At 41.5% G+C, this 72,089-nt stretch overlaps 2 protein-coding genes across 4 annotated transcripts; one reads left to right on the top strand and one right to left on the bottom strand.

Annotated features, from left to right (window-relative positions):
* Nucleotides 1-34,539: 34,539 nt before the first annotated feature.
* Nucleotides 34,540-60,719, bottom strand: LOC147608193 (uncharacterized). Of its 3 annotated transcripts, none has more exons than XM_086789224.1 (2): nt 60,612-60,719; nt 34,540-36,188 (listed from the first exon to the last, which is right to left on the bottom strand). In XM_086789224.1, exon 2 carries the CDS (start codon nt 36,181-36,183, stop codon nt 34,816-34,818), a length of 1,368 nt encoding a protein of 455 aa, XP_086645350.1. In that variant the 5' UTR covers nt 36,184-36,188; nt 60,612-60,719; the 3' UTR covers nt 34,540-34,815. The 3 variants fall into 3 exon arrangements, with proteins under 3 accessions (XP_086645350.1, XP_086645349.1, XP_086645351.1); XM_086789223.1 differs by lacking the exon at nt 60,612-60,719 and adding an exon at nt 60,025-60,378; XM_086789225.1 differs by lacking the exon at nt 60,612-60,719 and adding an exon at nt 58,567-58,589.
* LOC147608194 (uncharacterized) lies at nt 45,928-47,369 on the top strand. Its single transcript, XM_086789121.1, has 2 exons — nt 45,928-46,249; nt 46,426-47,369. The coding sequence occupies exons 1-2, from the start codon at nt 45,955-45,957 to the stop codon at nt 46,437-46,439; spliced, it is 309 nt and encodes a 102-aa protein (XP_086645247.1). The 5' UTR covers nt 45,928-45,954; the 3' UTR covers nt 46,440-47,369.
* Nucleotides 60,720-72,089: the final 11,370 nt, after the last annotated feature.

The raw sequence follows: 72,089 nt of genomic DNA, 5'->3' as shown, positions 1-72,089 counted from the left end.
TAGGCCTCGTCCCACACCACTCAAGATGGTTGGCTTTATCTTCAATATTTTTATTTTTCTGTTTGCCTACAGGCATGTACCAGCCATGGCCACGTTTCATTTTGTCTCTTTGTATGATTGGACTTTGTGTGTTGGAAGTTTTGCTCGGACGCAGTCCAGTGCTTATTGTTGAGATTGGTTTTGTGCTTCTATTGGTGTCAAAGTAACCTTCGTGGGCAGATTATTTGCCCGAACGAGTTGTAATATAGGTAGAGACAGCTTTCTAGATGCAGGCAACTGCAGTGGTAATACAGACAAGTAATATAGACAGAGATTGCTTGCTGGGATGAAGTTGCCCAACAGGAGCTTAATTCAATCATTTTTTCCATAGCTAGCTTGCTGGATGAAGTTGCCTAGAATCCTAGTTGAATCATTTTTTATTATTTGCATATCTCTCCAAAAGGTTTTCCTAGAAAGATAATTGCATGAGGTATGCCTGGGAGCCCACCTGCCCCGCATGTTTTTCCCGGGGTCTAGCTTACCAGAGAACCACCTGTTCATTCACTAGGACGGTGAATTGAGTAGTAGTGGGTGGCCTATAGAAAGCCAAGTCCTCCAGACTCCACCAAGAGAAATTCCTCCCACTATCACCTATGATGCCGTCACTGTCGGTGCCCTCCGACATCTTCGACCCATCCGGTCCTCCAACTACTAGTGGCACTTATGACATGCATGGCCAACTCCGAGGGTACTCACATGGAGGCAACACCCCTCTCCCTTTCCCAAGGCAGAGTGAGATCCTCTTTGACCACCATCTCCCTTTTCCCAAGGGAATATCTTCCCTCTACACAACATGATGAGGGTTGAGACTTCGAGGAGGAGGACACCCAAGGAGGAGTTAAGGGGAGCACTCTCTTTGTAGTGGATGACATTCTCTCATGGATCACAGTCTCACTTGTATCATTATTTTTTGGCATTTTGGTACACAATGTTATGCTCTTGTGTTGTTTTGTCTATCTCTATGTGCGTGTGAGGTGAATGAGTGGTCAGTGTGGTGGGTGTGGTGTGAGTGAGTGGCCTGTGTGGGGATACTGCAGTGCTAGGAGGTGGTTAGAGAGCACGGTAGATGATGTAAAGCATAGGTCTTGCATGTCTAGCCTTAGCGAGTATACCTCCTTGAGAGGATCCATGCTTCCTTTCCCCCAACCATAGTGTTTGTGTAGGTAGTCCCCAAGTTCCTAGAGCGAGAATCAGTGGAGTCATCCACACTCTTTGTTCTCCTCAGACTATGTCTTTCTCCTCCAACTTTTTGTCCATCTCCTATTGCTCCCTGTCCACATTATGCCTCTTTTTCTTCCGTTTGATCGGTAATTTCCTCTTGAATGTTGCTTTCATTGATGTAGAAAAAAAATGGGTTTTCTCCCCGCTTTTGAGGGCCCTTTATAGGGGACTTACATGCTTCTTTACTTTTTGATGTTTCCCCTTTTGTAGAAGAATCTGCTACTTTGACCTCCCTTGGATTCTTTGGAGGCTCCATATGTCCCTCGTCTACTTTTACCTCTTGCACGGTCAAGCCGTTGTAAAGTTTTTCTTAGACCATGCCATATCTAACAATAAAACAAGCATTTATCTGGGTAAACAAGGCTACCCCTATTTAGCAATCTCATCCTGAATTTGATCTGCCTTCTCAACTACATATGTAAAATCTAATGGGAGTCGGCTCTCATGCTTTGTTGTTGTATCTTCTTCTTGAGGGTTCTTGCAAATATGAAGGGGTCCATAGTGTTGAGAAATAGGGATCATGCTCATCTAATGACAAGACATTGACCTAATCATTAACTAATCTTACACTAATCACATAACTAATTATTAACTAATCCTACAATAATCACATCACTAATTTAAGGTGTGGATAGAAATGAAGAAATCTCATAATGAATGTGTGCTAATTAAGATGCACTCAAGTACAATTAGACACCAAGATGAATTAGCTTGGATACATAAAAAGACTTGAGATAAGTACAACTGATCTCTTTCATTTCTTAAAATGTCCCCCTTTTATATGAGGAGTACATCTTGGCTTTTCTCTTGCATGTGGGATAATTCTCAACTCTTGCTAGCACTCATGTCACTTCAAATCTCAACACCCCCCCCTTAACGACTTGAACTATCTTTAAGGCCTAGAGGTCATAAGAGTGAGGTCCTCCCCTTGATAGAGACTTGACCTATCTTTGAGGTCTAGAGGTCTCTTCTAAGGTTAGGGTTATAAATTTTTCCTATTTCTTCTACCTTGGCTACATCATTGGTGCCGAGACATACAATGTTTTTAGAGGACAGCTTTGGAGCTAGAGACATTATTTTCTACCATAAAGTGATCTTCTTCCATATAAATGTTTTCTTGATTCTTAGCCTTTGCTCTTGGCTTTGACTCTAGTGCTCTTTGCCTTGATGTTGTCTTTTTTATTATACCTTTGGTTTCATGATTGCTTCCACTTATGCTTTGCTTGTGCACACCTACGCTTGCATACTCATTTGGTTGCAACTTTTGTACATAAATTGTACATTGTTAATCCTATTTTGGATTAGCAAATATTCTCCTCCAATTAAGAAGATTAATAAGCGTTACGTAAAGGCACTATAAAAGTTGTACATTTTGAGATATTAGCCACCCAAGGCCTTAGTTAAGTTTTGGGTGCCCAAGTGTGAAAAGAGCTAGTTGTATAAAAGAAAATTTCTCATAAAATGAAAGAAGCCAGTTACATAAAAGTATTCTTCCATAGCCTCAATCCACTTTTCCACTACTTCACCTAATTGCTTCCCTTCACCCTTGAAGGGACCAGGTTGGGATCTGTGTAGGGCTTTTCGAACATCCGGATCTAACTCTTCGTCACATCGGTTAGAGGACCCGGTTGCCTTGCACGAGTCGCGCGCCTCATGATTCTGACAAAACGAGATTTTCGTCAACTTAACTTTGACAACAGATTTATGATTATTTAATTTTTGAGATTTATCTTTAAACAGATAATTATTTAATTTTTGAGATTTATCTTTAAACAGATAATTATTTCATCATACTTCTTGAACAAGATTAACCATATTCACAATCATGAAAGCAATTTAGATTTTTTTTTTTGCAAAACCTCATTTATTATCAAAAGTTTTTAATATATACATAGAGCATCACGGCTCCCAAAATCACTGCCTCAATCGCATATGCATAAAAAAGAAAAACTACGAAAGAGACATGCCATGGTACACATGATTCATTAAAGAAAGAGGTGCTGTAATTCTACTTCTAGGGATAAAGTGGCTAAGAAGCCTAAAAACTCGGCATGAAATTCTGAAGTTCCTGGGTGAATGATTAAAGAGTTGTACATGCTGAACAAACCCTAGCCTTATCAGAATCATGGCAAAGGAAATATTTTGCCTGAGCCTTTGACGCTGATTGGTACTGATATTAATACATCGTTCTCCAAAGAACCACATATACCGACATCGCTCTACAGGATCAGGAAAGTAAAGACTCTCAAAATGACGTGCGAGTCTCACTCTACTTACTCGGGTCGTAGAGCATAGTTGATGAGGTGCTCGAATGCAAAGGCTATCATATCCTAACTCTGGGAGAGTTCAAGAATGCCAGATAGATTCGGGGTATCCATCTATAAATTTCCAATTCAATTTATGAATTTTTAATTTTTGAAGTTCATTCAACATAATATTAACAAGCGAAAACATTATTTCCCAGATTTACTTTAAAATTTTAAGCAATTTCTGTTGCTGTTACGTAAATTTACAACAGCGCTCTGATACCCCCTCCACACATCGGCGGATTCCTGATTAGCTGGCAGAGCGGAAGCAGCTCCCTCATGCGCGGGGTAGGGTTTCCCACTCGAGGCCTCACCCTCGAATGTCTGGGCACGAGACTAAGCTGATGGTCATTCCAAAAACCGAAACCGGGAAAATTTCCCATGCTCGAAAAACGGGGACGATTCCACCATTTTTTATTTTCTTAACGAATTTTTCTAACGAAGTCAAGATACTGAACTAACCTTCATCTGAATAAACCAAATAGAAGGGAAACTATTACAGACTTAACATAAAGGGATCAATGCTTTTTTTCTAATTGAATCAGGCACAACCATTGATCTATTCATTAGAGAAGTCTTCAAGCTTCAAGCTTTTATTTAACTGCTCGAGTTCTAAACAAATTTCAATTAATCAATTTTATTATTAAAACACTACTGATTGAATCAGGCACAACCATTGATCTATTCATTAGAGAAGTCTTCAGGCTTTTATTTAACTGCTCGAGTTCTAAACGAATTTCAATTAATCAATTTTATTATTAAAACACTACTGATTCCAGCCTGCGGTCGGGCGGCCCATGGATTAGCCACCACCCAACCAGTGGAATTAGTAGAACCAGACAAGTACTCACCCGCCCATAATTGAATGCCTTTCTTAACTTTTGCTTTAGAATACAGATACGCACACACTCCTCTTTAAACTTTAACTTATAAAACGTTCCATTGACAAACAATTATTGGTTACAGATGTCATAACTCAAAATTTCCATTCAATCCTTGTTTCTCACAAAAAACAGTATCGCTCCGTTGAGACCAGCTGGTCAGCAACGAGATCCAATAAACAGATTACAATAAACATTGGTCCATCATATAATATATATCTTCCACGACATACGCATGGGTGTCCTAAGCACTGCGAGCCCGTGCATCGCCTGGTTAGAACCCTCCAGGATCCTCCTTAGGTGTCATGGCACTTCACTTAGGGACTGCTTCATCGACCCTCGTCCATTGTACCGGAAGCATACCATTTTTTACCATACCAAGGCTGGTCAAGACCTGGGTAGGTTTTTGCCGCGTGAGCCGTCCTTTGAACACTCCCCGCTAGCTGTTGCAACCGAACTTCCCTTAGAAAAACACATCTACCAAATGCTCCCTCCAGCATTCTGGCGTAAGACAGTCCTTTAAGAAAACAGGGTTTCTATGCAAGTTTTCAGTTTTGATTTTCTTTTGAATATAATGAGTATATCTTAAATCTATATCCCAATATAATGAGTATATCTTAAATCTGTATCCCAATACTTCTAGATCGCATGTCTGAATTCCAACAAAATTTCTTAACCTTGATCCTCATATCAGAATCAAAGGGTCTTAACTTGATTTCAGATTTGGTGGGTGATTTGAGTGAATTTTCCTGAACTGGTCACATTGTCTTTTCTTGAAACTGACGAAGGAGTTATGTCTTGGTCATAGTCTGATTCAGGGTTTGAGTCTAAAATGGTTCTTCCTGAACTATCTTTCTCGAAAGGGGGTAATATCTCAACTACTACTTTACTGAATTTCATTCATTGAATATTTGCTTAACTGATTTCAAAACTAATCACGAATTCTTAAGAGGAATAAATTAATCATTTATCTAAAATTCTGACTTCGATAGTTTTTTTGAGTTTTCTCATTACCATCCTAGTGAATATGAAATGATAGAATTTTCTCTCACAGAGTATTTACTTATTCATTTACCAATTATTCATGGGAATTAAACATAGGATTAAAGAAAACTCTTATTTTGATATAAAAATTCTGTATGCATCTATTTATGCATAAAATCCAACTTCTATGAAAATAACACTTTTATATAAAAGAAAATCCTTTTATGCATCTATTTATGCATAAAAATCAATTTTGATGAAAGTGACACTTTTATAATAATAAAAATTCTTTTATGCATCTATTTATGCATAAAAATCAATTTTGATGAAAGTGACACTTTTATAATTAAAGAAATTCTTTTATGCATCTATTTATGCATAAAAATCAATTTTGATAAAAGTGACACTTTTATGATAAAAAAATTCTTTTATGCATAAAAATCGGTTTTGATGAAAGTGACACTTTTATAATAAAAAAATTCTTTTATGCATCTATTTTTGCATAAAAATCATTTTTGATGAAAGTGACACTTTTATAATAAAAAAATTCTTTTATGCATCTATTTATGCATAAAAATTAATTTTGATGAAAGTGACACTTTTATAATAAAAAATTCTTTTATGCATCTATTTATGCATAAAAATTAATTTTGATGAAAGTAACACTTTTATAATAAAAAAATTCTTTTATGTATCTATTTATGCATAAAAATCAATTTTGATGAAAGTAACACTTTTAGGATAAATTAAAAAAAATCTCCAATATGCATCTTTCTATGCATAGAAATTAATTCTAATGAAAATAACACTTTTATAATAAAAATATTTCTAATATGCATTTTTCTATGCATAGAATGAAAATAACACTTTTAGAATACACAAACGGTGGGAATTACTCTTTTTGAATAATAAAAGATAAAACTTATTTCACAAAATTTAATTTAAGAAAATTTTGCCATAACCTCCTTTGTATGGCTGACTATTTTTTAATTTTTTTCATTCTCAAGTTACTTAGAAATTATCCCAAATGGTTTAAAGCATTCTAAACTAATCAAATTCCACTTTTTAAAGAGAAACAATATGAAAAGTTTAATTCTAACAATTTGATTACATATCTAGGATAAAGAAAGGATGAATTCAAGAATGAAGAGAGGGGGAAAGCCTTTCCAACAGGGCATAACATCATTTTTCATTTTAAAGAAAACAAAAATTAGAAAACCATTAAATGGAATAAAGAAAAAGTAGGATTTCTAGCTTACATGAATTTTTGTGAGCTTTCCTTTGGCTTGATGGTTTGAGGGATCTACTCTTGTTTGCAACAAGAGTGGCCACCAATTCTTTTGAAGAGGAAATAGTCAAAAACTAATGAATTATCAATAAATTCACTGTTTTTGGCTATGGGAAAGTAGAGTAACAGTGCATAAAACACTATTAAGCTTCTACAAAGGGGGAGGCTTCTATTTATAGGAAAAATTAAGAAAACTAATTCTAAAATTTTTCAGATCAGTTTGGTCAAATTTTTACCATTTTTGGGTCAGTTTAGTTCACTTTTTGGATCCAGATTTGAATTAGGAGAGAGGAGAGATGAAATATCTAATTTTATTGATTTAAAATTCAAAAGAAATGATGGAAAAAGGCACCTACTTCATGAGGGGGAATCCCCACTCTGAGGTGTTAAAAATTCATTTTTTTAGTATTTCCTTTGGTCCTTAGTCCACTCTTCATCTTATGTGAGTATTTACTCATTTTTGGGGGTTTTTTTCTTTTATTTTCCAATTTATCTCCTCCCTACATTTGGATTAATCTTATTGGTCCATAGGAACCTTAATTTAAATTTTTTAAAAAATCTGGACCCTTAGGATAAGGCCTTTTGAACAAATTATAATTTGTTTCTAATGTACCTTTTGAAATTCTTTTTGAACTTCTGTTTCGGGGGAATTTATTTTAATAAGATGAGATATTTTTCCATCCAAAAATATTTTAAAACTGAATCACCTGTCTCTAGAAGATTTTCTCTCTCTAGGGCAAAACAAGTAGAAACAAGATCTTTTATATTTCTGAAGAGGGATTTGATTACAGGGGAAGATACTGGACTTCTTGAGAGGCTGGGGAGGAATCTTACAACCTTCACCCTCATGTGTTGGTTGTGTTGTGTTACAAAAAGTGAAGCCTCCTGCCCTTTATATAGGATTCACCAAGGGCTAGGGTTGGGCCAATCCTAAATCCCTTTTTCACCCACGTGCCCACTTTATTTGGGGTGTGTTCACACCTACATGACCTCTTTCTCTCACCCTTTATCACTTGTACATCATATATTTCAACACCCCCTCTTAATGCCACCATGGGACAATGCCAAACATAGAGCAAGGTGGTGAGCATTGGACATACAAGAACAAAATGACCCCCTCTCAATGCCACCATGGGACAATGCCAAACATAGAGCAAGGTGGTGAGCATTGGACATACAAGAACAAAATGACCCCCTCTCAACCATAGGATAGATGACAAGGTAGGTAGCCTTTATAGATTAGGCTTTTACAAAAGTGATGAGTTATAGAGAAATGTAGTTCTCTCCCAATTCTTGCAAACATACTTCACTCCTCAACTAGAAGAGTTGCTTATCATGTGAGGAACGTCCAAAATTCCCCTCAACCTTAGTAATATCTTTGGTACCATCTCTTCCATATAGTGGTTTCGTGCACCATCCTTATTGCTCCTTTGCTTTGATGAAACCATCTTCTTGCAAAAGACAATCTTCAAGTGAGATTTGGATGTACCATTCGTCATTACATTGGCTTCATTGGTTGCATCTTCGTGCTTCTCCAATCCTTTCTCATGGTAGACATGCTTCATGCGTACGTGTCTCCTTCCAATCATGCTAGCTTCCTTAGTCAAGCTGTCACATAGACTTGCACAAGGCTGCCACCCATGTTTCAATAGCTTATGCATGTGTTTCTCAATATGCTTCTTGCTTCCACCTTCCTCTTCATCATGATGCATAAATACTTACACTAATACGAACATTGATTTAGGAGAGGTCTTACCACTTGTTTATCAACACAAGGGCAGTGTCTAACTCCATTACAATATGGTAGATGACTTCCATATGCATATGAGTTCATCAAAAAACTTAGGATCGGATTTCATGCTTGATGCACCCATTTTGCGTGGTTTAAGAAATCGTGCATGCCTGGCACTTCTCAAGCGAGAACGGCACAAAAAATTTCTTCCTCCACTTGCCTCGAGCTTGAAAGAAATGTGGGAAAAAACCTTTGTACAATCGTTGACAAAAAAAGATCATGTGCTGTGGCAAAAAACTTTGATGGCAATCTAAAGGTTTAAAAGAACCTTGGAGAAAGGATTTGAAGGAAAGGTTTTAAAACAAAACCTTATGTAGTTGCGTTTTGCTGCGATTTTCAGATCATTGTGCGTTGTGCCACCTTGCTCTGTAGATGTTGTTTGGCACTGCCAGGCTATGCACACAGTGTACAAGGCATGCTTTGCAACATCGACGGACAAAAATAGTAGCAACGATGGACGGTTGCAAGGATGAACGGATGGCGGTGGATGGAACGCAGTGATGGATGACGCATGGAAGGCAGCGACTTTTGCGTTTTGGATGCTTCATTGATGCGCCTGTTTCTGCTACTGCCATGATTGTAGAAGGATTACTTTTCACCTTTCATAGCAACCATACTAGCTAACCATCAAAACGGCAACGGGCGACGGACGTTGGAGGTTCGACGGACGGACGACGCTGACGGAAAAACGTTGACAGAGAGCGGGCTGCATTTTTTTGATGACTTGCTTTGTCCTCCTTTTGTTGTGGAGCTGAGGAGACATCTTAGAAGCTCACTTCCTTACCTGTTCTTCACTACTCCCTATCTCTTCTTCACCGCTCCAACGCTTCAAAGAGAATCATCGACGAAAAACATAGACGAAAAAAAACACATGGATGGTACTTACAACGTTTTCTTTCTTTTTCCTCTTCCTCTTCTTCTTCTCCTTCTTGCCGATGATGGTTGTCTTCTTCTTCTTCTCCCAAGCTTCAAGAACTTGTTGATGATGACGGAATCTCCTCTTTGATGATGCTCTTTTGTTGCCTTCCTTCTTGACGCCTTTTTTCTTCTCACCTTCTTCTACCACCGTCCTTGATGAGGATGTGAATGGCTTATGATAATGAGAGAGAAAGAAAAGGGGATTGAAGGGAAACTTAGCCTTTGCAAGGCTCTGATACCATGTCAAAATAATGGGGAGTATGCACAACGCAAGAAATAGTTCATGGCAAGATAGAGCAACATATATGAGAGAGAGAGAGAGAGAACACAAGATGTATAGAAAGCTTCTATATTACCTTCTATTTCAGCCACTTCAAAGTTGGCTTGACCTTCACCCTCATGAGTTGGTTGTGTTGTGTTACAAAAAGTAAAGCCTCCTTCACTTTATATAAGGTCCACCAAGGGTTAGCAACCCTAAATCCCTTTTCTACCCACATGCCCACTTTATTTGAGGTGTGCGCACATACATGACCTCTTTCTCTCACCCTTTATCACTTGTACATCATATATTTCAACACCCCCTCTCAATGTATGCCACCATGGGAGAATGCCAAACATGGAGGGAGCAAGGTGATCATTGGACATACAAGAACAAAATGACCCCCTCTCAACCATAGGATAGATGACAAGGTAGGTAGCCTTTATAGATTAGGCTTTTACAAAAGTGATGAGTTATAGGGAAATGTGGTTCACTTCCCATTCTAGCATTTTAAAATTACAACAATGTGATGAGCTATGGTGGATCAAATGCTAGAATCAACATCATTAACAAAGAGATTAGATGATAATTAAGATGTGATTAGTGAGCAATTAACTGATAGCTTAATGTAGGCATGGATAATCAAAAACTAGCAAATTCTCATTAGGCCAATGCCTCAATTTATAGAGTTTACATCCAAGCATCCAATCCCACCGATTTCTCCTTGATTCACTCCACCTCTTTTGCTTGATTCTCTCCACCTCTTTTGCTTGATTCTCTCCACCTCTCCCAGAATATCTCCACCTCTTTTGCTTGATTCACTCCACCTCTTTTGCTTGATTCTCTCCACCTCTCCCAGAATATCTCCACACCTCCTAAATCTCCTCATGGTACCCTTTATTCTCTTCCAGTAGTAGATGCTTCTTACCTTTTCACAGGTTCTCTCACATTTACATATTCTCTTACAGCCAACACCAGGCTCCCCTCAAGTGAATACTCTTAGCACACTTGGACCCTATACCAACAAGTTTCCCTCTGCCTCGTCCCTAAAATCATAGTCCTTGACTCTCTCTCTCTCTCTCTCTCTCTCTCTCTCTCTCTCTCTCTCTCCAAGGCTACTACAAGTGCCCGTGACCTTGACTAAAGTGCTCACATATACATCTACCACATGGCCTACATCATCGGTGGCTCAGAGGTGGTTTTACTCTGTTGGGGCAGGTTGCATTGGGTTGTGGGGTTTCTCTCTCTCTCTCTCTCTCTCTCTCTCTCTCTCTCTCTCTCTCTCTCTCTCTCTCTCTCTCTCTCTCTCTGATTTTCACATGGCTCCTCACTTCTTGGAGCCTCCATCTTCTCTTGTCTTCAGTCTTCTTGTCATGTGGCAGCTTCTCTTCACGTATCCATGTCTTCCTCTCCTTCTAGTATTCTTGTTGTTGTAGCAGCTTCTCTTCACGCATCCATGTCTTCCTTCAATGCTTCCTTTAGCTCTTCTTCTCGGTGTGATCCTCCTCTTAGAAAGAGATGTTCTTCTTCTTTCATGACTGGGGCCATGAGCTTGTCCGTCAGTTTCTTGCTCCATGTGAGCAACATGTTTTAATGTATTGTTGACAGTTCTTTTCGGCTTTTGGTGTTTATGTTGTATCATTATGCAATGCAAACCAAAATCTATGCATGAGGTCTTGCCTTATTCTGGACAAGGGTAGTGTCTGATCCCATTTTTACACTGATGTAATGTGCCCAATACATAATGCATATAGCATTCATTCTTATGCACATTCCCAAATACAACTCTGGCTGTGAATAATCTTAAATTTGAGTGTGATTTGCAGGCATTAACCAAGGGATAAATGCAAAATAATGATTACCACTAATTTATCAACATAATTTTACCAGAAATTACATTAAATCAAGGGTAACCAATTTGTACGGAATGGTTGGAGTATCAAACCATCTCCGAATTGTAATCTAAAGTTATGGGATCTGTATCAGATACCTAATGGTTAATTTGAACCCTCAATTGCACCAAAATATAGTGATTAGTACTGATTAATCACTGATTAGTAAATTAATCCTCTGTTTTGTGTGCAAAAAACAGAGTATGCAGGGAGCCTAGATCTGAGGCCTTAGAGTTCAAATGAGCTCAAATCCTTTCAAGGCCATCAATAGCAATTAGTCTAGTAGAGGATTAAGCCAAGAAACACAAGATTTGACCAAACATTGAATGCTTACTCTCTGTTTTACCAAAGTCACCTGCTGTGCAGATTTGATGAAGAGCTTGGATCTCACTGTAGACTTGATCAAATCAAATTCTGTCTTCACCAGCTTGTAGAGCACCCTTGAAAACCCCTAGGGCCAAGAGAAATTAGACCCATTGCAACTGGAGAAGAAGAGATCATTTTTCCTCAGAAAAAATGGCGCCTACAGATTAGCGAAAAACGTGAGCTCTTCTTGGCGGTTTGCTGCACTGATTCGCTTGGCTAGAGCACAAGTGAGATAGCTATGTATGGCTACAAGGGCTTGAGCTAATGTTGCTCCTAGAGGGAGCTCAAGCCCCTCCACTGGCTGGGGGTACAGTGGGCTAGTTGAAAAGAGGTAAAAATACTAATTATCTATTAATCTTAATTAGCTAGGTGATTAGCAAGATAATTGTTATGACCCATGTTATTTGAATAATAATCATGGTCATTTAAATTTGTATATATTTTTTATGATGCCTATTTCTCATCATGAACACGTTAGGATTGATTGATGTGATGTCAATTGATTGTTACTACTGACGTGGTTTATGTTTATGAGTTTAGGTGATGAGGTGTGCAAGGGTACCGATTTAGGTGTTGCACAGTGCGAGGGTACCGATTTAGGTGTCGCACGGATGGTGGATTGATTCATGGCGTGTGGACCGATCTCACAATATTTTGTGGCTGTATTATGGCATTTGATATTATTTTGACATCAGTGTGATGTGTGTGTGTGTGTACGCGTCAATTTATTGTACAGTGTGCGTACGAGCATTAGTTGATTTATTTTGTAATGTGCATATGTGCACAAGTTAGATTATTGAATTAGAAAAAAATAGTGCAAACCTTAGAAGGTTTGAGGACAAAGGTTAATTGAGGACAAAGGTTAATTGAGGACAAAGGCTAATTAAATAGCAAAGTCCAAATATGGATGTATACTTTATTTTTGGCCTAAAGCCTGCTTTTTGGAATATATAAAAATACCCACGCGAGAAGAAGCCACTCACGTTGGGGGGGGGAAGATTGCACCCAGTCTTGTGTTGCCTTGTATTGATGGTGATGTATTTCTTTCTCTTGCTCTATGTTTTGATATGTGCTTTAATTTTTAATTTAATTCAAGTAGTTGTTTTGATGTTTGATAATTTTTTGAGTCTTTTGATTATTCTCTTCAAGAAAATTAAAGGTCCGGTTGGAGTGGTATCAGAGCTTTGGTGAAATTTAATTTTCTTGAAGGCCGTGAAAAAGAGGTGAAAGAGACAAAAAGAGAGGTGATTTTGGTAAAATTTTTTTGAATTTTAAGTGAAGTAGAACACGTTTAGGAATTTTTCTTTATGTATAGATGAAATAAAGGTTGTTTTTAACCATTGGGTAATAAATTTCCATCAAGCTATTGCCCAAAGGATAAAATAAAGGTGGTAACCATTCTCAGAAACCATGAAACCTCTTTCAAAATTGAAAAGCGGTTTTGCTAAATTCTTGACCTCTTTGTGATCTGTCTGTATGGATGGGTTTCAAAATTGATAGTCAATCCAGCTTAGCTTTCAGATTGCTAAACCATTGAGGGAGGAAGCAATCTATAATAGAGGGCTGAGAATTATTCATGAGTCTTTTAAAAATTAATTTGGTTTTATTTTCTTTTTCCTCCTCTGTGCTGCGCTGGGCGTAAGCTTAGAGATATATATATATATATATAAATTCCCTATCTCTCTCTCTCTCTCCCCTTCGTATCCGGCAGCGGCAGCGGCAGCGGCTAGCGCTGGGAATTTCAGGAGGCGCAGATTTTTTTTCCTCTTGCACGCGCTGCGCGGGTAGTTTCAAGAGGAGCGTATAAAGGTCTTAATATAAAGCTTTAATAAAACCAGCATATATATATATATTTTTTGTTGCTGTATTTTTATTTTTTTTCTCCTTCCTTCATAACCGGGCGCCCAGGACTGCAAATTCAGCTTGGGGGGGAATTTTCAGAAGCCGATTATCTATTGGTGCTTAATGAGGCGTAAATTTTTTAAATTTAATTTTTTTTTTCTCATGCGGCCGGCGGAGCTGCGGGCAGAAATTTTCAACCATGATTTTAATTAATTGTGCTAATTGAGGCTTTTTTTTAAAAAAAAAACTTTGATTTACAAAGCTATATTAGCTAAAAGCTTTAATAAGCTTAATTAAAGGCTTATTAGCTGCTAGAGAAATTTTCAGATTTTGCGCTTATTGAAGCGCTTATTTCAGATTCGCTCTTAATGAAGCAAAAGCTTTCTGAGCTTTTGCTCCTCCCCCAAATCTTGGCGGTTGGGGGCTAAATCCAGGAGGCACTAATTATATTTTCTTCCAAAGTTTTTTTTTTTAAAAAATAAATTTACCTTGAACTTCATGAATTCCAAGATGATTGAATTCACCTAATCATTTCATTTAGGCCTTTATTAAGTTTGGGTTTAATTATGCGTTAGATTTAAATTAGTAAAAAATCATGTTAAGCAAAGCTTTTATTATTAAGCTTAATTAAGAAACTCTTTGAGCTTTAATTAATAAAGCTTTAATTTCAAAAGTACATGGATTATTTCTTGAAAAAAAAAATTATGCATTTGTGTATTGAGCTAACTTGGCAGGATTCACATCTAGTTCGACGTTCCATATGAGATAAGAAACCCTACCTTTTCTCTTGTTTTAAATTTTTTCCTATTCTTTTAGTTGTCATGAAATGGGTGAATATCCGCACCATCGTACTATTCATCGTACTATTCAGGAACAGCTTGACAACGAAGAGGTTAACGCACTCGACACACTAACCAAAGGTGGAGGTATGTGTTAAAAATTATTTATTGTATACAATTTCTTGTTTGCTTTTGTATTTGTCTTCTGAATATTCTTTTCTTCTAGACCTAGTTAGAAAACTTTAGCTTCTGAAAAGAATTTTAGATGCAGTGACCTAACTAGAAAGATCAAGACAAGATTAGCAAAAGTTATCTTCAAGATCTAGTTGCACAAATTCAAGTAAAAGTGATTGTTAGACATCTCATACACAAGACTAAGACCAATTTGAAGATTCAAGATCCAAGCAAGTTTCTCCAATTTTGATTCAAGTTATCAATTGCTTCAAACTTAGTGATGATGAGAAAAGTAAAGAAATAGCTCTCAAGTGATGAGAAAAGTAAAGAAATAGCTCTCAAGTGACTAGAAACCAAGTTTAAGTTGAATACCAATCACAATTACGAAGTTTATAACAATTCAAGTAAAGTTTTATCTAAACTTTCAAGTATTCTAGTTTAAGATTTATCTGAGTACAAGATTCTTTCAAGTAAAGATTTGTCTAAATACAAGATTCTTTCAAGTAAAGATTTGTCTAAATTTTCAAGTGTTCCAGTTTAAAGATTTATCCAAGTACAAGATTCTTTCTAGACCAAGAATTGCTCTAAGTCAAAGATATATTCAACCACAAGATTTAAACCCCTTAAGAACAAGATTTACTCAAGAATTGCAATTATGATCTTTCAATTTTCGTCAATTCAAGTATTTTTAATCTAAGCCAAGATTCATCAAGTTCTTGCTAGCAGCTAGGGCACAAGATGTTTAATTTTATTTAAGTTCTGATTTCAAGTTTAATTTTATTTAAGTTCTGATTTCAAGTTTAAGATTAAGCTTAAGATCAAGATTCCCTTTAGATTTCACAAGTAAGATTTACAAATTCAAGAATTATATACCTATTCAAATATTATAATTTTTGAATTTAGTATAAGATTAAGATCAAAGACAAATCTCAAGAATTCATCAAGATTAAGATCAAGAACAAATCCCCAGAATTCATCAAGTTATTGACAGTAAAGTAAGTGATTATTTTTCAATTCTAAGTTGATAAGAATTTCCATTTCGACCTAATTCATTTTTGAAATAAGACTTGTAGTTTAATTTTGAGGATAGAGAAAAGTTATGTCGGAATGAAAGTTTCAGACGGAATTAGCTACTCCGTCTCAAACTTCTATTCTTAAGGTAGTGTCGTGTGAAATTAATCTATGGTATGGGACATTAGATTGGTTTTACATACCTACCCCAGACGTATCTATGTCTTCTATCTTTCACCAACGAGAGTGTTTGTATGTGGAAGGTACCTATGTGGTATGGGACACTTAGATCCCTTTTACATGCGTTCATTTGTTTGGTTTTATTTTATTTTTCAAAAAAATTGTTTGATGTGATGATCTCGTCTTCCACTTGTGCCATGAAGCCATCCACTCATTGATTGTACAACTGAGGACAGTTGATTCCCAATAGGGAGGACTGTTATGACCCATGTTATTTGAATAATAATGATGGTCATTTAAATTTGTATATATTTTTTATGATGCCTATTTCTCATCATGAACACGTTAGGATTGATTGATGTGATGTCAATTGATTGTTACTACTGACGTGGTTTATGTTTATGAGTTTAGGTGATGAGGTGTGCAAGGGTACCGATTTAGGTGTTGCACAGTGCGAGGGTACCGATTTAGGTGTCGCACGGATGGTGGATTGAGTCATGGCATGTGGACCGATCTCACAATATTTTGTGGCTGTATTATGGCATTTGATATTATTTTGACATCAGTGTGATGTGTGTGTGTGTGTACGCGTCAATTTATTGTACAGTGTGCGTACGAGCATTAGTTGATTTATTTTGTAATGTGCATATGTGCACAAGTTAGATTATTGAATTAGAAAAAAATAGTGCAAACCTTAGAAGGTTTGAGGACAAAGGTTAATTGAGGACAAAGGTTAATTGAGGCCAAAGGCTAATTAAATAGCAAAGTCCAAATATGGATGTATACTTTATTTTTGGCTTAAAGCCTGCTTTTTGGAATATATAAAAATACCCACGCGAGAAGAAGCCACTCACGTTGGGGGGGGAAGATTGCACCCAGTCTTGTGTTGCCTTGTATTGATGGTGATGTATTTCTTTCTCTTGCTCTATGTTTTGATATGTGCTTTAATTTTTAATTTAATTCAAGTAGTTGTTTTGATGTTTGATAATTTTTTGAGTCTTTTGATTATTCTCTTCAAGAAAATTAAAGGTCCGGTTGCAATAATGGGCTCACAAATTGATGGATTCTAGGCTAGGCTCTGATACCATGTTAAAATTACAACAATGTAATGAGCTATGGTGGATCAAAAGCTAGAATCAATATCATTAACAAAGAGATTAGATGATAATTAAGATGTGATTAGTGATCAATTAAGATATGATTAGTGAGCAATTAACTGATAGCTTAATGTAGGCATGGATAATCAAAAACTAGCAAATTCTCATTAGGCCAATGCCTCAATTCATAGAGTTTACATCCAAGCATCCAATCCCACTGATTTCTCCTTGATTCACTCCACCTCTTTTGCTTGATTCTCTCCACCTCTCCCAGAATATCTCCACACCTCCTAAATCTCCTCATGCTACCCTTTATTCTCTCCCAGTAGATGCTTCTCACCTTTTCACAGGTTCTCTCACATTTACAGATTATGTTTTACAGCCTCTTGCCCAAGGGCTTGTTCCCGCACACACCCTATTCACTTGTATATTTCAACATAGCAAACATGCTTCACTCCTCAACTAGAAGAGTTGCTTATCATGTTAGGAACGTCCAAAAGTTCCCTCAACCTTAGTAATAGCTTTGGTACCATCTCTTCCATAGTGGTTTCATGCACCACCCTTATTGCTCCTTCGCTTTGACGAAACCAACTTCTTGCAAAAGACAATCTTCAAGTGGGATTTGGATGTACCATTCTTCATTACATTGGCTTCATTGGTTGCATCTTCATGCTTCTCCAACCCTTTCTCATGGTAGACATGCTTCATGCGTACATGTCTCCTTCCAAATCATGCTAGCTTCTTTAGTCTAGCTGCCACATAGACTTGCACAAGGCTGCCACCCAATAGCTTATGCATGTGTTTCTCAATATGCTTCTTGCTTCCACCTGTCTCTTCATCATGATGCATAAATACATACACCAATGTGAACATTGATTTAGGAGAGGTCTTACCACTTGATTATCAACACAAGGGCAGTGTCTAACTCCATTACAATACGGTAGATGACTTCCATGCATATGAGCTCATCAAAAAACTTAGGATCAGATTTCATACTTCATGCGCCGATTTTGCTTGGTTTTAGCTCCATTACAATACGGTAGATGACTTCCATGCATATGAGCTCATCAAAAAACTTAGGATCAGATTTCATACTTCATGTGCCGATTTTGCTTGGTTTTAGAAATTGTGTATGCCTGGCACTTCTCAAGCAAGAACGGCACAAAAAATTTCTTCCTCCGCTTGACTCGAGCTTAAAAGAAATGTGGGAAAAAAACCTTTGTACAATCGTTGACAAAAAAATTTGAAGACCTTTGAGATCTTGAGATCTTGTGCCTGTGGTGCCCTTGGCAAAAAACTTTGATGGCAATCTAAAGGTTTAAAAGAACCTTGGAGAAAGGATTTGAAAGAAAGGTTTTAAAACAAAACCAAAGAAAGGATTGTTTAGATACTCTCTTTTTTTTTTTGGGGGGCAATTGCGATGTTCAGATCATTGTGCGCTGCGACGCCTTGCTCTGTAGATGTTGTTTGGCGCTGCCAGGCAATGTACAAGGCATGCTTTGTTGCAGATGAAGATGCAACGTCGACGGACGGAAACAGCAGCAACGATAGACGGCTACAGGGATGAACGGACGGCGACGGATGGAACGTAGTGACGGATAACGCATGGAAGGCAACGGCTTTTGCGTTTTGGATGCTTCGTTGATGTGCCTATTTCTGCTACTGCCGTTGAAGCCAAGCCTAAGATTGTAGAAGGATTACTTCGGACCTTGCATAGAAACCATACTAGCTGGACGATCAAAACGGCAGTGGGCGACGGATGTTGGAGGTTCGACGGACGGACGACGCTGACGGAGAGCGACCGATGGAAATGCTGGGCTACGTTTTTTTGATGACTTGCTTCATCCTCCTCTCTTTTTTGTGGATCTAAGGAGACGGCTTAGAAGGTCACTCCCCTACATGTTCTTCACTGTTCCCTATCTCTTCTTCACCGCTCCAATGCTTCAAAGAGAATCATTGACGAAAAACATAGACGGAAAAAAACACATGGATGGAACAACTTTTTCTTTTTCTTTTTCCTCTTCCTCTTCTTCTTCTCCTTCTTGCCAATTTGCCAATGATGGTTGTCTTCTTCTTCTTCTTCCAAGCTTCAAGAACTTGTTGATGATGACGGAATCTCCTCTTTGATGAATGCTCTTTTGTTGCCTTCCTTCTTGACGCCTTTTTTCTTCTCACCTTCTTCTACCACCGTCCTTCTTGTGATGAGGATGTGAATGGCTTATGATAGTGAAAGAGAAAGAAAAGGGGATTGAAGGGGAACTTAGCCTTTGCAAGGCTTTGATACCATGTCAAAATAATGGGGAGTATGCACAACGAAAGCAATAGTTGATGGCATGATAAAGCAACATATATGAGAGAGAGAGAGAGAGAGAGAGAGAGAGAGAGAGAACATAAGATGTATAGAAAGCTTCTATAGTACCTTCTATTTCAGCCACTCCAAAGTTGGCTCGACTTTCACCCTCATGTGTTGGTTGTGTTGTGTTACAAAAAGTAAAGTCACCTGCCCTTTATATAGGGTTCACCAAGGACTAGGGTTGGGCCAACCCTAAATCCCTTTTCCACCCACATGTCCACTTTATTTGGGGTGTGTTCACACCTACATGACCTCTTTCTCTCACCCTTTATCACCTGTACATCATATATTTCAACACTTCCAGAAGAACAGAAGAGTGCCATAAGTACAGACAGGACCAAGTCCCAACTAAATCAAGTGCTAAGGAAGCACCAAAGCTGATCTGGAGAAGGAAACAAGTTCAACCAAGAAAACAAGGGAGCGCAACACTGTTAATGTCATCCACCAAGGAGGAAAAGCTGAACCAAGATGTGGACCAGGGTAAGAGAGACGTGCACTCACATGCACAGGAAATAAAACAGGTTCATCAAGATTCGATGGACACACTCCTCCACTAGATGAAGGAAAAAATCAAAAGTTCTCACTCATCACAACTTAAACGGTTGTAACAACACATACCCATAGGCTCCAAAATATAGCATTGGTTTCCATGGCACTAAAAGGAAGGAGGATGATTAGGGGTACCCAGCTCCAACAACTGGGTACAAGGTAAAGGGGTGATGCCATGAAACATGTTCATTCGTTTCACGTGTACACTTCTACTCCTCACATCCACAAGCATTCAGACAACTCACGGGAATATTATGTTCCAATATCATAGCCTGGAGTGTTTGAAGATCTTAGAAAATACAAATGTCAAGAACAAGCCGGAGAAGGTACACCTTGGCAGAATGCCAGAGATCCTCCCCCGTACCATCAACCCGACACCATGTGCAAAATTTTTGAAGACTTATGACAAAAATGCCAAAAGGGGTACAGTCACAAAGGCGGATGGGTCCACTGAGCATGTCCTCATCATAGAGGAAATGATACGGGAATCTTTGCAGTTACCCCACCCATACCGACACATGTCCATACCATCAATTAGATGCCCATGGAGGATATGCTGGAGAGGGTTTCCTTCAACTCAAATGGAGTGGAATACGAGAATATAAGGGATGAAATAGATGAGAAATCTTGTGGAGAAATGTCAATGCTCTGCAAGTAAAGCTAGTGGACATGTATAACAGGGTCCCTCTCAATCGCATAGTGAATGTCAATGAGTAAAAATAGGAGGACTGGGCATGGTATATCCACCGCCCGCGAGATGGAGAATTACCTCAAGTCACACCAATCCAAGGTGTGCAATCCATATCTCCTAATGAAAATACTTAGTCATGCAGCGAATCTTCCCATTCCCCAAGGCACTCAGAAGGTAGGGGTACCTCAAACTAAACGATCCATGGAGCCCTCTACACTCATTTCAGAAGAGCTGTAATAGGGATAGGCGGTCCTGAAGGAAACGAAGGAGCTAATTGAAGAGCTGACGGCTGGTAAGAAATGAAAGAAAGATAAAATGATGTGCGGCATCCTCCCAACAATTAGAATCTGAAACATAGCATATGGAAGAAGAGGTAGCATAGGACATCGCATCTTTTTAACATTTTTTGGAGAAAAAGGAAGCAAAAGATAAAGAGAATATCGTTTCACAACAAGAGGAATTCCAGAGTCAACACACACAGCAAACACCACCTTCCAGCCCTACTCAAATGGCATTCACAAACCTTCACCACTCTGCAACTCCGTAATCTCATATCAGCCCACCTCCACGACGGAGATTGGTGCAACACAGGCTCCAGCAACACAAGTGCCACAAACAGATGAGGGCGAAAGGAATGAAGAAGCCACCTCAACACACCCAGAAACTCAAGAACCTCACGAAGTTGAGAAGAGGGAGAGAAATGACGAGACCCCAAGTCCCAGTAAGCGAAGGCGAGTGGAAGCTGAGGGAACAATAGAAGAAGGATCCTTCTTTCATAATCTCGATACTCATCGATTCCTTGAAGATACCATGGAAGGCCTAGATACGCTGCTAGTGCACCAAACAGAAGGCTCAGCCTCCACAAGTGTAGATCTTTGGACCGAAGACCAAAGGGTACGGAGAAGTCACTTGCTTACCACTCACATGCTACATGACAGAAATGTTGCACTATGGAAATAGGTCCAGGAGTCCGCTGACCAAGTGAAAGCGCTTAAGGAGCAAAAAGTCGGCGGATGCCACACACAAAGAAGTGATCCTAAAGAGCTTAAAGGCAGCCAAGGAACAGGAGGCAAGGCTGCAGACCTTGGAAGGCAATAACAGATTCGTCAACAAGACCATACTCCATACCACCAAAGAGAATGAGGAGCTCAAGGCAAGATTAGAACAAACCAAGGTACAACTGCAAAAGGAAGTGGCATATACAAAGGAGAAGGAAGCGCAATATACACAACATCTAGAGGAAGCACGTGCCACGTCCAAGAAGAGGAAGATGGATATACAGGACAGATCAACACACTCACTGAAGACATTGCTAAAGCAGAATAGAGAGTGGTAAGCCTTCAAATAGAAAGAGAGAAAATGAGCAAAGCACATGCGTAGAAACTGAAAGCCCTCAATGAGGTGATCACTGCAAAGTCCCTAGAAATAGATCAAATGCTGGTTACACGTGCTTGAGCATATACACTAGCAATTGACTACAAGCTAAAGCTTGGCAAAGAAGTGGTAAAGGCAACTTGAAGAGGCTAATGTTCAAGCTACATCTTCCAGGATTGCAAAACAGAGGAAGTTGCAAGAAGATATGCAAAGCTGGCTGCTACTCGGGGTGTGCGAGAAGCAGCCATCTCCACACGTCACCACCAAAGACTCCAGAATACAAGTTCTAGATCACCAACTCACCCTCCAACAACAACGAATTAAACAACCAGATTAATTACGCCAACTCATTGAACGTGCCTCGGTGATAGGTTTGTTGCCAGTAACTCCTCGGGTCCCTCCTCAAACTCTAACATTGTTTTTATCTACAGTAACCCTCTCTCTTCTTCAATATGAAATTAACTTAACCGAAGACCTTAGTTTAGGAGACCTAACCCTAATTCATCAAAACACAGAAAGGGATGAAGACCCCACCATAATAATGGGAATCCTACATGGGGATATAGTTCTAACTGATCCAGCTGATATTTTCTTTTGTCCCTTACATCCCATAGTGTAAACCTTCGTATTTGGTGCCAGGTGCTGCAATAGTGTCGATAAACTCAACCTATTTCTACCAGATGATATCCCAATGACATCGGCCAACTACGAGGTTGTTGCACAAAGCTATTGATGGGTTATTAGCCATGGCTGGACTAAAGTATATAATATCCATCAACATCTAAACCTCTCCGAATCCACATCATATCATCCTTTTGGTATTATAAAACTTTATTGAAATATCCATAAACATTTGGAGGCTATGCTCACTAATATGATTTTTAATTTTGATAAAGAGCATATAGAATATCCTAATATAACCACCAATGATATAAGTGACCTCCAAGAATTTATGAAAACTAACATTGCCAGTAAGTTATTAAATCCCTTTCCTAATGTATCTCCAACTAACAATACTGAGGCCGATTGTATCTTCTCTCTCTTTTCTTCTATCCCCACTGATTTTTCCACCAGCACTCTCGCCCCCCGAGGAGATGTCAGTGCCAACTCTATCTCCACCATGGCTGATCGATGAGGTATGCGACCATCACCCTCAAGATGATATCCAAGCTTTTACTGATGCAAATATTCTCGAGTCTCTGTCAGCTATACAGAGTATGAGGGCTTCATCTGTGTAGGCAACCCACTCTTGAAGCCAAAACTCATGTTCAAGGTGCTGATGCAAATCACACCACTTGAGCCTACCAGAAGAATCCTGCCGGATGCATACTCAAACATGGAGTCACGGCGGAGGCAGCCTTACGTTCCATACCCTCTCCGAGCCCCAATGCCAGAATTAGAGGAGCTTTTACCGATGAAAGAAGAAGGGACATTGTGGGAGAATGTGGCTCATTACACCAAGCTGGCCAATCCGCACTTGGCTGACCTGATGGACATAAGAATTGTCACATTCCACGGGATTCGCATGTCTGCTACAACTTCCCTCACTTCTCGGCATCCACATTCCAAGATATAACAAGTCAACAATAGCAATTACTCACATGAATATGAGCATGGCGCAGAATTCCAGATCCAGATATAGTAGCTACTGTGAGATTCATGAAGTTGATCGTCGTTCTCATCGATCAACCAAAGTAAAGGCATGATGGATTTGAAGGCGGAGCATCTTTGCTTTGACATGAACAGAGCCCAGACATGGTCGACACCGGGTTCTGGAAGTCCCACTCAGCATTCTGAAGAACCCTTGAAAAGCTTCAATCCTGTCGAAACTTCTATAGACACAAGTTTGGTGACCAGGTCTTTCGACCTAGGTGTAAAGGTTCTGAGGACAGAACTTACATCAAGTTGGGGGGATGTTAATCCCATTTTGGATTATAAAGATGCTCCTCCGATTGAGGACATTAATAAGTGTTATGTAAAGGCACTATAAAAGCTGAACATTTTGAGATATTGGCTGCCCAAGGCCTTAGTAAGTTATGGGCGTCCAAGTGTAAATAAGGGCCAGTTGTATAAAAGGCAAATTCTCATAATGAAAGGACACAATTCCCCTTTGTGCTATGAGAGCTCTTGCTTTGTCTTGTGAGAGAGAGAGAGAGAGAGAGAGAGAGAGAGAGAGAGAGAGAGAGAGAGAGTGTGTGTACTCTAGTGCACGTGTTGAAATATACAAGTGAATAGGGTGTGTGTGGGAACAAGCTCTTGGATAGAGGCTGTAAAAGAGGAGATGTAATTGTGAAAGAACCTGTGAAAAGGTTAGAAGAATCTACTGGGAGAGAATAATGGGTAGCATGAGGGAATTTAGGAGTGTGGAGTTATTCTGGGAGATAATCAGGGAAAAGAGAAGAGGTGGAGAGAATCAGGCAAGAGGTGGAGATATTCAGGGAGTGAATCATGGAGAAATCAATGGGATTTGATGCTTGATGTAAACACTATAAATTGAGGCATAGCCCTAATGAGAATTTGCTGGTTTTTGAGTATCCATGCCTACATTAATCTATCTGCTAATTATTCACTAATTACGTCTTAATCATTTCTTAATCACTTTGTTAATCATGTTGATTCTAGTGTATGATCCACCATAGCTCATCATTCAGCTCAAATTTCAACATGGTATCAGAGCCATGCCTAGAATCAACCAGATTTATGAGCCCATTAGTGAATTAATTAGGATTAGTAAAATAATTAGCAAAAAATCAATTTTTTAGTAAGCTTTCACTCTTCCCCTTCACCCCCAGCCAGTGGAGGGTCTCTAGCATCTAGCACAGTTAAAATTAGGTCTTGTGCTTCTACCACAAGCTAGCTAACCTCATTGGCCTCAAGCCCATCTATTCCACGCATCAAACCGCCGACGGCAGCAGCAGATTTTCGCAAATTTCCAGGCGCCGTTTTTCTGAAGTAGAATGAAGATTTCTCCAAGCTCAATTCAAATGTCTTCAATTCCTCTTAGTCCAAGGTGTAATCAAGCATGCTCTACAAGCTGGTGAAGACAGAAATCAATTTCATCAAGTCTACAGAGAGATCAAAGCTCTTCATCAAATCTGCAGGTGACTTTGGTAAAACAGAGATTAAGCTTTCATTATTTGGTCAAATCTTGTGTTTCTTGGCTTAATCCTCTACTAGACTCATTGCTATTGATGCCTTTGAAAGCATTTGAGCTCATTTGAAGTGGAAGGCACCAGATCTGAGCTCCCCGCATACTCTGTTTTCTGCACACAAATCAGAGCATTAATTTGCTAATCAGTGATTAATCAGTGCTAATCACTGTATTTTGGTGCAATTGAGGGTTCAAATTAACCATTAGGTATCTAATACAGATCCCTATAACTTCAGATTTCAAATCGGAGTTGGTTTGATACTCCAACCATCCCGTACAAATTGGTTACCCTTAATTTAGTGTAATTTCTGGGAAAATTGTGCTGATAAAAATTGTGAAAATCATCATTTTGCATTTAACCCTTGGTTAATGCCTATAAATCTCACTCAAAATCAAGATTATTCACAGCCAGAGTTGCATTTGGAATGTGCATGAGAATGAATGCTATACGCATTATGTATTGGGCACATTTTATCAGTGTAAAAATGGGAACAGACACTGCCCTTGTCCAGATTAAGGCAAGAGGTAAGACCTCCCGCATAAATTTGGGTTTGCATTGCATAATGATACAAAATAAACATAAAAAGCCCAAAGGAACTGTCAGCAAAACATTGAAACATGTTGCTCACATGGAGCAAAATGACCTGACGGACGAGCTCATGGCCCCAGCCATGAAAGAAGAAGAATATCTCTTCCCAAGAAGAGGATCCACACCGAGAAGAAGACCTGAAGGAAGACATGGACACGAGAAGAGAAGCTGCCACAAGAAGAGAAGCTACCCCGAGAAGACTGGAAGAAGAGACGGACGCGTGGAGAGATGCTGCCACGAGAAGAAGACTGAAGACAAGAGAAGATGTGAGGCTCCAAAGAGTGAGGAGCCATGTAAAAATCTCTGAGAGAGAGAGAGAGAGAGCCCACAACCCAATGTAACCTGCCCCAATAAAGTAAAACCACCTCTGAGCCACCGATGATGTAGGCCACGTGGTAGATGTATGTGTGAGCACTTTAGTCAAGGTCGCGGGCACTTATAGTAGCCTTGGACACATAGAGAGAGAGAGTGTCAAGGACTATGGAGTTTAGGGACTTGAGGCACTGGTCACGGACTGTCAAGTAAGAGAAAGAAACTTGATACAGGGTCCAGGTGTGCTGAGATAACTTGAGGGGAGGAGTAGACACTGGTCGCGGACTTCCAAGTAAAAGGGAGGCAAACTTGGTATAGGGTCTAGGTGTACTAGGATTATTCACTTGAGGAGAGGTGTTGAAATATACAAGTGAATAGGGTGTGTGTGGGAACAAGCTCTTGGATAGAGGCTGTAAAAGAGGAGATGTAATTGTGAAAGAACCTGTGAAAAGGTTAGAAGAATCTACTGGGAGAGAATAATGGGTAGCATGAGGGAATTTAGGAGTGTGGAGTTATTCTGGGAGATAATCAGGGAAAAGAGAAGAGGTGGAGAGAATCAGGCAAGAGGTGGAGATATTCAGGGAGTGAATCATGGAGAAATCAATGGGATTTGATGCTTGATGTAAACACTATAAATTGAGGCATAGCCCTAATGAGAATTTGCTGGTTTTTGAGTATCCATGCCTACATTAATCTATCTGCTAATTATTCACTAATTACGTCTTAATCATTTCTTAATCACTTTGTTAATCATGTTGATTCTAGTGTATGATCCACCATAGCTCATCATTCAGCTCAAATTTCAACAGCACGTTCCTCTTCTATGCATGTGTGTGTGGAAGAATGAGAGGTAGATTGCCATGAGAGCGACTGCGGTGATAGCGTGGAGGTGGAGATTGGAGGAGTAGAGTTTCCAAAAGCGAGCTTGGGGAGCCTCAAGGGACATTGGCCGCTTTTTACAATCATGTTTGACTCATGGTTAGATACAAATAAGTTGGTGAAATTTGGTGATGCCCAAGTTAATGATGATACGAAAGCACATAATGTGAATGACGAGACGAGATTGTATGCATTCATAACTTATCATAATGAACCATGAATAAGTATCTTTTCAAAGGTGCATATGAATGCATGCACATCAGGCCCATAAATGCAAAACCTCTTTCTCCCATGAGAACAGCCTCTTAGAAGAGAGAAGATTTTCTTTAAACCTTCACATTTTTTTTAAATAACTTTTTTTAAATCGGCAGCTACACGTCTACTGTCAAGGCCTGCTGCTTCCTTATCTTATCAGTTTCGTTGCTGTTAGGTGGCGGGTGTGATGAGACGGCTCTATTGCCTGGTGTCTGGCGACGACGACTGCCTGGTGGTGTTGTCTGCTAAGTGGGTGATGGTGCAGCCTAATTTGTTGATGCAAGTCACCGTGTGGAGCTCAACGGTGGGGTAGATAATCGAACAGTTTGTTCTACTTTGAAGATACAGCGCTGCGGTTGCCTTGTTGTCGTCATGTGCCTGCTATTTGTTGTGCTCTTGCTCAATATTCTGACCACGGTGCTGCTCACAGGCTCACTGTGCGCTTCTTTTCTCTACTGATGGGCTATTGTGCTGCTCCTACTGGCTACCTGACGGGGCGGCTCTCTCTTATGGCTTGCAACGGCCTCTCTATTGAATCTTGTCATCGTTGTTGGTCACCGTCACACCCTATAGAATGAGTTGGTAGCCCTCCTTTTTCTTCTTATGTGGTGGCAAGCAGAGCTCTTCTTAACAAAGCATGTAGCTATGTGTGTTGGGCGTTGTTAATTTTGAAGGCTAGCATCAATTTACAAGCTTTAATGCAAGCTCTTTGTAGACAACGACGAAGCCTATGCTTGTTACTTGTTATCTACCAAGCTTGGGAGAAAACCCTAAATAGAAATGATAATCACTCTCTAACTACAAAGAAAAATAAACCTTATCCTTAATCACTCTCTAACTCAGCTTCCTAATCACACCATAAGTCTAATGCACTACCATGGCTCTGATACCATGTTGAGAAATAGGGATCGTGCTCACCTTATGACAAGACATTGACCTAATTATTAACTAATCCTATACTAATCACATAACTATTTATTAACTAAACTTACACTAATCACATCACTAATCTAAGGTGGATAGAAATCAAAGAAACTCATAATGAGTGTGTGCTAATTAAGATGCACTCAAGTACAATTAGACACCAAGATGAATTAGCTTGGATACATAAAAGGACTTGAGATAAGTGCAAGTGATCTATTTCATCGTTTGAGATGTCTCCTTTTATATGAGGAGAGTACATGTTGGCTTTTCTCTTGCATGATGTGGAATTCTTGTCACATTCTCTCTAGCTCTCATGTCACCTCAAACCTCAACATAGTTCGTATGTTTAATGACATATTAGGCATATTGTGGCATGAAGTAATTAACAAAAAAAATAAAGCGTATTAATGTTGGTATAAAAAGATTCGCTAGAAATTAAATTTGAACTTTGTTGGAATATCTTGGAGACGACTAACAGTAAATGGTGGTTTCAATTGCCATCAAATCTATTTGTTGTAGCGTGCAAAGTTCTTTGCCATACTCACTTCCCGTATTACCACCCCAACTGGTTCCTCTTGGAACCGCACTAGTACACTAGTACTTGATGACATTGCTAGTGGGCTTGGAGAGTCCAAAACACGAGAAGAGCAATGAGTTATATGAGCAATATAATTCCTTTGGGCACTCTTCAGGATGCAAAGATTAAGACCTTCATGTTAAGATTCCAACACATATTCATGGTGATGGATTTTCAGAGAAGAGAGTCATACTACACAATGATCCTCGGAAGGTCTTACATGATAGAAGCAAGGCTAATTCATGGCTAGGAAACCATTCATATTTATAAGGCAATCAATCCTTGAAAATAACATTTTCCAATTTGTAAACCGCTAGTTGAATTTTATATTGGAGCTAAACTTGCATCTTGTAAGTTTTATGTGACCCCCGTAGAGGTACAATGAAAGAGCGTATTATCTTTGGGAGAGAATGGATAGCACTTCCACTGATTGTGTAGTCAATCCCACTGATTGTGTAGTCAATCCCACTGATTGTGTAGTCAGTTGGCAGAAAAGAACCGTGACATCCAAGCTTTCCCATGGAATGGTTACCATACCCTTGGTGTGGATGAGTGAACCCACACCATGATCGACATCCAAATCCTCGTCCTCCACTTACAGCCCATTACCTCAAGTAACCCCTAAAACTCAACACTCCTTGCGCCTCGCCATGTCAACCACCCCCTCAAACCACTATGGAGTTCCAAAACCTCTGCAGTGAAGAGACAAAGACCACCCCCAAACCTCAACCTCAACAACCCTTCAAGGAGGTCACCAAGGAGTGCGTACCCAAGATTACCCTAGCTAACCAAGGAAAGTACACTGCCCAAGCAAAGACATGGCCCCACCATAGTGGAGATCTGCCAAGTGGGAGCGTGAAGCAATAGAGTTTTATCCACATCCTGAGCTCTGCTGTCAAGATGTTAGAAGCTCAAGGCTTCTACAATGAAAAACCTTCCATTTGGGTCCCAAAAGTCTCACAGACAGCACCCTGATCTCCAAAGTCAAAGAGAGTTAGGGGGGGCGATCTTAGTGCCCAATTCAAGCCCAGCAGCCAACATTATGTTGCGTCCCAACCAGGCTGCTAGAAGCATAAGGCTTCTAGGAGAAGGGAACCCCTATATTTGGGTTCCAAAGTCAAGGAAACCTACACCACAAGCGTCTATACCATGCCATCAATGCTACCGACACCACCTTCAAAGAAGTCAGAAGAGTTTGTGGACTCCCAGCAATAAGAGACAACACCTTGCCCATGTATAGTGACCTACCCCTCCATGTTTCCATCAATGAAGAGCTACTTGAAGAGTCACCCATGGTGCCAAACCCCAAAGAGAACCGTGCACACACTTTTGTGGCACTACCAAGCAACCCAAGAGCTAAAAAAGATCACCACGACCCCACAACACCTATATGCGCCACATCACAACACCAACTCGCAAAGCTGTAAAACTGGAGGCGTGACGTGGCCCGATGTCAAAGCTTTTGTCATGGATGGGCAAACAATTCGTTGGGCACGTGCACGGCAATCCTTAAACCCTAAGCATGTGTGTGTACATCTCCACTAAAGTGTTGTACACTTACAACCTTCACCGGGAATGATAAAAAAACACAAATTAAAAATTTCTCAGCTTCTTAAAATCCCCAAACCCCCCCTCCCCCCGCTCTTCCCTTCTCTCTCGTTTTGAATTAAATTTAAAGAAAGCCCTTTTCTTGATTATTTTTATTTTTATATATTTTTTTCTAAAAAAAAGCCCCTATCCCCCTTCCTTGTTTTTTCCAATTTATTAATTTTTAAAAAAAAATCCCCCTTGTTTTTGAATTTTTTAATTTCTTTTTATTTATTTTTAAAAAGACTTAAAAACACAAAACATAACAAAACAAAAAAGGACTTTTTATTAATCATTTAATTAATTATTTAATTTCAACCCAAAAAAAAAGCCGCCCGTGTCTTCCGGCCTCCTGCACACCCCCTCCACTATGCATGCAGCTGCCAACCACACGCCTACGCATCCTCTCCACTGTGTCTGCCCCCTGTCGCCTCCATCCTCACAGCCCTCTTTCCCCTATGCTCTGTCTCCTCCGCCCTTGTGGTCCCCTACCGCCTACAGGCCGGCTTAAACCCTTCAGTTTCTAAGGTGATTTGACTTAGATTTTTTTAAGGTTGTGGTGGAAAAAAAAATTAAACGTTGCAAGTTTTGGTGGATGCTATGGCGTCTCTTCCATTATGTTCTCGTGTGTGTCTCTCTTTCTCTCTCTCATCTGAGGTAAGGCATGTTTGGAGATGCGGAAGCACGTGGTGCGGTGGAATTGGGTGGCCAACGAGGTGCCAAGATCTTGCGGGAGTGCGTCCACCAACAAGGCTACCGTCGAGAGGACGTCGTGGCCAGCAGGCCGAATCCATCTTACTCTTCCTCCATCACCCGCTTTTTCTCATCGTAGGGTCAGATAATGCCGCTTGATTCTCTTTCACCCTTGCTTCCTGCCTTTCTCTTTTTTCTTACCAAAACGAGATGGTACAACAGAGAAGGCACGGCCAGCACCCAGAAAAGGAGATCTCTTTCTTGCTAAGTAACTAGCATTAAAGAAAAGACACAATCCTTTGCTGATGTTCGGATGCAGAGTTCGAAGAGATGCGTGCAAAGAGCCCTCAGTCTTTGAACAAAAAAGCGAGGCCTTTGAGAAAGAGCAAGAGCAAGGAAAGCCGAGGAAGAAAGGAAACCATCCTCGGATGAGTGTTGGGTGGCAATCGACCAGGAGATGCAGCAGCACACATGTATCTCAGTCGACTAGCATTTTATGCTAGTTGGGTTTCAGTTGCTATAGCCGATGTCACATGCACTCTGCACTGTAGTGCATAGTGACAAGATGGCTCATCATCATCAATGCAACATTGTACAGTACTAGCACGTTTTAGGATGATAATTGCCGTACGTCGTGACCCCATTGTAATCCTCAGTCCAGGATATGTCAAGCACGAGCTACGTAGGTCATTCCTCAACCTTAGACAGTCAGTCAATCAGTCGAAGTCATATAACCCACTTGGAGATAATCATTCATACATATAGAAGCCATTTATTAAAAAAACGAGGCCCTTGAACAAGAGCGTAAGATCTTTAATGAGAGGTTATACAAGCCTTAGCCTACACTATTGAATCCAACTTTGTGTACTTTCTCCTTGGTCTTAATCTGCTTCTACCATCCTTAAACAGTAGTAGTATCACAACATTTGAGCATTTGCTAGACCTTCAAAAGCTAGTCACAACCATGACCTACACTGCCTTCTTACTCGCCAAGCAACCGGTTAGCTGGGTAGCCCAAAATGCTTGCAATATCATACAGATTTTCACATCTCTTGATCATCACAAGGCATTGACATTCCGCCTCCATGGAAATTTTGTTACATTAAGAAAATAATACCTGTGGAGACAGATTGTCAATACCATTTGCAAATCAAAAGGAATGATTTTTTAAGGTCGAGAAGCCATTATATGAGTTTTTTTTAAGGTCAGGGAGCCTAAAAGGGTAGTACACATGGTCTACAGCCATCTATGTGTGAGGCTATTCAAGTCCCATGCTTGATCTAAGCATGACTGTGTGCATGAGATGAAAAAAAAAAGATAAAAAAGAGCTTGAGAACGTGGAAGAGGGGCTCACAGTGTGTGTGCATGAGAGAGGTATTGAGAGAAAGAGCCAAAAGTGTGTGTGTGTGTGTGAGTGTGAGTGTGAGTGTGAGAGACACACAGAAAGGGGGTGAGAAAGCTAGAGAGGAGTGACAACTTGTGAGTAAGGGAGCGAAAGCTTGAGAAGAAGAGTGGAGATCAAGCTTGAGAGCATGAGAGATTGATTCTCAGCACCGAGAGAGGGAGAGAGCCAAGAAAACGACCTTTCCAACTTCAGCCACGACTTCTCCAAAACCCTTGGCCACACCACTTCACTACATAAACCATGGCCTCACCACGGCATACCAACACCAAACAACGGACCTCTTCAACATCATCACCGGCATCCCAAAGAAAAGCAATTGCCCTCTCCAAAACCTCCACCTCACCATTTGGCAACACCGTCGGAGCCACACCAAACTAGTCCCAACTTCTCCAATAATACCACAGTATTTCAAGCCAAGCAAAAGCCATTCCAACCATGATGCTGACACACAAACCCCGAAGCTAGCACAACCACAAGCAACCACCCGGTACACCAAACCTGACGTTGACAATATGGCACAACCACCACTGGCAAGATGCCACCAGTGTGAAGAAAACCACATCCAATTGCTACCGGAAAGTAGTGATCAATGCAACACCAATGTGCATGTTCTTCCTAACAAATTGATAAGTGTAAGTAAACACTTCTTATTTTGGCTCCCAAGTGAGTGGATAGAGCACTCCTCCACAAAGATTAGAGAATGACAAGCTGATTCTCCAGCGAGAGAGAGAGAGAGAGAGAGAGAGAGAGAGAGATTTTTCTCCAACTTTACTTCTATTTGCCTATGCCTTTCGTGCATGGAATACTAGAGCCTTAAAGGGTAGTGCACATAGTCTACATCCATCTATGTGTAAGGCTATTCAAGTCTACCATCCTCTCATTCAAGACCCTATTGGCAACACAGGGCTCTTGATTGGTTGAGATCTCCACCTTGCTTGGTGTGAAATCTCCATTTTGTAAAAAAAAAATCATACTTAATAGAAGTCTCCTTTCTAGAAAAAAAAAAGTCTACCATGCTTGATATAAGCATGTGCATGTGAGAAAAAAAAAGAGGTTAAGAGCATGGTAGAGGAGCTCAGAAGACCATATTAGAGAGTTTGAAAAAATCCCATTACTTTAAGAATTTTCTTTTCAATCTACTCTTTGGTATATCTTGAGCATATCAATTCCAAATTTGTCAGAGAATATGGATTTAGAACCTACTCTTCAAGAGCTTTCCAACGATGTCACATGAAGGGTCTTGACAAAATCTTAAAAAGATTCACCGTGCCCTCCATTTTTTGGTCTTACAAAATAGGAATTAGGATTTTCCCCAACTCCCTAATATGGTCTTACAGAGTGTGTGTGTATGAGAGAGATTGAGAGAAAGAGCCAAAAGCGTGTGTGAGTGTGACTGAGAAAACTAAAGAGGAGAGACAACTTGTAAGGGAGCGAAAGCTTGAGAAGAAGAGTGGAGATCAAGCTTAAGAGCATTGAATCCCCAGACGCTCTACTTTGTGAACTCTTTTATGCGATGGACTTGTGCGAAACCGCCTTACCAGTCGTGTAATTTACCCACCTTTAAAACTGCACTACGGTCTACCACAGCTTCTTCTGTGCCAAATCTATTGCTTCCAGTACACCATTTCCAGAATGCTTGCCATTGATTGGAGGAGATGGTGTGTGAATCATTTTTCACATTACCTTTCCTCTTCTTGGTAGAAAACAGATGCCTTTATCCTCCCACAAAAATGAGAGAGAGAGAGAGAGAGAGAGAGATTGATTTCACATAAGACCCAACATCGAGATATAAATGATAAGCTCTTAAGTGGTCCCCCGAAATGAGCAAAGAGTGAGTGAGTTTGCATGCGTGATTGCCTGTGTGCATGTGCATGCGTGCAATTGCGCTCGAAAAAGTATGTTTCCTAGCGAATTCCGCTTGCAGGAATCCAAAATTGTAATGCCACTTAGAGCAACCTGAGTTCTGTTGCCTTACTACAATCAATTTTATGTGTAAGACACTGTTCAGACTGAAGCACAAACACCATACTGCGTTGGTGTGTGCATGCGCAGCACGAATGTGTGAGCATGCGTGTGTGTGTGTGTGTGTGTGTGTGTGTGTGTGAGAGAGAGAGAGAGAGAGAGAGAGCATATTACACACACAATATAACAGTGAGCACTGCTTGCAAGCATCCAGAATTGTAATGTCAATTAGGCCAGAGACCTGAGTTTCATTGCCATACTACAATTTCATGTGTCTGACACTGCTAAGACTGAAGTACAAACATACATGCGTGCATGCATGCCTGTGTGAGAGTGTGAGCGAGCGAGCGAGCATATTACACACATCCACAAATGAAAGGCCATCACCAAAAAGTCAATTTCCTAGTGTGAATCACTTGTTGCAAGCATCTAAAATTGTAATGCCACTTAGGCAAAGAACTGTGTTCCATTGCAAGGCACTGCTATTACTTGTTTATTTGTTTTTCTAACTTTTCCTGCTCAATTCTGCACTCCTCTAACATAAAACGCAGCTTCAGTGAAGTCAGCTTCAGTTCCTCTAAGCGCTGTTGCTGCCATTGTTCTTGAAGATTTCTAAAAGCTGCAGGCTTGTTGGCACCTTGAGACCTTGTCGCAGCTAAAAACTCATCCACAAAACTGTCCCATGAAACTGGGGTCTGCGTGTAGTCCAATGAAGGCATACACCTAGCACCCACCATCCAAGATGGTGGAGGAGCATGACTTCCTCCTGCTTCCCTGGCAGCATTATTGATCATGGTCAAGAACTTGGCTTGCATTTCTTCAAGTACTGCCTCACAACTCTTTTGTAGCTCTTTAAGGAGAGCTTGATGTTCAGCATGAAACACTTCAAAGGATCTTTGGGTGTCCCTTTCCATGGCATGAGTTCTTTGGGTGTCCCCTTCCACTGCATGTGTTCTCAAATCTGATGCTAAGTCTGCTGCAGGCTTCTCTATCTGCTCTTGAGAGCTTTCACCTGCAGCATTCTCTTCCTGCCCTTGAGAAGGATTTTGTTGTGAAGCATCCTCATGAATGCCAACAGCATCCCCGAATCTTCTCTCTAGTTTACCAGGTAGCAAGTCATGCTCTTCTTCTTCTAAATGTAGCCTTAAAGCTCCACGGTTTCCCCAAATTTGTTGGGACAAATTGTAGATTTTTTCCTTCTCAGCATTCTTGAAAGAATTGAGCTTCCCTTCACTTATTTTTTGATCTACAATTGAGTACCTCTCCTTTAGGCGCCTTGCTTTCTCGTACATCTGACTGCGCGTGAGATCACAATCCAACCTCTTTCCTACAGTTCCAGCTAGCTGCTCCCAATAGATTTTCTTCTTATCCACAGATTGGCCAGCATCCATACTTACTGATTTTGCCAGCTCAGAAAGAGCAATGATTTCTTGAGCTGAACTCCAGCTGAAAGTTTTTTTTGTGCCTGAATTCCCAGATGGTCTACTGTGCAAACTCATTTCTGACGTAGACTTGTGTGCAGCCACCTTGCCAGTCGAATGATTCGCTCCTCGTCTATTTTTACCCACCTTCAAAACTGAACCAGGGTCTGCCACATCTCTCTTCTGTGCCGAATCAGTTACTTCGAGTGCACCATTTTTTGAATGCCTGCCATTGGTTGGAGAAGGTGGTGTGATCATCACTTCTTTGCTATTTTTCAGATGACCTTTTTGCTTCTTGGTAGAAGTCTTAACATTATCGACCCTGCCTTTATCCTCTACAGTGTCCGACACCTCATCTCCGGCATGGATTTCCTGCTGCCTTTTTCTTTTCCCCATTTGTAACTGTTTCTTGGTTCTCAAAACTTGGTACATCAGCTCTGAAACATCCACAAGCACAAACACAGAATATTGCCAGCATATGTTATCAAAAAAATCATTCAAAGACACCAATGAGTCAAGCAGCTGTTAGCAGTTCCTTTTTATTTTTTTACCCATACACAAGATTCAGTTGATGAATAATTCCTTTTCTGACAACTTTTGGTTAGTCTCACATACAAAATACATAGCTTATGTCCCAAAGACCACCTCTCTCTCTCTCTCTCTCTCTCTCTCTCTCTCTCTCTCTCATACACACACACACACACACCAAGTCTCGGCTTTTTCTGGTATGCAAGATTGTCGGTAGCCGCCCTCAGAAAGCTTTTGCAAGCGAGCGTTATCGGTGGGCTTGCAAAGATCATAGACATTCATCCTCTGGGGCGTGGCTACTATCAGGTGGAGTTTGACTCGCCAACGGCGTCAGATCCAGTCATGCACCTGAGCCTCGTTGCACTGCATACGGCCTAGGCCTTCTTTGCACAGTGACAACATGGCTTCAACCCCGTGTCCGACCCTCTGGATGGCGTGTTGGGCTTCCCAGTGACAGTCTGCTTCCCAGGCCTTGGAAGGAATACCCTCCTCTTCTCCCGGTGATCGGTGGAGCCATAGGGAGAGTGATGAAATCCCCCCCCCCCCCTACTGCCTCGTCTCTTGCACAGGCGGCCAGGATTCCATCCCTTTGCATTTGTATTGCCTCACCAGAGACAGTTCCACATGTCATATCTATCCCATGCCTTCGGAACGACCCCATCATTCAGCGAGTGGAGTACTCAAGCCTCCCAGGCCAGTGTTTCATTTGTAGGCAGACGGGCCACCTCGCTAGAGCTTGCCCTCGGCGCCAGTCCAGGAGACCGCCTCCAGTGGTCCCCCCAAGTCTAGGAGACCACCTCGAGTGGTCCCCCCAGTCCCCGTTCAAATCCTCACCAGGGGGAAGAGGGGAAGAGAGAGAGGCAAGCTCTCAGGCAGCGGAGCACCAGTGGACGACCCTACTACCGGAGAGCGGCGCACGGTTGGCCCACGCCGAACCGCCAGCCGACTACCAGAGCTGAGCGTCGCACATGCTAAGCTGGTAGAGTACAGGAGGATTCGGTTCTGTTAGAAACTATAATCCACAGGCAGCCCCAAGATCCTGCGGCCCACCTCGGGACTTTGGCAGGAGAGCCCTCACCGGAGAAGTGGCGATGGTCATCTTTACCAGCTTTGAGAATCTATGGATCAAATGGCGAACGGAACTCGCCAGCTGCCTCCACTTCGGGTCGGGTGCTGCTGGAGGGCGGCGGGAGTGCTCTTGAGAGGCGGAGGGAGGGGGGAGTGTGGGCTCAGAGGAAGAGGACGGGGCAGAGGGGACCGCTGCAGGAAAAGTCGAAGGTGAGGATGGGGGAGGAGGCGGAGAAGGGGGAGCCAGAGGCGAAGGCGGAGGGGGGTGGGGATGGGGATGGGGATGGGGATGGGGATGGTGATGAGAAGGGACCGGCTGAGAGTGATCCATCGGAGAGGGAAACTGCTGGGAGGGCCTCGACGGGGGTTCAATGGGGCCAGCTGGCTTCACTGGAAAGTGAGAACTGGAGGAGAAATCTCGGGGGGAAGCGGTCGCCAAATCGGAGGGGCCAGATGGATCCTCTAGGGGGGCCATCATCGACGGGTGGGTGCTGTGATAAATGCTCGCTCCAGACCTCCTATGCCAAAGAGTGGCGCGATGATCTTTTCTTTTACTTTAAGTGCAATCCCGGAGACGGAGTGGGACTCGGAGTCCTCCAAGGGCAGGAAGTCAAATAATGGACAGCCACCTAAAAAGGACCAAAACCAAGAAAAAAATGGTCCAAAGGCTGAAAATAAGTCTACCAAGAAGCGCCCCTTTCAAGTGAGAGACTATGGTCTCACTCCAGACTATTTTTGTACAGGATCATGTTGAAGAAAATAATGTGCATGTAAACACTCTTGGCCTGACTCACCTCCCAACCTTGACAGCCGTGGGCAAGCCCACATGTCTTGGCTGTCCCCACCGAGCCACGAGCTGAGCTAACTAGTTGGACGTACCGACCAATCTCTACCTCGTGACGTCCCATACCGCCACAAAGCTACCCTCGTGGGCCTCGAGACTGCTGCCGGCCTTGGCTGCATAAAGCAGGTACACGTCTGCACTAGATCCAGGCTCCTGACCATAGAGCTCTAAGACTCTATGAACTATTGACTAACCTTGGCCACCCTTTTATAGGCTCTTGGCCGGTCACCGGGCGTCCACACTTGGGTGCCCGCCCATCCATACCTGGGTGCCCGCCCGTTAGTCTATCCCTAGCCCAGCTCGCCAATCAGCCTACCTAGCTCCAAGCTTCCCCAAACCTCGAAGCTAGTCTTGTGTGCGTGTAGCACACGGTAGATACACACTGTGCACGACATACTCCCCTTCCTTTAAGAGCTCACTCCTGAGCTCACTAAAAACCCAAGGTTAATCCCTCTGAAGGATAGTCAATGTCTCCCATGTAGCGTCCTCCTCAACACGATCCTTCCACTTGATCTTGTATTCCGTGAGAAGTGTATTATGCAATCCTCTTTCACAAAATCCAAGGATCTTTTCCGGTTCGTGTGGAACAAATGTCATGTCCTCGACATCTATGATTTCTTGAGGAGTAACTAACTGGTCTGTTCCACCCAGTACTTCCTTAAATCTACTGACATGAAATACGGGATGAACTTTCACATGAGAAGGCAAATCCAGTTCATATGCGACTGAACCAATCCGTCGTGTAATACGAATTGGTCCAGAGTATCTAGAGGATAATTTCGGAGATCGACCTGTCCGTAAAGTCTCGGAATCTTTCGGAACTCACAAAGACACGCGAGACTCTATGAACTATTAATTAACCTTGGCCACCCTTTTATAGGCTCTTGCCCGGTCACCGAGCGTCCACACTTGGGCGCCCACCCGTTAGTCTATTCCTAGCCCAACTCGCCAATCAGCCTGCCTAGCTCCAAGCTTCCCCAAACCTCGAAGAGCTAGTCTTGTGTGCGTGTAGCACACGGTAGATACACATTGTGCACATAACATATGGGTGAACGATGTCTATTAGAATAAAATCTATCTATGTCTTGAGCACTTCTAATAGATTCCCTCGCAACTTGTAACATTTCTTGCATATCTTGCAGAAAATTACGTGCTGCATCATGCTAAAGTCTTGAAAATCCCACTATAACAGGTGATCTAGGTTGAAAACCATACATAAGCATAAAAGGACTAAAACTTGTACTCGTATGCTTAGTTCTACTATATGCAAATTCTAACATAGGAAGATAATCCTCCATGAACTCTGTCTTTTGAAGACATATACACGAAGCATATCCTCCAAAATCTGATTAACTCTTTCAGTCTGGCCATCAGATTGAGGATGCTTTGAGGAACTTAAATTCAAAGTTGTTTCCAACTTCTCAAAAACAAGCCTCGAAAAGTCACTTGTGAACTTAGAGTCCCTATCACTGACTATGTCTTGCGGTACCCGTACAATCTAAACAATTGCTCGATGAACTGCCTTGCTAATTGCATAGCTGTAATGGTCTTCCGGATCGGTAAAAATCTAGCCATTTTTGTCAAGCAATCCACCACAACCCAAATAGAATCGTGGCCTTGACGTGTTCTTGGCAACCCAGTATTAAAATCCATGGAAATACTTTCCCATTTGTTAACTGGGATTTGCAAAGGATACAACAGCCCAGCCTGTCTAAAGCGTTCAGCTTTATTTGCTTGACAAACTTGACACTTGAGGACAATCTTCTACATACTCATTCATCTTAGGCCAATAAAAAGTGTGTTTCACTAAAGCTAATTTCCTGTGTACCCCAGGGTGTCGAGCAGAAGGGGCATCGTGACACTCCTTAAGAATCTAGGACCTAATGTCCGAGATCTGTGGTACACAAATTTTATTATTACGGAATAGTAAACCATTCCGAATCATCTACTGGCCTCCTGCAGCCTGAATGATAGGTTGCTCAGTCATGGAGTCTTGGTCAATCAATGAGCTCCTGTCCTGGATCTTCTACCAAAATGGACCAAAATAACAATCAGTCTTACAAAGCCCTCTCAATGACTGAAATAAGTCAGTAGAAATCTCCATGAATGACAAAGTATTCACCTCTCTAATTCGACTAAGCGCATCTGCGACACTATTCATAGACCCCTTTCGATAACGGATTTCAAAATCAAAATCTTGCATTAACTCAGTCCATCACACCTGGTAAGAATAGGGAAAAAATAGAGAAAAATATGGAGAGTGGGGAAAAATGAGAAAACACCTAAATCGGGCGGGCACGCCCACAACAGAGGCCCTGATGTAAATATACATACAAGAGATGACTGCTAACAATGGAGTGGCCTGCAAAACACGCAAAGCCAAAGGAAGCATTCCCTAAGGGTAGGTACGCATACCCAGTCACTGAGCCCTCAGATCAATTCCAAAGGCCTAGCAACAAGCATGACCAGTTCCGGTAGGCGACCCGGTGCTGTGTCAAGGTTAAGGGAAAGCAGGCATGGGGACAGCAGTGAATAGATGCTCAATTCTCCATCAAAGACTTGGAAGTGGAGATCAGGAGTGAAGGTGTTCAAACAAAAATATCGGTCAGTTAAAGTCAAAATCAATAGAAGTCAAAGTCAGTAAGCAGTAGCAGTTCAAGGTTAGTCCAAGGAGGACGTATGACAAAGTGCCCATCCCGTCATCAAGTTTAGCAGAAGGGAATGTCACGTGGACGCCTGTGCCAAGGCTTAATCTTCAACATGAACATTCTTAATCCCTAATTAGTTAGTAGTCACGTAGCATCAGAGTCAACATCAACATCTTCATCAGCATCATTAGTAGAACTATCAATATCAGCATCAGAAGCATCATCATCAACATCAACATTGGCAACATTAGCAGCCTCATTATCTTCCTCATAAACCTCATGGAGAGTATGGATGCCCAGTCTGCAGTCAGCAAAGCAGTCGGCTGCCAATGGAGCATCCCACCAGCCAGTCAACTAGTCCCGAGGAAGTCGGGTAGCAGTTTGGACAAGGTCTCAAGATAGTGCAGCATTTAATGAAGAGAAAAGGCATTTATTCCTTGTCTTTTGCTGGCCGACCAACACTCCACACTCATATATAAGCATAATTCATAAATCAGCATGGATAATTCAGTAGTTGATCATTTCATTCATCTCTAGCATCAATAGACTCATGTAGACGAGGCCTAGGTCACCCCTATGGGGCTGACCATATCCCTACATCAAGTACAAGCATGAAGTTACCTTTTTGTACCATAGTAATACAAGAAAACACTGACACCTAATCTCTCTCCTTTGTCTTAATCTTGTGTTAATTAGCATCAATGTTCTTAATCATGCTTAGGACTATGGAAGAGTACAACAAGGCTTCCGCGCATGCAACATATGTGGCATGTGACGGGTGGTAAGTATTGGGAATTAGCACTAATTTATAAGTGTGTGTACACACTTCATTAAGTTTTGGGCGACCAAAACTCACTTATAAGTTATGACCAGCCCCGTGTTCGCACACACTGATGTCCCGAGGTGGACAAAATCCAATGCCCACCGCCGAGACCTTATTCCCTTTGTACAAAGGGAGCAACCAGCCATGTGTCCATTCTAGCTTGCAACACAAGGCACTTGTCCTCTCTACTTGACACCTAGAGTGGACAACTCGCCATCTCTCTCTTCCCTCTAGAAGTAGGTGCCCCCTTCATGAGGCCTCTTTCGCTGTATTTTTTACACTTTCTCCTTCCCCACTCAATATCCAAACTTGCTAGTGTGTTTTCCAAGCTTCCAAGAGTATTTCAAAGTGGTGTTCACTCTCCCACACACTCCCAATGACTGAAATTCAGTAAAACAATTCTTATTTTTTGCTGTAATTTCTAGTCTTTTTGCTGAAAACCCTAATTTCAGCTTTCCTTTCTTAAGTTAAACCATAGGGGAAGCTTTCCCAAGGTTCTCTTCATCCCAGTCACAGGGGACGCACGGGATGGGACCTTGGGACGCCGTTTCGGGATGCGGCAGCAATGGGGACAGACGGACGTCTCCCCTTGAGGCATCCCTCACAAGGGATGGGGGGATGGGGACGGCTACGAGCTGGGACGGTGTGGGGGACGGCAGATCGCCGTTGTGCTCTCCGACCGTCGGTTCTGTGACCGTTTTTCTGGCCGTTTGGGAACGCCGTCTCCTCTTGCCTTGGCCCTTGGCCCTTGCCTCTTCTCTTGAGTCTTGCCTCTCTTCTCTTGCCTATCTAGTATCTATATAAGAACAAGCACACACACACACCTTCAAGCCTTCAAGGAAGTTCAAGTCTCTTGAGTCTTTGCTCATTGCTCAAGCTTCAAGCGGCAAGCCACACTCTAGTCTCTCTCAACTTCCAAGCCTCTCACACAAGGCTCAAGCCTCAAGCACTCTAGTCTCTACTCTCTACTATCTAGTCTCTCTCCCTCAAGCCTCTTCCAACTTCCAAGCCTCTAGGCTCTCACACAAGCACTCTAGTCTCTAGGCTCTCACACAAGCACTCTAGTCTCTAGTCTCTCTCCCTCAAACCTCTCTCCCTCTCTCTTCCTCTCTCAAGCCATCTTCAGCCATGGCATCCTCCTCACATGTCGGGACTTCTCGTAGAAGGATGACCGGATGGACATGGTGGGAGGAGGTTAACTACACCCCATCCACTCATGGAGGCGGTTCTCGGCCATGGACATGCAAGCTTTGCCCATACCAGTGAACCGGTGGCGCCGACAAACTGCGAGCCCACCTCTTGCATGAGGGCATGAGGTGCGGTTTTGCACGAATGTCACACCCAAAAAGAGACGAGAACTTCTCAACAAGCTTGCCGTCTACGAGGCGGTCGAAGCGGCAAGAAGGACACCACGAGTGGCCGTGGATCCCGTGACGATGGGGAGAGGAACTCAAGCCTCTACGATGAAGTCATGTGGTGGATCGGAATCATGCACGCCATCACCTTCACCATCGAGTCGAAATGTTGCTCCATCCATGACGCCGGCACCCTCCATCTCCACGGCCTCTCAACCCTTGTACGGCCCATGGCAACAATCTACACTTGGGGGAGAATTGGAACCCCAAGTTGAAGGAGGAGGTGGATATGGCGGTGGCCCGCTTCTTCTTCCACGACCACATTGCCTTTCAAGCGGCTAGGTAAGTGCGATAGATCATTGCCAATTCATCATTCATGTTTTCATCATACTAGCACCCTTCTCATTAGTAAATTGCTTTCTTAAATAGGTCGGAATACTTCAAGGTCATGGTTAAAAAGATTGGGGAGTATGGCTCAACCTATATGTCCCCCTCATCCGAGAGCCTGCACACTACATTGCTCGAGAAGGAGAAGTGCTTTGTAGAGCAAGCGGCTGACAACACAACGCAGCAATGGGAGAGGAACGGAGTCTCCCTCATTGTGGATGGATGGAGCGACACCCGCAAGTATTCATGGCGTGGTTGCATATTCCCCCGAAGAGATGTACTTCATCTCATCTCATGATGCATCTGGCATCGGGAAGAGTGTGGATGTGCTTGCAACCTCCTCAAGGGCATTGTCATGTGCACAGTGTGTATCTACCGTGTGCTACACGCACGCAAGACTAGCTTCGAGGTTTGGGGAAGCTTGGAGCTAGGCAGGCTGATTGACGAGCTGCGTTAGGGATAAACTAACGGGCGGGCACCCAAGTATGGACGGGCGGGCACCCAAGTGTGGACGCCCGATGACCGGCCAAGAGCCTATAAAAGGGTGGCCAAGGTTAGTTATTGGGATATAGAGAGTCTCGCGAGTTTGTGAGAGCTCTATGGTCTTGGAGCCTGGATCTAGTGCAGATGTGCACCTGCTTTACGTAGCCGAGGCCGGCAGCAATCTCGAGGCCCGCGAGGGTAGCTTCATGGCGGTATGGGACGTCGCGAGGAGGAGATTGGTCAGTACGTCAACCTAGTTAGCTCAGCTCGTGGCTCGGTGGGGACAGTCAAGACAGTGGGCTTGCCCACGGCTGTCATGGTTGGGAGGTGAGTCACGCCTGCATCCCCTTGTTGTTTATTCGTTTGTTTGCAGGATTCGAGTCTCGTACCAGGAACGATCACGAGGAGATCCGGTGGGGATTTGACAGTGGTATCAGAGCATACCTCGTGAACGAGCAAGTCGGTAGGTAGAGAAGATGAGGTCGAAGAAAGGTATGTGTTCAAAAAAGCTTGCTGTTTTTCTGTGCATTCTGTTGTTTTCAGATTCACTATGTGTTTTTTTTCATCAAAGAAACCCATGTTGATGGGGATGGTAGTCTAAGTAGGGTCGGTTTGCTTTGCAAGAAGTAGGTAAAGATTCGTTTGTGCAGTCGCATGAAACGTTGAGAGAAAACAGGAAAAAAAAAAGCAGGTTTGCTTTTAACGTGAGAAAGAGAGCACGCGTGTGAGAGGTGGTGTTAGCATTTGGCTATTGGAGGCTGGCGGGCGCAGGCGTTGGGCTACCGGCGGTTACATGCGGCCAGGCCTGCGAAGCCAGGCCAGGCAAGCGCCCAGGCCAAGCCAGGCAGGCGCCCAGGCCAAGCCAGGCAGGCGCCCAGGCCCACGCCGCCGTGTGGCCAGGCCTACGCGAGGCTGGCGCAGGCAGCACCGGCAGTTCAGGTGGCGAAAGCTTCAGCATGGTGACGTCTGCAGACAGCATGCCAGCAGCGCTAAATCCAGGAGGGATGAGAAAAAAAAAACAAAGAAAGCCTTCACCGATTTGAGGCGCTTTTTTTTTTTTTAAGTTTTAAACCCCCCCCCCCCTCCAAGGTTAAAGGTGTTTTATTTATTTTTTTAAGAAAATTGAATATATATATCCATATATATATATATATATATAAACACACAAAAGCAAAAGCTCAAGAAGCTTTTGGGGCTAGCTATATAAACCCCTTAAGTGGGCTTCTTGCCACACATCTCTCAAGTTTTCAAGCTCTCAAGCTCTCAAGTTCCCTCGCACTTTTATTGTGCAAAGATCGAATTCTCTCCCCTTACCCTCTTCACGATGTCGACCCAAGAATCAGAGTTGGAGCCCCTTGTTGAACACGAAGGCTTGCCAGCTACGAAAGATACCGATGCTGATCTTTTTGACGATTATGTGTCAAAATCAGATTTCCAAGAGTTCAAAGTAGCTCTCGAAGCTTCTTCGTCGGAACGTCAGGCACAAATCGCAGCCCAGATGCAAGCTTTGCAAAACTCCATCGCTCTTTTGACCACTACCCTCTCTACTCTATCGGGTATGGATACCTTGGCTTCTGCTTTGGGCCCCAACATTACTCCAGAACCGTTCAGGGGCGAGCAAAAGCAGCGCACCAAGGAGATCGTGGACACTTGGCTACATAAGTGGCAAGTTCACTTTCAGTTTCATCCATATGATGATGGGAAAAAGATCCAGTTAGCAGCAGGTTTCCTGTCCGGCAAAGCTTTGCTTTGGTGGAAGGAACTCAACCCTAAGCAAACAACTTGGGCACAATTCGAAGACGTCTTCAAGAATTCCTCAAGAAAGAGGATGATTATGATGTTGTTGCCCGGTTTTCAGCTTTGACCATGACCTCGCAGCACCTCACTTATGAGGTCTACCTCCAGAAGTTTAGGGACTTGCAGATGAAAGCTACAAAGATGGATCCCACTACTCTTTTGGGGTTCTTCGTAGCTGGTTTACCAGACTCATACCGTTTACATGTTAAAAATAACAAATGCAAAATATTGGACGAGGCCATTCATTCAGTTCGTATCTATGATGATACAATGGTCTCTTCCAAGTCGAAACCCGTTACCGAGCAGGGAAACAAGCATAAACGAAAGTTCTCCGCACCTATGGCTAACACGACTGAAGGCAAGTCTTCGGACCAACCTTCGAAGAATTCCAGTTCGACACCAGCAAAGAAAAAACGACTCCTTAGGGCTTTAAAGCTCAAGAAGGAAGGACGTTGTTTTATCTGCGAAGAAAAAGGACACATGCGTAACGAGTGCCCAAAGCAAAAGGGTGCAAAGACAAACGCAGGACCCAAGCCAAAGGCAGCTAACCAGTTGTCTTTGACAGGTTCGTCAATTATTGTACTTTCTCGCCCTAGCACTTGTTCTGATTGTCTGTTCAATTCTAAAGTATTTGGCTTGCATGATCTTCTCCGCGTTTATGGAGAAGTGAATGGCCATAAGATTCACATTCTTCTAGACCCTGGCAGCTCACACAACTTTGTTAACTATAAACTTGTGCAGAAATTGAGTCTTGATACGACACCCAGCAATCATACCTATGAGGTACGCTTACCTGCGGGAAGGCAAGTATGGGATCGAAAGGTGGAGATGCTTCCAATCCAGATTCAAGACTACAAAGATACTCTGGAATGCTATGTAATGCACCTAGAAAATGTAGACTTGTTATTAGGGATTGAGTGGTTTAAGACTCTTCAAGTCCAGATAGATTGGTCTAGTCATATTTTTTCTTTTCAGCATAGGGACACCCAGTATAGTATTTTAGGTGATTGTATTCATCCCTCTCAGGGACCTCTTGTAAATACAATTGATTTTGGAAATATAATGGATTCTTCTTTGTATACCGCTTTCTATTGTGTATTGATTCCACTTTCTTCATTTCTCATACCTTCTATGGATGTCAATGAATTAAGTGTGTTTGAAAGCAAAGAATTACAGGAGATACTTGATTCGTTTCAAGACGTATTTCCTAAGGAACTGCCATCGGGTTTATCACCTGAACGGACAGTAGATCATCGTATTGACTTGATCCCTGGTGCTCATCCTGTCAGTATTCCACCTTATAGGATGAGCCAAGCTGAGGAAGATGAGTTGGCTAAACAACTCGAAGATTATTTGAGAATGGGCCAGATCCGTCCAAGTAAATCACCTTGGGGTGCACCTGTGTTGCTTAGGAGAAAGAAGGACAATACCTGGAGAATGTGTATAGATTACAAGAGATTGAACAAGCTGACAATTAAGAACCGTTATCCTCTCCCTAGATCAGAGGACCTGATTAACCGGTTAGCAGGAGCGAAATATTTCACGAAGATCGATTTACGTACTGGCTATCACCAGATACGTATTCATGAAAGGCATGTCGAAAGAACCGCCTTTTGGACTAGGTATGGCCATTACGAGTTTCTCGTATTACCTTTTGGGTTAACCAATGCTCCAGCCACTTTCCAGCAAATGATGAACGATCTTTTTTGTGAACATTTTGGGAAATTTATGGTGTTCCTGGATGATATTTTGATATATAGTCGTACTCTTGAGGATCATGTTAGACACCTCACAATTGTCTTATCTATTTTAAGACAGAATCGACTATATGCTAACTTAAGTAAATGTGAGTTTTTTTTGATCGACATCATTTACTTGGGACACAAGATCACTCGAGATGGATTGAGCATTGACTATGACCGAGTTCACAAGGTTCTGGACTCGCCTATACCGCGAACAGTGAAACAACTTCGTTCTTTTCTCGGTTTTGTAGTTTTTCTTCGAAAATCTGTGCGGGAGTACTCTCAGCTCACACTACCGACCGACTTATTGAAAGGTCATGGACGTAAGTCAAATCAGCCTATCACTTGGAATAACGATTTGGATATGGCCTTCAGACTTTTGAAAGTTTGTTCTGGAGAGGGTTGTTTGACAACATGGGTACAACTCTCAAGTTTTCATCGTCATTTCATCCACAGACAGATTGTCAGTCAGAAGAGGCTAACTCTACAGTGCTGGATCTTCTCAAGTGTTATGTGTCAGAGCACAAGCAACAATGGAAAAAGTATCTTCCTTTGGTGGAGTTTGCATATAACAACACTGTACATACCTCGACAGGCAAGGCGCCTTTTGAGATTGTGGAAGGAGAGAAGAAGGTACCACCCATTTTGCATACAAAGGATAAGATCTTTGAGGCTGATCAGTATGTGGAAAGTTTGGATGAAGCTTATCGGAGAGTTAAGTTGGCCCTCCAGAAAACTCAGCAGAAGCAAAAGAAAGCCGCAAACCGTCACAGACGTGATTTACAGTTTGCATTGGGTGATTGGGTTCTTTTGCGCTTTGAAAAGGCTAGACTCAAGAAGATGAAGGGTAAAGAGCGCTTATTCCCTAAGTTGAGCATGCGTTATTATGGGCCTTTTCAGGTTTTGGAAAAGATTGGTGAGGTAACCTATCGTTTGAAGTTACCAGATCACTGGAGGATTCACAATGCTTTTCACGTGAGTCTCCTTAGACCTTTCCGTGGGGATGTGCCTGAGGATGTATCAGATGAGGCTCAGCCGGAAGTTGAGGAACTTGATGAGGTTCTGATTCCAGAGCAGATACTGGCACATAAAGAAAGGAAGGCACGAGGTAAAGTTTCCCGTCGCTATCTTGTGAAGTTCAAGAACTACTCACCGATGGATGCGAAGTGGATGGAGGAAGGTGACTTAACAGATTCACCTCAGGTTTTGCAGCTTTATCTCGATGCCTTTGAGTTAGAGCCGACTCTTATTGTGGCTCATTCAAGTTCAGCAGAGCATGGGTCAGGAGCATTACCTGATGCTCAAGAGGGGGGCAGCACCTCCACTCCCTTGATACAGACAGGCTCAGATGACATCTAGAGGTCGCTTGGTGCAGTTGGATTAATCAAGAATAATTATAGAGAGAAGAAACCTTATGTCTTGGAGTTGATCACTTCTCAAAAAGACCATAGACAGTCCATGGGTTCCCAAGAAACTGAGCAGCTGCTTCATCTCTCCCTCTGCACCAGCTGCACTTTGCCTGTTGTTGATAGCTCCACTGTAATGGCCCTGGCCCCTAGCCATAGCCATTAATGCCCAACAAAGTCTCACCCGAAGGTACTGAGGCTGACAGTACATCTGTTTATGGGACTTCTATGATATATGTGTACTAGTCACATGAGATTTTGTGGATATGTATGGTTCACAGTGGTATACAACTTGGACTATTACTATGCCATTGGTTTGCAGTGAATGATGTTACATGTGCATGGCTTAGAGAGATTGGGACGCTGATCTTGCCATATTGTATATTTCACTTTGGATATTTGGTTGTATCACCAGAATGCAATCGAGGACGCTTGCCATTTTTCAAGAGGGGGGTATGTCATGGCCCTGTGAAAATGGAACAGCACAAGTGTGGGCATGGTGGTTGCAGAGTCAAAATATTGAATGATTCACATGGGGGGTGCTCGGACAGAGTTAATGATGTGTGGACATCCCTAGGTGTGAAGGGGGGAACTAGAACATTAAACTTTTAATGTTTATTAAAGTTGCCCCTAGGCCTTAGTGGCCCCTAGGGACTTTTAAAGTTTGGGGCCCTAGGATTATTATGGAGAGGGGGCCACTCCACTTTTGGAGTGTGTGCTTCTCTCTCCTCTCTCTCTCTCTTCTTTTTGAAAAAAAGAGTCGTGGAGCATACTTGCTTGCTCTAATGCTTGGAAAAGCAAGAAGAGGAGGAGTCGACTGAGAAGGTGTGCTGCTGCTGATTTCTATGTGCAAACCAGCCGTACAGCACTGTACGGACAGGCTGCTGCAGGTACATGCTCTGGTACAGGCGGCGCACAGGAACTGCTGCGTGTACATCTGCTGCTGCAGGCGGCTATAGCAGGCGACTGTCTTCACAGGAGGCTGCTGGTTCAGGTACAGGCCGTACAGCACTGTACGACTGCCGTACAGTGTACGGACAGTTCAGGTACAGCAGTACTGCTGCTGGCGGCGCTGGACAGGACAGATCTGGCTGCGCAGGTACAGGCGTGTACAAGTGCTGGCTGCAGGCGGCGTTTGCAAGGATAGCTTCTGACGCGTATCCCGAGGCAGTACAGACCGGTACAGGGCTGTTTTTCAGGACTGCACAATCAAGTACAGCATAGAGTTGGATGCAAGGAGGAGGGTACAGACAAGTACATGCACATATGTGAAGCAGGGTTGTGGAAACAAGTGCCTGCAAGTACAGATTGGTACCGTTATCTTCTCCAGTGCAAATACACGGGCTGATTTTGGTAAGCTCCGCATCTGTTCATCTATCTCTCTTTCTACTGCTTGATGTCTGTTGCAGATTTGATCTATCTGGCCCCTTGTGAGAGGAGGAGTATGGCAGATTGACAAGGGTTGAGACAGAGGTTGGACAGTACATGTATGTATGAGCTGAGATGTTGAATCATGTGCTTGAGTTATGCCAGATGTATGCTCATGGCTGCCCTGCTTAGTGGTCTTGGCTGATCAGAGGGAGGCACAGTGTGTTATTTTGAGACACAGATCTGTGTGCGTGGATCCTCTGTGCTAAGAGGGATTGTGGGCCGTCAGATTGGACATACAAGTGTAATCTCTTGGCTGATTTTTGTTGTACTCAGCCATTCATATTTTTGGAATTGAATAAAGAAATACCGCAAGGGGCGCCAAGCTTTGGGGCCAATAGGTGTCGCCTTGTTTTCAGATTTGGGCACTCTAGCCCCAATCTTTTCTGTTTTCATATCTAGACTACAAGTGGACGGGTGACTGCTAGTCTACCGCACTCTGGTTTCTATCAGAGGCCGGTTTCAAAGGGTCCATGAATAGTGTTGCAGATGCGCTTAGTCGAATTAGAGAGGTGAATTCTTTGTCGTTCACCGAGATTTCTACTGACTTATTTCAGTCATTGAGAGGGCTTTGCAGGATTGATAGTTATTTTGGTCCATTTTGGCAGAAGATCCAGGACGGGAGCTCATTGATTGACCAAGACTCAATGACTGAGCAGTCTACCATTTAGGCTGCAGGAGGCCAGTGGATGATTCGGAATGGTTTACTATTCCGTAATGACAAAATTTGTGTACTCAGATCCCGAACATTAGGTCCCAAATTCTTAAGGAGTGTCACGACGCCCCTTCTACTGGACACCCTGGGGTACACAGGACACTATCGTTAGTGAAACACACTTTTTATTGGCCAAAGATGAAAGGGTATGTAGAAGATTATGTTCTCAAGTGTCAAATTTGTTGCATCCTTTGCAAATCCCAGGTAATAAATGGGAAAGTATTTCCATGGATTTTATTACCGGGTTGCCAAGAACACATCAAGGCCACGACTCTATTTGGGTTGTGGTAGATCGCTTGACAAAAATGGCTAGATTTTTACCGACCCGGAAGACTATTACAGCTACGCAATTAGCACGGCAGTTTATCGAGCAATTGTTTAGACTGTACGGGTTACCGCAGGACATAGTCAATGATAGGGACTCTAAGTTTACGAGTGATTTTTGGAAACTTGTTTTTGAGAAGTTGGAAACAACTTTGAATTTGAGTTCCTCTGATCATCCTTAATCTGATGGCCAGACTGAAAGAGTGAATCAGATTTTGGAGGATATGCTTCGAGTATATGTATCCAAAAGACAGAGTTCATGGGAGGATTATCTTCCTATGTTAGAATTTGCATATAACAGTACTAAGCATACGAGTACAAGTTTTAGTCCTTTCATGCTTGTGTATGGTTTTATATGAATTGGATTTGTCTTCTCATGTGAAAGTTCATCCTGTATTTCATGTCAGTAGACTTAAGGAAGTACTCGGTGGAACAGATCAGTTAGTTACTCCTCAAGAAATTATAGATGTCGAGGACATGACATTTGTTCCGCACGAACCTGAAAAGATTCTTGGATTTCGTGAAAGAAGATTGCATAATACGCTTATCACGGAATACAAGATCAAGTGGAAGGATCGTGTTGAGGAGGACGCTACATGGGAGACATTGACTACTCTTTAGAGAGATTACCCTGGCTTTTTAGTGAGCTCAGGAGTGAGCTCTTAGAGGAAGGGGAGTATGTCATGTGCACAATGTGTATCTACCGTGTGCTACACGCACGCAAGACTAGCTTCAAGGTTTGGGGAAGCCTGGAGCTAGGCAGCAGGCTGATTGACGAGCTGAGTTAGGGATAAACTAACGGGCCGGCACCCAAGTATGGACGGGCGGACGTCCAAGTGTGGACGCTCGATGACCGGCCAAGAGCCTATAAAAGGGTGGCCAAGGTTAGTTATTGGGATATATAGAGTCTCGCGAGTTTGTGAGAGCTCTATGGTCTTGCAGCCTGGATCTAGTGCAGACGTGCACCTGCTTTATGCAGGCGAGGCCGGCAGCAATCTCGAGGCCCGCGAGGGTAGCTTCGTAGCGGTATGGGACGTCGCGAGGAGGAGATTGGTCGGTACGTCAACCTAGTTAGCTCAGCTCGTGGCTCGGTGGGGACAGTCAAGACAGTGGGCTTGCCCACGGCTGTCATGCTTGGGAGGTGAGTCAGGCCTGCACCCCCTTGTTGTTTATTCGTTTGTTTGCAGGATTCGAGTCTCATACCAGGAACGATCACGAGGAGATCCGGTGGGGATTTGACAGGCATAGGGGCATTGCCATGGATCAACCCGCTCATTGAGGAGGCCAACACCATGGTCTCCTTTGTTCTCAACCACCACCGACTTCGGTATGAGTTCAACAAGAGATCCTCTCTCTCTCTCTCTCCTCAAATATTCCAACACCCGTTTTGCCTACAACTTCCTCATGTTGGGATTGTAGCGGTGCTTTGAGAGGGCTTTTCCTTAGCGACGAGTTTGTCAACATGCAAGAGTCCCGTACAAACACTCGCCGAGAGTGTAGGTTACGGGCGGATGACGCCTCTTGGTGGGAGAGTGTGAAGACCACGAATGCTATGGTGAGGCCCATAGTCCACCTATAGAGGATTGTAGACGCTATGCAACCATGCATAGGCAAGGTCTACGAGGCCATGGATCGCATGATAGAGAAGTTGAAAGACTTCATGGTCCACCTATTGAGGATTGTAGACGCTATGCAACCATGCAGAGGCAAGGTCTACGAGGCCATGGATCGCATGATAGAGAAGTTGAAAGACTTCGTGCCTAACGAAGACAAATACGAGAAGATCCATGCCTTGTGTCTAGGAAGGTGGAATCCCTACTACTGTCCATTCCATTGCAGCAGCTTATGTGGTGGACCCAGAATTCCAAGGCAACAAGCAAGAGAGCGATCAGGAGGTGAGCGCTGGGTGGAGGATCATCTTGGACCGTCTTGTGCCTGATGCATCGGTTAGGCGCAAGATTAGGGACCAGCTTTCCATGTACAGCTCATTTCATGGCTCCTATGGCTGTCATGATGCACAGATCAACCACTCCAAAGTTGGTGCCGCTCTATGGTGGGAGGACTTTGATTCGGATAGACCAAAGCTACAGCAGAGCTGGCCATTCGCATACTTAGCCAGGCCGTCAGCTCCTCTTGCTTGGAGCAACTTTGGAGCACCTACAACCACATTACCTCTAGGAAGAGGAATCGACTTGGGATAGAGCGTGCCAATGACCTTGTCTTCGTCAGCGCGAACTTGCGAATGCTCTGCAAGAGCGTGACCAAGAAGAAAGATCCCTTCACCGAGTAGGAGATGAGTCAACAAGAAGAGCAACAAGAGGATGAGGTGCAGCAGCAACATGCCAGTGAGGATGAGAGTGAGAATGAGCTTGATGTTCCTTTGGCACAAGCTACCCATGACCATGAGGCGAGCACTTCACGTGGATGATCATTCATGGATCATGATTCATGGGCCTTACTACTTAGCTCTAGGCTTTAGCACTTTTTGTCATTTGAGTCCTTCCATGTATTGTGCCTCCTTAAGGCTTAATCTTGACTCTTGAGTCATGACTTATTTTGTATCTACTTAATTATAAATACAATCAACTGTCAACGCCTTCACTCTTTGATCGGCGTATTTTGTTAATATGACTCAAAAACTTATCATTTTAGTGTAAATTTGTGCTCATTTTGAAGTACTTCCAAAGTAGAATAAGTGTAGAGTAGAAAAACTTTAAAAAAAAAGTATTTTTTAAGTGTCGTTCCCTCCCCCATCCCCATTCCCTACGTATGGTCATCCCCCGTCCCGTTCCCATTACCGTCCTCCGTCCCTTGTGACTATGCTTCATCCTATTGAAGACTTTTGTCGAGAAGAATCACGACAAATCGAAGATTTCAACACTCCAAACGCTTCCATCGCGAAGACTTCCACTATCATCGACTCTACTTGCAATTGGTAAGCTTTGATGCTTAAATATGGAGGCAAGTAGCAGGAGGGAGGAACCAAACACCATGATTACATACCTTGTGTAGTGTTCTCTTGTCCTACGTACTCTCTTGCAGATTGTTGCTACCATGTGTTGGTGGAACAATAGAGAACAGATGGTAGGGAACATGGACACTTGAGAGAGTAGTGTGAGTTACAAGTCTACACCGACAACCACATTGTTTGCATTACTGTATTCATATGCATTGGTATGGAAATCTGGTCCGAAATGCCCATAGATATGTAAGTTGACTCCATGATTGGAACTGAACAATGCAATAGATTAAAAGCTAGAATCCCCCTTCACCATATATATGCATGAAATTACTCAAGAATTCCCCAAACCCATAAGCTTTTGCATAATGATAATAACGGGGCCTAGACTTGATCCTAGGTTTTCTAGTTTTGCTTTTGGGTTTTAATGATTTTTTGATATAATCTTCATTAGATGATTCAGCATCCGAATGCATGACTACAAAGAGATATTCAACTCAATATGCATATTAGAATGTCATCTCAATAGATAATTATATGGTGATTAGTGGAGATGATTAATTAAAGAGAAAAAAGAAAAAAACTGCCCCCAAATATAGAGTGAGCTTTGAGCAATTGAATGAGGCTCTTCCCAAATGAGAAACATAAAATGCTTTAAACCAAGTGAGAACCAAGGTATTGGCTCTAATCTCAGCACTCAAACATGCCAAGATGTTGCTTCAATCTCTGTAAATCTGCTCTGCAACACAGCATATACTGTCACTGAGAAATTAGTTCAAACAGCAGCTACAGTGGACCATTGCTCATGAAAATCAACAAGGAGGAGCTTCATAGCATCAATGTAATGCTCATAAGAGGAATTTGTAAACCATGCTTTGTAGGGCTTCAATTTTACCAATTTCGCAGCGCAGAGGCGGGCTGCTGCAGGGAGAAATACGCCGCGTATGCTTCGTGGGAGCTCCAATGGAGCTAGGTGTAGAAAGCGCCGGATGTTAGCTCTCTTTTGAATCAAAAAGTGTGAGATTTGGTGGAGTATAGAGCTCACATGAGGCAAAAAACCAGCAGGGGGTGCAGTGAAGCTTTAATGGAAAGCTTGAAAAAAATGAAAAATTGATCAATGTGGTTAATTTCTATGCCTAGGGGTAATCATGGCTCTGATACCATGTTGGGAATAGCATAATGAGAGATGATAAAAGCTTAATGAGTTCATGGAGTGATGAAAGAGCTATGGTGGTTCAAGATAACCCATGATGGTCACATGAACAAAAAGTGATTAACTAGTACTTAATCCAAGATTAAGAGAGCATAATGACAGCACAATAAGGGGCATTACATAGCATATAAAATTCGTGTTTTTCTCATTAGGAAGGCCACCATTTTATAGCCAAGTTGTACATGGTTGAGTGACATCACTGCTTACATATTATCAAAGGCATCCAAGGCCATCTCCCCCCACATGGCTCCCTAGAATATAGCCTCCAGAGCATCTAATGAAACTCGCCTATCTCAAGTGGGGGTTTACCCTTCATTCACCTGGATTCCCTTCATATTACATGGTCCTTTTACATTTTATTGAGTGCTTTAACCTTAGACAAAAATTCCAACATATTTCCAATATGGCTTGTTAGAAAAAGTGATCTATGTCATATCATAGACAAGGTCAAAGGGATGTGGATGAATGTGGTGAAGGCTAGGAGTTATCCCACATGCAAAGGCAAAGCCCATATGGTACTTGGACCTATATAAAGGGTCACTTCAATGGAATGAAATACATGCACATTTCCACATCTCAAGTCTCTATATGCCTTCCAAGCTAATTAATCTTGGAGCCTAATTGTACTTGAGTCCATTTCACTTGTTTTCACATTCTCATCATGTTTAGCTTAGCATTTGATCCACCATGATTTCTTACATGGTATCAGAGCATAGGTTAGAATATGATTAATGGTGTGATTAGAATAATGCGATTTTTCTCTCTTGCAAGTAATTAGGGTTTTCTTATTCTTGTTCAAGAGTGTTCACTTCTTTGTATGAAGATTAGATTAGGAAGGGATATTAGTGTGTCTCTCTTCTTTGTTTGCCATTCTCTATGCTAATTTTTTAGATTTAGTGAAAGAGAGAGAGAGTGCTATCTTTCTACAAGGGAGAGAAGGAGATTAGGTTTAGAGCTGCCAATTGCTACTGAGGAAATATTAGGTCGCTCGCTTATGCTTGGAGTGAAGCGGGTGGAGAGAGTTCTGCCTATAGGCACAACACTAACTGTGATAGGTGAGGCAGAATAACATTTCTTTAAAAAAAAAAAATGAGTCTCGATCATGGATTCAAGATTCAGCATTGATGCTTGCAAAATGAGCAAGGAAGTGCCTTGGTGCTTCGTATGAAGCTTTGGAAGTGGCAAGCTCAAATCTCTGATGGAATTAGTTTGCATGGAGAGAGTACGAAGTGCTGAGAAGAAAGCGATGCTTGAGCTGTCTGCAGAGTAGCGAAGCCGTAAGGAATAAAAAAACAAAGAAAAATCAAGATTTTGGGAGTCTGTTCAAGGCACAGCAGGTGAAAGCAAAAGGTCGGAAGCAAGGCGGCCAGCAGTTGGAGGGTAGCAATTGTGCCGTCCATAATCACAGCAATCAGCTCAACAAACACAACTAGAAGAGGCGACGACATCAGTGCCAGCACACAGTAGATGCCCAACAGCACCTCGGCCAATAAACTTGGCAACCCTCGGGCAGCTCTCTCCAAGCTCGGCGTCAGCCCCTGTGAGACGAACCAGATCCAAAATTAGCGGACGGAATCACGGACCGAGCAGTGGCAGAAATTTGGCCGTTTCTTTTTTCAAGATTCTCTTTATTTTTTTGAGACTAAGGTTTAAAAAACCTTAAAATAATTTAAGAGGTTGTTCTTATGGCACTTAAGGAAGAATGTTATTATACCTCTTTTTTGGAAAATTCTATGCATTATGAAGATGCCTCAAGGATGGGCATGCACGCACAGTCTATGTGCAATGTCAGGACGGAGAAGATGCTATGCAAAAATAAAGATGCAGATGAAGACGCAAAAATGAATGAAGACAAAGACGAAGATATCGATGAAGATGAACAAGATGCTGTCTATGTCATGGCTCACATGTCATAATGACGAATGAATTATGCCCTCTCTTACCCAAATGTTTATGTATGGACACCTCTAACCACCGATGATGTAGGTTATGTGTTTCTATGATGCTCACAATATCTCTCAGTAGGCCATGTAGCCCTCAAGGGGGGATTGATGGGGAGTTGGGTCTCCATGACCAACAAATGATGATGATGATGCCCATGGATATGATAATGATGATGCTATGATGATGATGGGGTATGGGAGAGGAATGTTTTCATGTAGGAATGTTTGTCATGTCATTTTCTTTTCGCAATGTAGAAGCTATGCTCCCTATGAGCGATGCTAATTTCTTTTATGTACTGTAGAGCTATACTCCTTATGAGTTAAGCTTTTTCTTTCATGTAATGTTAGAAGCAAGGAAGGGCATTATGATATGCCATGATCAAGGAAGGGTGTTAGAAAAAGTGATCTATGTCATATCATAGACAAGGTCAAAGGGATGTGGATGAATGTGGTGAAGGCTAGGAGTTATCCCACATGCAAAGGCAAAGCCCATATGGTACTTGGACCTATATAAAGGGTCACTTCAATGGAATGAAATACATGCACATTTCCACATCTCAAGTCTCTATATGCCTTCCAAGCTAATTAATCTTGGAGCCTAATTGTACTTGAGTCCATTTCACTTGTTTTCACATTCTCATCATGTTTAGCTTAGCATTTGATCCACCATGATTTCTTACAGTTTCAAATCATGATAGTAAGTTCAAGGAGAGCACTATTCGAGAACTTTGAGATAGTGTAGTATCTCTCAAATGTTTTTCATCACAGTCAGATAATTAAATCAATTAATGTTTGATGTGCTCAAAGGCTATGTTCATGAGATCAACAGAGCTGGTGGGAAGAGAATTTCACATTGGTCCACGCCACTCTCATCAACTACAAGCTACACACTATATATGGTAGCTTTTGGTAGACACATAATATCTTCAGCTACTCATACTTCCGGTTGGAATGTAGCTTGATTCACATAAAGTTCTGCATAGGTATTAGAGTCAGTTAAACAGTGGATCACTCATGTGCATGCCAGCTATAAATACGACACATAACAGAGCAGTTAGTTCATGACCCACCCTATTCAAGATGTCACAAATTCAAACTTAAACCCTAGATGAAAAAAAAGAAGAGGAAATATGGGTGAGTTATTGACTATACATGAGCAGAGGTTGAAACATGTTGGGAATAAGTGCCATTATCACTCAGGAATTTTGGACCTTTTTCCATCACCTGGAGAGTCAACAACCTGAATACAGAGTCCATCACCCCAGTAGTCAACAACGTGAAGAAGTAGTTGGAAGTTGGAGTTATCACCTGGTTGGTCTATGCATACTAGGTATCATGTATCTCTACTCCACAAACAAGTTGGTTCCAACATAACTTAATTCACTAAGAAGCATAGTAACAGGAAATGGTCATTTCCTAACCTGGAAACGCCGAAACACAATTTCCCGAGAGTCATCGTTTCCGTTTTTGTTTCCGTGTCTCCATTTCTTAATCTCCAATAAAAATCACCCATTAATCGTCTAGTGCTTTCTTAGTGATTTTCTACAAATTTTGCTCACTATTTATTTCAAATTATGGTGGTGTACTCCTCAAACTTTTCCCTAGTTAATAATTTTCTCATTATTTTTATATTATGTATCATACATCCACCATGCAACCATGTAAAGGGTAGGCAAAAAGGGTTTCAAGGAACCATGATGAGCCCTCATAAACGGAGGATACGTGATTAGTGAGGTTAGGGTTTGCACATGGATAGACTATGTGCACACCTGTGTGGGGCTGATCAATGCCTAGAGGAAAAAGGCCTATAATAATGAGCGGGCCAGACACCAAAGAAAACCACAAAACCTGGGTGGGTCAAAGACAAGGCACAAAAGGGTCTTGCTACTAATTGTAGGAACGTCCAAGCAATGGGTCATACCATAGGCCAGGCTTACACCCGCATAGAAACTTACACCAAGACCACCTTGTGAACACCCTCTTATTTAGGGTCAAAAGATAAGGCCTTGGTGCCTATAAAAGCATGTACTTGGGTCCTTCATTCTAATATTATAAGTACAATTCAAGTTATGCTCTCTCTCTCTCTCTCTCTCTCTCTCTCTCTCTCTCTCTCTCTCTCTCTGCACTTGCATTTTGGGAAAATCGGCATAAAACCAGCAAGAGAACGTGAGGACAGATTTGGATAGGGTTTGAGGGCTGTTTGGGTAGCAAAACAGCAGCCCATGGCCAGGCAGGGCAGTCATGTAAAAGTGCCCTTAATAAGGGGCAAAACCTCAATTTTTGGGCCCACAACTGCTGGCCAAGCAGCCAAAGGGAAGAAGAAGGGCAGCCCGCCCGTGGGGAGGGGGGGGGGGGGGGGGGGGGCAGGGCACTTATCTAAACCCCTCATTCTACAGCACACTTCAGCCTCCGATGAAGCAAAACGCAGCCACATGTGTGAAGTGCAATTCAGTAGTAATTCAGTCCAAAGAAGCCGAAAGATCAAGTACCCATAGCAGCCCAGTAATTTCAGCAGTAAATTGCTCAAATATGACAGAAAGGGTACAGTTGATTGCTCAGGCCTCGGTTTGTTAATGCACAGAGAGCACAAGTAAGGGATGGAGCCACAACCTTGTACTTTCAGGGATGGAGGCGGTGTCCTCGCCATTGAGACCCAGCCACAACCTTGTACTTTCAGGGGTGGACGGGGGGGTGTCCTAGCTATTGAGGACCAGCTGTGTATCTGCTGTCTCTTCATTTCAGAGTGACTACCAGGACGGCTGCTTCACATGTCCTACCTGCGGATGATTGTCACAGTGGACAGATCTGAAGCTTTCTGGAGTGCCACCAGGACAGCTAAGGGCTATACAAGTATGGAGGGCAGCTTTTCTGTGCGTCTGGAACCCCAGGCCTTCCTGAATGGAGGCAGTGATGTGATCTTTGCATTAGAGGACAGAATTGTGGGGTCTGCTACCATGCGTGTGAAGACTAAGGTATAAACATCAATGAGGTTCATGCATAATGGTACGGATGGAGTATGCCTTTGTGTCACAGTTATGAACAACTAAGGGCATGCACCCATGCCTTTGGCCCCATGCCTTTGGCCCCATCTAAGGAGGCATCGTCACTATCTCAGTAGACTACTCTTAAACTGTTCAGAAACCTTGAGCAAAGTGAGCAAGACTTTCTGTAAAATCTGTAAATGTCAAGAAAGATACCTTGCAAGTGAATTAGGCCTGTAAAACTTCAGAAATTGTGCAATCATGAAGCGTCTCTCTCTCTCTCTCTCTCTCTCTCTCTCTCTCTCTCTCTCTCTCTCTCTCTCTCTCTCTCTGCGAGGGCCCTTATAAAGGCCATGATCCACCCGAGTTCAAGTCCCACCGTTGGTCGTATATGCCCTCGTGTTGCATTCTACCGACGTTAATACCTCTCTCTCCCATATATAGTGTATGTAATAAAAGAGGACCCTCGCAGATTGGCTAGTGCCAGGGCCCTTATAAAGGCCATGATCCACCCAAGTTCAAGTCCCACCGTTGGTTGTATATGCCCTCGTGTTGCATTTACCGACGTTTCTGTCTCTCACACACACACACAGAGAAAAACACAGAGAAATGAAAACACCTACCTGAACGTTACAGAGAATTAGGCCTGTAAAACTTCAGAAATTGTGCAATCATGAAGCGTCTCTCTCTCTCTCTCTCTCTCTCTCTCTCTCTCTAACACACACACACAGAAAAACACAGAGAAATGAAAACACGTACCTGAAGGTTGCAGATAAATTTTGGCAGGCCCTCCTCGAGTCCTCGCCTTGGCACACTCTCTCTCTATCTCTCTCTGTGTGTGTGTCTCTCTCCATGCATAATAAGATCGAGTAATTTTCTCCCAGTAAAGTTCGGAACAGAAGGTAGAAATGTGCTTGAAGCCATGGTCAATAAATATTTTTTTGTGCTGCACTGAATAATAATTTATTGAAATTTTTTCAAAGGTTGATTATCTAAGGTTATTTGGCTTTTGCTTTATAGTCATGTTATTTCTTCCATAACATTTGGTGTGCACATTGTGAGGGGCTTCTTCCTCCTATCTTTTATGTTTTCCATGTTGTTTGTTGCTCTTTCTCTGTGTATGCTTCTATTGCTTTATGATCTCTTTCGTGATTATAGTATGGCAATTACACCTCTTCCATTTTGGTTTGTGCTGCTGCCTATAATTTGTAGTGTTGGTTTGGGTATCCCATTACATTATACGAGCGTCTTCGACATGTGTAGGGGGGCTGGGCACAACTCCACTCAAACAGAGCTCCACGAAGTGGAATGTGGATTTTGCCCATCACGTCTTCATGGCCCTTTTTATAGTGGCCTATGTCCCTACTTTCTATGCATCAATCTCACAACCACCTTATCTATATCACCCTCACATGCACCCTCTCACACGCATCCTCTCTCTTACACTACTACAGGTCTAAACCCTTGCGCTCAGACAGTGTACATGTGCGTGCATGCATGCGTGTGTGTGTGTGTGTGTCAATGTGTGTTAGTTGTATAAAGCCCACAATTTAAATAGTTACCCTAGGTGCTAGTTGACAATAAACAAAGATACATCCAATAGTCTATGGCATTGAAAGGAGCCAAAAAGTATAAAGGGTAACTGTAATAGTTGGTGTGACTTTTAAAAACATCATTACAATCATTAATGATTAAATTCAAAGAGTATAACCAAACAAGGAACCTAGTGTTCCTTAGAGAGATAGAAACAAGTCGGTGATGCCATAGCTAAACCATCCTAACTCTAGACATGAAGGGGAAGAGATGTTACCTACCACCATCCAAAAGCATAAAAAAGTTAGAGCTTTAATAGATGTTAGTGGGTAGACAATTGTCAAAACCCATCCCCAGTTGTTATCCATGTCACATGCATAGGGCATGGATAGATAACAAGGGCATCATGATATTTAAAATCTTTAAAATATATTTATTAAAAATATTTAGAGTGTTTAAAATCTTCAAAAGTATATTTATTAGAAATATTTAGAGCATTTTAAACCATATTAGAAGGTTTAACAAAAAGTTTTAAAATGGTTAGTCAAAGATAAAGTGAATAAAGTTTTTTAAGGTGTCACAAGTAAATCTTCTAAGCAAATATTTAGATTCACTTGTGACTGGGTAATGCACAAGAGAATATATCTACCACATATTTCCAATGTTTAGGGCTAATAGAGTAGCCTAGCGGATAAAATAAAGCCAATTCAAAGTATCCTAGATATAAAATGATTAAGGCTTTAAAAAAAGTGGATAATCATCAACAAAGACATTCAAAAAGAAGCCATCAGGCATTATAAGAAAGTTGAATACCATGACCAGAAGGATTCAAAACAACCATAATGAAATATAACAAGTTATTCTAAGTCAAGTATATAATCAAAATAGGACAAGCTATACGACAACCTTTAAACAATGATCCAAGCTATAACTAAACTTTTAATTATTAAAAGTTAACAGTTTAAATCATAAGTGTCATAAATTGCAAATAAAACAATAGATATTGCGTCCATTTTGTGTGAAATTGCAAGGAGTCCATAATGAGAACATTTTCCGTCACTTTAGTCCCAATGGAAGATACACTATGTGGGAAGGAAATGTTAAACACATACAAGACATAAGAAATCTTTAATATAAAAGTATAAAGGAGTGTAACAAAGTGTTTGAAGGTATTGTATTTTATTACCAAATATTTCCCAACCAAATAAAGGAAGTTAGACAGAGAGAAAGCAAGGGGAAGCTAGAGAAGGTCCGAGAGAGAGAGAGAGAGAGAGAGAGAGAGAGAGAGAGAGAGAGAGAGAGGGAAATTACTGGAGAAGGGGAGGGAAAGAGAGGGTAGGAGAGAGAGTGAGAAAGGGGGAAGAAAGGGAGAGAGAGAGAAAGAGAGAAAGGGACAGTGCACAGCTATCGAAAGGGAGAGAGAGAGAGAGAAAGAGAGAGAGAGAGAGAGAGAGAGAGAGAGAGAGAAAGGGACAGCGCACATCTATCGAAAAGGAGAGAAGGAGAGGGTAGGAAGAGAGAGAGGGGGGCTATGAAAGCCTGTAGATAAGTTCGTGAAGCTAGCTGGTAGCTCTTAATCAAGATATCGTTTAAGTAACCAATTCATTTACCTACATGGCACTCTTTGGCACTAGCTGGCAATCAAGAGAGGGGGGCTATGAAAGCCTGTAGATAAGTTCGTGAAGCTAGCTGGTAGCTCTTAATCAAGATATCGTTTAAGTAACCAATTCATTTATGGCACCTACATGGCACTCTTTGGCACTAGCTGGCAATCAACATGGGAAACAATGAAGGCATGAGCTAATTAGAAGATAAATATATGGGCCATGTTAGTATTGAGATATTAGATCAAATTTAAACTAGTTAAAGTAATAAAAATTACACTATGTAAATTACATAAAGTTAAGCAAAAGATATAATTTTTCCAAGGAAAAATGTAATATGCATGTGTGTGTGTGTGTGTGTGTGTGTGTGTGTGTGTGTGTGTGTATTTATGTGTACACACACATGGACATGTATGTGTGTATACATGTGCATGTGTGTGTACCAACTAAGTGCACACCAACTTTGTGAGTGTGCACGTGCATGTGAGGGTGTGTTCCTTCATGTGTCACATAGTGTTGTGCACCGTCACAAGTAGTAAAGCCTTAATGAAGGCGGCTCATGCGTGTGCTGTGCGTATGTGTACAAAAGTGTGTGTGTGTGTGTGTGTGTGTGTGTGTGTGTGTGTGTGTGTGTGCATTTATGCGTATACACATAAATGTATGTGTGCATGTATATGTTGATTCTATATGCACGTGCAAGTGTATGTGATTATGCATGTGTCGATTCTATATGTTTATGTATGTGCACACATGTGAAAGTGTATGTGTGCATATGTGTCGAGTGTGTGCATGCCAACTCTGTGTTATGCATGCACGAATACTTGGGTGTGCATATGTGTGCATGCATACATGCATGTGTGTGTGTGTGTGTATGTGTGCATGCTCGAGGGTGTGCATGCTGCACATGCATGTGCATGTGCATGTGTATATCTATGTGTGTTGTGCGTATGTGTACAAAAGTGTGTGTTTGTGTGTGTGTGTGTTGACTCTATATGCACGTGCAAGTGTATGTGATTATGCATTTGTTGATTCTATATGTTTATGTATGTGTGCATGTGTGTGTCAACAAGTGTGTGCATGCCGACTCTGTGTTATGCACGTGCGTGTGCGAGTGTGTGTGCCTTTGTGTCAATAGTGTGTACGCACACATGTCTGTATGAGTGTACCTTTATGTATTAAAGCCTTAATGAAGGCAGCTCTCACGTTACCCTCACACTAAGACTATGTGTGTGCACGTGTGTGATTATGTGTGTCGACAAAATTGCATGTGTCCATGCAGCAGTATGTTTGCACTTATGTGTGCTTGCGCTTACGTGTATGCATGTGTATGTGTCTCTATGTGTATGTACACGTGTATATACAAGCATGTGTGTATGTGTGCGCGCATATATATGTGCTTGTATGTGCATGCATACGTACAAGTGTATGTGTGTGTGTACACATTCAAGTGTGTACATGCACGCGTATTTGCATGTGTGTGTGTTATGCATGTGCATACAAGTGTGTGTGTATGTGCGTCATGTGCAATTATGTGTGTATGTGCATCATGTGCAATTATGTGTGTGCATGCACATATGTGGGTGTGTGTACACGAACATGCATATGTGTGATTGGGTGTATGTCAATTTTCTATACAGGCATGAGAGTGTGTGTGCGTGTGCTTATATGTATACACATATATGTCTCTATGTGCATGTGCTTATATGTATACACATATATGTCTCTATGTGCATGTGCACAAGATAGAGTGGGTCTACATGCATATGTGCACGTGTGTGTGTGTGTGCGCGCGCGCGTTTGCACGTGTGTGTGTGCGTGCGCGTTTGCACGCTTTAGTATGTGCATGCACAATGTAAGGGCATGTGTGTGTGTGTGTGTGTGAGTCAACTCTATGTACACATACACGCGATTGTGTGTGTCTCCCTGTGTGTGTATATGTGTGTGTGCATGCTCCAATGTGTATGTATATGTATATATCTATGTGCCTGTGCGCAAGAGAGTGTGGGTGTGCATTTTTGTGCTTGTGTATGTGGATACGCATGTGTATGTACATGTGTACGAGTGTGCGCATGCATGAATACTTATGTGTGCATGTGTATCGTGCATTCGTGCATGCATGTATGTGTTTGCACACTCGAACAACACGTGCATGTGCATGTGTATATATGTGTATGTTGTATGTATATGTGCAAGTGTGTATATGCAAGCATGCAAGTGTGTGTGTATATGTATGTATGCACATAAATGTATGTGGGTGTGTATGTGTATATGTGCAAGTGTGTATATGCAAGCATGCAAGTGTGTGTGTATATGTGTGTATGCACATAAATGTATGTGTGTGGGTGTGTACGCATGCATATGCATGTATGTGTCGATTCTATGTGCATGTGCAAGTGTGTGTGTCGATTCTGTATGTTTATGTATGTGCACACACATGGAAGTGTATGTCTATATATGTATACATGTGTGTGTTGAGTGTGTGCGTGCCAACTCTGTGTGCGCACATGCATGTGCGAGTGTGTGTGCCTTTATGTGTCAATAGTGTGTATGCACGCATGTTTGTATGAGTGTACCTTTATGTATTAAAGCCTTTATGAAGGTAGCTCTCACGTTACCCTCACGATGTTGAAATTGTGTGTATCAACTCTATGTGTGCACGCATACTGTTAGTCGTAACCTCTTTGTGAACACCCATTTTTTTTGGATGTGCATTTTATTTATATCATTTACTAGGATTAATGTGTTTAATCAAGCTGTGTGCGTTGGTATACTATGGTCAAGACTAATGTGTTTAATCAAGCTGTGTGCGTTGGTATACTATGGTCAAGATTAATGTGTTTAATTAGCTATGTGCACTCACTATTATTATTTTGGATGTTGGCGAAGAATGAGGGGCGGATTATGTGTTAATCGACATGTGAACACCTTTATAGTTTCATATTTAGGCATCTATATTTTTGTAGAGCATGCATGCTCATAAACTCAAAAGCACTTGCTTGTGCTTTGTTTTTACAATTATCTTTTTGAAAAGCAAGCGCTTTTTCTAAGACATAAATATACGAGAGTGGTACAAGGGCCACACTCTCTCACTCTTGTGTCGACGGTGACCTCTACTCTATCTCCCTCTTGTTTATTTAATTTGGTTTATTTATGGTTTGTGCTTTCAATATGTGCAAGTGTATGTTATGCTCTAATTTTTGCGTTGAGAATTTCTCCAAGCGTCTTAAGGTCCTGATAGTGCTATTAAAGCTTTGGGGACCACTCAACGAGAAGGATTTTTTTAAGGAAAATTCAAAAATCAAGGATTACGTAATTAACTTGGTGCAAAGAAGATCGAAAGTTTAATTTTTATAATTTTTAAAGCTTCAAACAAGTCAAGGAGACATGGGAAGAGAAAAGGCGTGCAAAAAGTTGCAACAAGGGTACAAGTGCTTGAACAAAGAGAGGAGCTCATCAAAGATCCAAAGGATAAAGAGAAGAAGGCTATTTTAACCTTTGGGCAAAGCTTGAATATTTTATGGGAATCTTTGGAGCCATTGGATCAAGATCATGGGCTAGGTTTCAATACCAACTTTTTCAAAAACCACTTCTGCAAAATCCAAAAACCACCCCTCTTTTGCAAAAGCACTTTCTTCAATTCTAAATCCCTTAAGAATCAAACCATATGGATGTGATTAGCAGGGCAAGGGCTCCAACTCCTAATCTTAGATTTGCTAAGCTCATCCTATAACCAATTTCTATAATCAAGAGGCCATAATCATTGATTTTTCAAAAAAATAAAGAGAAGAAGCTTAATTTAAATCCCTATGTTGTGCTACCGCCGACCAAACTACTTTTTCTTTAAAATAATTTGCTTTTTTTTTTTCAACTGCATTGGCCGCCTCCTTATCATTTTTTTGCATTGGATTTCCAAGGTCGACCCCTTCAATTCCCCTTGTGCAAATTACCTCCATATCATTGCTGGGTGGCCGATGGCTATTTCTTATCGCCCTGTGCCAAACTATAGTCGCCTTTCACTTTTCTTTGGGCTACTCGTTAAGTGCTGGCCGATTAAAGCCTTATTAAAAAGCTTCTTTGTTAAAGCTAAAAGCTTTTGTTTAAAAAGCTTAAGAGCTTTAAGTCATAAAACTTTATATTAAAAGCTTTCTACTGTAAGCTTATCAAAAGCTTACAAAGCTATGGTTCCAAGCTTCTACCTCCCCTTCACATTGCTTTGGTTATTTAAAAAAAGAAACTCCAAAAAGCTTGGTATTTTTTATTTTTTATTTTTATTTAAAGAGAAGAAGGGAAAAATTTAAAGGCTTTCCAAGCTTTAAAAAGCTTTGAAATTCAAAAAACTTTGTACTACTACAAAAGGAGTTTATCGAAAATCGATTTCAAAGACAAAGGCAAATATCTCCAAGGTGAAATTGGGCTACTTCAACAAATCGATCTTAAAGGCTTCAAATATCACTTATGGGCTTTGTGACACTTGAAGTTGGAAATTCTTGCTCCACAAAATTGGGACAACATATGACTTCAATGAATTCGAAGCAAGGACCATAAGTACTACTCTTCACATATTGTTTATTTGCTTATCTTAACTATTATCAAGTTTTTGTAATTTTATTTTTCTCTCTCTATCTCTCTTCATGTCAAACCCACAACCTCCTCCTATTTTCGGAGCAACTGCTATCTCTTCAAGCTCAATTAATGAAGAACGATCTAAGAGGATAAAATTGGAAGGACTACTTTCAATCAGGAAAAGATCAAGAAGTGTTGAATCCGATTTTGACATTAGATGCACCATCAAAGAAACTTTTCGTGAATTAAAAGCTACTCCTTCAAAGTACAAAATCAAAACTATTTTTAAAGGAACAAATTATAATTACACAAATGAATTAAAAGATATTGTTTTATCTATTGCACCATATTCTCAACCGCGTACTTTTCTAGTTGCACCTTTACATTCGTATGATGTTATTCTTGGAATGTCATGGAGACATGAGTATAACCCTCACATTGATTATGATTCACTTGTCATATCTTTTGTTTTTAATGGTGAGAATATATGCTTAAAAGGATTAAGGGAATCTAGTGAATGTGCACTCCTTAGCCATACCCAAGCTAAGAGAGCCATGAGGAAAAAAGGAAAAGACTTATCTAGTCATGGTTAATGAGGTTTCTACCTATGAAGCAATTTCTAAGGACACCTCGAACCAACCATTCATTTCACAATTTTCGGATTGTTTTATGAATGAGTTACCTCCTGGATTACCTAATTCTAGACCAGAAGACCATAGGATAGACATTATCCCTGGTAGTATGCTTTCTTATAGGGCTCCTTTTATAGAGTTAATTTTCTAGAGCAAAAAGAGATCCAATCTCAAATTGAGGATCTACTTGATAGGAAACTTATTAGGCCTAGTAGTTCACCATATGGAGCACGTGTAACGTTTTGCAATGTGTATTGACCACCGAGCTTTTTAAAAAAATATTGTCAAGAATAGATATCCTATTCCATATGTGGGCGATCTTAGATAAGTTGAGTGGAGCCAAAGTATTTTCAGAGATTAACCTTAAATCAACGTATCATCAAGTTAGAATGGCCAAAGAAGATGTTTATAAGATTGCTTTTCATACATAAACGGGTCATTATGAGTTTTTAGTAATGCCATTTGGACTTACTAATGCACTGTCTACATTTAGTTGCATGATAAACCAAATATTTCTAAAGCACCCAAATTTTGTAGTTGTTTTCTTTGATGACATCTTAGTCTTTAGCAAAGACAAAGATGAGCACAAGAAACATTTAGAGATAGTATTCAATCTTTTGAAAGGAAATCAACTTTATGCTAACCCAAACAAGAGTGAATTCTTTCAAAAAGAAATTGAATACCTTAGACATATTGTGTCTGCCAAAGGAATTCGTGTCTATCCCAAAAAGACAGAGACCATTAGATCATGGCCTAGACTAAACAATAGTCACGAGTTAAGATCTTTCCTTGGTTTATCTTCCTATTATAGGAGTTCTGTGAAAAACTTCGCTTACAAAGCACATCATTTGACTGAATTGTTGAAAAAGACTAAAGTTTTTCTTTGGACCGACATGCATGAAAAAAAAATTGGACCGACATGCATGAAAAAACTTTTAATGTACTTAAGTATGCACTTTGCAACATACATGAAAAAACTTTTAATGTACTTAAGCATGCACTTACCCATGCACATGTAATAACACTACCATATTTCCTTAGACCATTCTTTTGTGGTAGTGATTGATGCTAATGGACAGGGTATTTGTGCCTATGCAAGATAATCACCCAATTGCTTTTGAAAGTAGAAAATTGAAACTATATGAACTTAAATATAGTACCTATAACAAACAATTGATTGCCATTGTTCATGCATTAAAGATTTGGAAAAAATATCTTATGGGTTCTGAGATTATCATTAAAACAAAGTATTAAACATTTCCTCTCATAACCTTTTATATTAGATAGACATATTAAGTGGGCATCTTTTATTCAAAGCTTTCAGCATTCTATCCAATACGCGCTTGGATGTGAAAATGTTATGGGTGATGCTTTGAGTAGGAGACCTACCATTAATAATATATCTGCTATTGAAGGACAACATGAAGGAAACATGTGATAATGACTCTAATTTTTCTGATGCATATGATAAATTGAAAGATAATTATTGGTTATCACATTCAGATTATTCTTTTGATGATGGTCTTCTTTTCTACCAAAAGAGATTATGCATTACTAAACCATTTAGGCAAACTATTATTGAAGAATCTCATCAACCTCCTTTCGTTGGTCATAGAGGAGTATCATCTACTTTGCAAATAGTTGCCAAATATTTCTTTTGGCCTATTATACGCAAATATGTTGCTAAGTTTATATTTGAATGTGTGTTTGCCAAAAGATTAAGAGTCATAAAGGAAATAAGTTTGGTTTGCTTATGCCTTTGCCTATTCCAAATAAACCATGGGAATAATTAAGTACGGATTTTATAACTGGATCTCCTTTGACTTCTAACAAAAATGATATGATTTGTACTATAGTTGATAGATTTAGCAAACAAGCTTATTGCATTGCTTTTGCAAAAAGACATTAGCTGTCTATCAAGCTGCATATATGTTCATTAAACAAGTATTTGTATATCATGGTTTACCAAAGATTATTGTTTTAGATAGAGATAGAAAGTTTTGTAATGATTTTTAGACTACATTATTTGATAATCTTGGTAAAAAACTTGATTTCTCTATTGCTTTTTACCCTGAATCTAATGGACAAACTAAAGTAACAAATAACACAATTCTTGATTTGCTTGGATCTTATATTATCTCTGCCTAAGTAATGGGATACATATTTGCATATAATAACTATCCTCACTCTGCTATTAAGAAAGCACCATTTGAGATAGTCTATGGTAAGGCTTTGCCTAGTCTTACGACTAGACTTTCACATTCTATAGAGGCTGTAAATTCCTTTGTTAGAGACTTTGACCAAATTCATGAAGTAGTAAAATTAAACATTCAAAGAGCTCAAGAGGAATACATGAAGTATGCTAATCGTAAATGCAAACATATCATCTTCAATGAACGCAATTATGTGCTTCTTCATATTGAGAAAAGGAGACTAAAATCTATAGAGACCAACCATGTAGTTAAGTTAGCTCCCAGATTTTATGGACCTTTCAAGGTAATAGCAAAGATCAATGATAATGCATATAGCATATTCATAACTCTTTTATATTAGTCTGTTGAGACAGTTTAGAGGACCTCTACCATCCCATCCTACATTAGAACAACCTCCTGAATTGTTAGATGAACAAGAACATCTTGTGCCTAAGTCTATTATTGACCATGAGACCACCACTACACGCATGGGTAACACTCATATTAAGTATCTTGTGACTTTCAAGAACCATCCTATTGAAGATGCTAAATGAATACCAGAAAAGTTTTTCCATTCTTATCAAAATCTCATCCACTCTTATCATTCATGCAATTGAGGTCAATTGCAACCTGAGCAAGAGGGAATGTTAGTCGTAATCTCTTTGGGGACACTCGTTATTTTATTTCAGGATATTTTATTTCGGATGAGTCTTTTATTTATATCATTTACCAAGATTAATGTGTTTAATCAAGTTGTGTGCGTTGGTATGATATGGTCAAGATTAATGTGTTTAATCAGCTATGTACACTGACTATTATTATTATTTTGGATGTAGGCAAAGAACGTGTGGCGGATTATATGTTAATCCATGGGTGGAAGTTGGACCACTATGAGATATTTTGGAAGACATGTGAACACCTTTATGGTTTCATATTTAGGCATCTATATTTTTGCAAGGCTAAGGCCTCATACCTTTTGTACATACCAAATAGTATTTTATACTTTTGGTAGGCCCAAGACTTTATATTAATGCTTGTTATATTTTTGTAGAGCTTGCACGCTCATAAACTCAAAAGCACTTGCTTGTGCTTTGTTTTTGGAATTATCTTTTTGAAAAGCAAGCATTTTTTCTAATACATATAAATATGGGAGAGTGGTACAAGGGCCAC

Source organism: Cibotium barometz, chromosome 53, assembly GCF_041138505.1.
Source record: "Cibotium barometz isolate CiBa-2024 chromosome 53, ASM4113850v1, whole genome shotgun sequence".
NCBI classification, from domain to species: domain Eukaryota; kingdom Viridiplantae; phylum Streptophyta; class Polypodiopsida; order Cyatheales; family Cibotiaceae; genus Cibotium; species Cibotium barometz.
Note: the sequence above shows the minus strand (reverse complement) of the source record. Positions and strands in the feature narration are given on the sequence as shown.

Excerpts from the sequence above, each read along its gene's own strand:
- LOC147608194 (XM_086789121.1), top strand. The coding sequence starts at position 45,955 with ATGGTCTCTTCCAAGTCGAAACCCGTTACCGAGCAGGGAAACAAGCAT.
- LOC147608193 (XM_086789223.1), bottom strand. The coding sequence starts at position 60,151 with ATGAAGAGACAGCAGATACACAGCTGGTCCTCAATAGCTAGGACACCC. Across the intron at positions 36,189-60,024 it reads TCCATCCCTGAAAGTACAAG|AGCTGATGTACCAAGTTTTG; the intron begins GTTGTGGCTCCA and ends TGGATGTTTCAG.